Raw genomic sequence first — 60,290 nt, 5'->3', positions numbered from 1 at the left:
AGACAGTCAGACAAGGTTAAACCACCATATAAAGTAAACACCTAATCTGTGTAGACAGTCAGACAAGGTTAAACCACCATATAATGTAAACAACTTATCTGAGTAGACAGTCAGAAAAGGTTAAACCACCATATAAAGTAACCACCTAATCTGAGTAGACAGTCAGACAAGGTTAAACCACCATATAATGTAAACAACTAATCTGAGTAGACTGTCAGAAAAGGTTTAACCACCATATAAAGTAACCACCTAATCTGAGTAGACAGTCAAACAAGGTTAAACCACCATATAAAGTAAACAACTAATCTGAGTAGACAGTCAGACAAGGTTAAACAACCATATAAAGTAAACAACAAATCTGAGTAGACTGTCAGACAAGGTAAAACCACCATTTAAAGTAACCACCTAATCTGAGTAGACAGTCAGACAATGTTAAACCACCATATAAAGTAAACAACTAATCTGAGTAGACTGTCAGACAAGGTCAAACCACAATTTAAAGTAACCACCTAATCTGAGTAGACAGTCAGACAAGGTTAAACCACCATATAAAGTAAACACCTAATCTGAGTAGACAGTCAGACAAGGTTAAACCACCATATAAAGTAACCACCTAATCTGAGTAGACAGTCAAACAAGGTTAAACCACCATATAAAGTAACCACCTAATCTGAGTAGACAGTCAGACAAGGTTAAACCACCATATAATGTAAACAACTAATCTGAGTAGACTGTCAGACAAGGTTAAACCACCATATAAAGTAAACAACTAATCTGAGTAGACAGTCAGACAAGGTTAAACCACCATATAAAGTAAACACCTAATCTGAGTAGACAGACAGACAAGGTTAAACCACCATATAATGTAAACAACTAATCTGAGTAGACAGTCAGAAAAGGTTAAACCACAATATAAAGTAAACACCTAATCTGAGTAGACAGACAGACAAGGTTAAACCACCATATAATGTAAACAACTAATCTGAGTAGACTGTCAGACAAGGTTAAACCACCATATAAAGTAAACACCTAATCTGAGTAGACAGTCAGACAAGGTTAAACCACCATATAAAGTAACCAACTAATCTGAGTAGACAGTCAGGCAAGGTTAAACCACCATATAAAGTAACCACCTAATCTGAGTAGACAGACAGACAAGGTTAAACCACCATATAATGTAAACAACTAATCTGAGTAGACAGTCAGAAAAGGTTAAACCACCATATAAAGTAACCACCTAATCTGAGTAGACAGTCAGACAAGGTTAAACCACCATTTAATGTAAACAACTAATCTGAGTAGACAGTCAGACAAGGTCAAACCACCATATAAAGTAACCACCTAATCTGAGTAGACAGTAAGACAAGGTTAAACCACCATACAAAGTAAACAACTAATCTGAGTAGACAGTCATACAAGGTTAAACCACCATATAAAGTAAACATCTAATATGAGTAGACAGTCAGACAAGGTTAAACAACCATATAAAGTAAATATCTAATCTGAGTAAACAGTCAGACAAGGTTTAACCACCATATAAAGTAAACAACTAATCTGAGTAGACAGTCAGACAAGGTTAAACAACCATATAAAGTAAACATCTAATCTGAGTAGACAGTCAGACAAGATTAAACCACCATATAAAGTAAACAACTAATCTGAGTAGACTGTCAGACAAGGTTAAACCACCATATTAAGTAACCACCTAAAGTGAGTAGACAGTCAGACAAGGTTAAACAACCATATAAAGTAACCACCTAATCTGAGTAGACAGACAGACAAGGTTAAACCACCATATAATGTAAACAACTAATCTGAGTAGACAGTCAGAAAAGGTTAAACCACAATATAAAGTAACCACCTAATCTGAGTAGACAGTCAGACAAGGTTAAACCACCATATAAAGTAAACACCTAATCTTAGTAGACAGTCAGACAAGGTTAAACCACCATATAAAGTAACCACCTAATCTGAGTAGACAGTCAGACAAGGTTAAACCACCATATAAAGTAACCACCTAATCTGAGTAGACAGACAGACAAGGTTAAACCACCATATAATGTAAACAACTAATCTGAGTAGACAGTCAGAAAAGGTTAAACCACAATATAAAGTAACCACCTAATCTGAGTAGACTGTCAGACAAGGTTAAACAACCATATAAAGTAAACAACTAATCTGAGTAGACTGTCAGACAAGGTCAAACCACCATTCAAAGTAACCACCTAATCTGAGTAGACAATCAGACAAGATTAAACCACCATATAAAGTAAACAACTAATCTGAGTAGACTGTCAGACAAGGTTAAACCACCATATAAAGTAACCACCTAATCTGAGTAGACAGTCAGACAAGGTTAAACAACCATTTAAAGTAACCACCTAATCTGAGTAGACAGAAAGACAAGGTTAAACCACCATATAATGTAAACAACTAATCTGAGTAGACAGTCAGAAAAGGTTAAACCACAATATAAAGTAACCACCTAATCTGAGTAGACAGTCAGACAAGGTTAAACCACCATATAAAGTAACCACCTAATCTGAGTAGACAGACAGACAAGGTTAAACCACCATATAATGTAAACAACTAATCTGAGTAGACAGTCAGAAAAGGTAAAACCACAATATAAAGTAACCACCTAATCTGAGTAGACAGTCAGACAAGGTTAAACCACCATATAAAGTAAACACCTAATCTGAGTAGACAGTCAGACAAGGTTAAACCACCATATAAAGTAACCACCTAATCTGAGTAGACAGTCAAACAAGGTTAAACCACCATATAAAGTAAACAACTAATCTGAGTAGACAGTCAGACAAAGTTAAACAACCATATAAAGTAAACAACTAATCTGAGTAGACTGTCAGACAAGGTCAAACCATCATTTAAAGTAACCACCTAATCTGAGTAGACAGTCAGACAAGATTAAACCACCATATAAAGTAAACAACTAATCTGAGTAGACTGTCAGACAAGGTTAAACCACCAAATAAAGTAACCACCTAATCTGAGTAGACAGTCAGACAAGGTTAAACAACCATATAAAGTAAACACCTAATCTGAGTAGACAGTCAGACAAGGTTAAACCACCATATAAAGTAAACACCTAATCTGTGTAGACAGTCAGACAAGGTTAAACCACCATATAATGTAAACAACTTATCTGAGTAGACAGTCAGAAAAGGTTAAACCACCATATAAAGTAACCACCTAATCTGAGTAGACAGTCAGACAAGGTTAAACCACCATATAATGTAAACAACTAATCTGAGTAGACTGTCAGAAAAGGTTTAACCACCATATAAAGTAACCACCTAATCTGAGTAGACAGTCAAACAAGGTTAAACCACCATATAAAGTAAACAACTAATCTGAGTAGACAGTCAGACAAGGTTAAACAACCATATAAAGTAAACAACAAATCTGAGTAGACTGTCAGACAAGGTCAAACCACCATTTAAAGTAACCACCTAATCTGAGTAGACAGTCAGACAAGGTTAAACCACCATATAAAGTAAACAACTAATCTGAGTAGACTGTCAGACAAGGTCAAACCACAATTTAAAGTAACCACCTAATCTGAGTAGACAGTCAGACAAGGTTAAACCACCATATAAAGTAAACAACTAATCTGAGTAGACAGTCAGACAAGGTTAAACCACCATATAAAGTAAACAACTAATCTGAGTAGACTGTCAGACAAGGTTAAACAACCATATAAAGTAAACACCTAATCTGAGTAGACAGTCAGACAAGGTTAAACAACCATATAAAGTAAACACCTAATCTGAGTAGACTGTCAGACAAGGTTAAACAACCATATAAAGTAAACAACTAATCTGAGTAGACAGTCAGACAAGGTTAAACCACCATATAAAGTAAACACCTAATCTGAGTAGACTGTCAGACAAGGTTAAACAACCATATAAAGTAAACACCTAATCTGAGTAGACTGTCAGACAAGGTTAAACAACCATATAAAGTAAACAACTAATCTGAGTAGACAGTCAGACAAGGTTAAACAACCATATAAAGTAAACACCTAATCTGAGTAGACTGTCAGACAAGGTTAAACAACCATATAAAGTAAACAACTAATCTGAGTAGACTGTCAGACAAGGTTAAACAACCATATAAAGTAAACACCTAATCTGAGTAGACTGTCAGACAAGGTTAAACAACCATATAAAGTAAACAACTAATCTGAGTAGACAGTCAGACAAGGTTAAACCACCATATAAAGTAAACAACTAATCTGAGTAGACAGTCAGACAAGGTTAAACCACCATATAAAGTAAACAACTAATCTGAGTAGACTGTCAGACAAGGTTAAACCACCATATAATGTAAACAACTAATCTGAGTAGACAGTCAGACAAGGTTAAACCACCATATTAAGTAACCACCTAAAGTGAGTAGACAGTCAGACAAGGTTAAACAACCATATAAAGTAACCAACTTATCTGAGTAGACAGACAGACAAGGTTAAACCACCATATAATGTAAACAACTAATCTGAGTAGACAGTCAGAAAAGGTTAAACCACAATATAAAGTAACCACCTAATCTGAGTAGACAGTCAGACAAGGTTAAACCACCATATAAAGTAAACATCTAATCTTAGTAGACAGTCAGACAAGGTTAAACCACCATATAAAGTAACCACCTAATCTGAGTAGACAGTCAGACAAGGTTAAACCACCATATAAAGTAACCACCTAATCTGAGTAGACAGACAGACAAGGTTAAACCACCATATAATGTAAACAACTAATCTGAGTAGACAGTCAGAAAAGGTTAAACCACAATATAAAGTAACCACCTAATCTGAGTAGACTGTCAGACAAGGTTAAACAACCATATAAAGTAAACAACTAATCTGAGTAGACTGTCAGACAAGGTCAAACCACCATTTAAAGTAACCACCTAATCTGAGTAGACAATCAGACAAGATTAAACCACCATATAAAGTAAACAACTAATCTGAGTAGACTGTCAGACAAGGTTAAACCACCATATAAAGTAACCACCTAATCTGAGTAGACAGTCAGACAAGGTTAAACAACCATTTAAAGTAACCACCTAATCTGAGTAGACAGAAAGACAAGGTTAAACCACCATATAATGTAAACAACTAATCTGAGTAGACAGTCAGAAAAGGTTAAACCACAATATAAAGTAACCACCTAATCTGAGTAGACAGTCAGACAAGGTTAAACCACCATATAAAGTAACCACCTAATCTGAGTAGACAGACAGACAAGGTTAAACCACCATATAATGTAAACAACTAATCTGAGTAGACAGTCAGAAAAGGTAAAACCACAATATAAAGTAACCACCTAATCTGAGTAGACAGTCAGACAAGGTTAAACCACCATATAAAGTAAACACCTAATCTGAGTAGACAGTCAGACAAGGTTAAACCACCATATAAAGTAACCACCTAATCTGAGTAGACAGTCAAACAAGGTTAAACCACCATATAAAGTAAACAACTAATCTGAGTAGACAGTCAGACAAGGTTAAACAACCATATAAAGTAAACAACTAATCTGAGTAGACTGTCAGACAAGGTCAAACCACCATTTAAAGTAACCACCTAATCTGAGTAGACAGTCAGACAAGATTAAACCACCATATAAAGTAAACAACTAATCTGAGTAGACTGTCAGACAAGGTTAAACCACCAAATAAAGTAACCACCTAATCTGAGTAGACAGTCAGACAAGGTTAAACAACCATATAAAGTAAACACCTAATCTGAGTAGACAGTCAGACAAAGTTAAACCACCATATAAAGTAAACACCTAATCTGTGTAGACAGTCAGACAAGGTTAAACCACCATATAATGTAAACAACTTATCTGAGTAGACAGTCAGAAAAGGTAAAACCACAATATAAAGTAACCACCTAATCTGTGTAGACAGTCAGACAAGGTTAAACCACCATATAAAGTAAACAACTAATCTGAGTAGACTGTCAGACAAGGTTAAACCACCAAATAAAGTAACCACCTAATCTGAGTAGACAGTCAGACAAGGTTAAACCACCATATAAAGTAAACACCTAATCTGTGTAGACAGTCAGACAAGGTTAAACCACCATATAATGTAAACAACTTATCTGAGTAGACAGTCAGAAAAGGTAAAACCACAATATAAAGTAACCACCTAATCTGTGTAGACAGTCAGACAAGGTTAAACCACCATATAAAGTAAACAACTAATCTGAGTAGACAGTCAGACAAGGTTAAACCACCATATAAAGTAAACAACTAATCTGAGTAGACTGTCAGACAAGGTTAAACCACCAAATAAAGTAAACAACTAATCTGAGTAGACAGTCAGACAAGGTTAAACAACCATATAAAGTAAACACCTAATCTGAGTAGACAGTCAGACAAGGTTAAACCACCATATAAAGTAAACACCTAATCTGTGTAGAAAGTCAGACAAGGTTAAACCACCATATAATGTAAACAACTTATCTGAGTAGACAGTCAGAAAAGGTTAAACCACCATATAAAGTAACCACCTAATCTGAGTAGACAGTCAGACAAGGTTAAACCACCATATAATGTAAACAACTAATCTGAGTAGACTGTCAGAAAAGGTTTAACCACCATATAAAGTAACCACCTAATCTGAGTAGACAGTCAAACAAGGTTAAACCACCATATAAAGTAAACAACTAATCTGAGTAGACAGTCAGACAAGGTTAAACAACCATATAAAGTAAACAACAAATCTGAGTAGACTGTCAGACAAGGTCAAACCACCATTTAAAGTAACCACCTAATCTGAGTAGACAGTCAGACAAGGTTAAACCACCATATAAAGTAAACAACTAATCTGAGTAGACTGTCAGACAAGGTCAAACCACAATTTAAAGTAACCACCTAATCTGAGTAGACAGTCAGACAAGGTTAAACCACCATATAAAGTAAACAACTAATCTGAGTAGACAGTCAGACAAGGTTAAACCACCATATAAAAGTAAACAACTAATCTGAGTAGACTGTCAGACAAGGTTAAACAACCATATAAAGTAAACATCTAATATGAGTAGACAGTCAGACAAGGTTAAACCACCATATAAAGTAAACAACTAATCTGAGTAGACAGTCAGACAAGGTTAAACAACCAAATAAAGTAACCATCTAATCTGAGTAGACAGTCAGACAAGGTTAAACCACCATATAAAGTAACCAACTAATCTGAGTAGACAGTCAGACAAGGTTAAACCACCATATAATGTAACCACGTAATCTGAGTAGACAGTCAGACAAGGTTAAACCACCATATAAAGTAAACAACTAATCTGAGTAGACAGTCAGACAAGGTTAAACCACCATATAAAGTAAACAACTAATCTGAGTAGACTGTCAGACAAGGTTAAACCACCATATAAAGTAACCAACTAATCTGAGTAGACAGTCAGACAAGGTTAAACCACCATATAATGTAACCACGTAATCTGAGTAGACAGTCAGACAAGGTTAAACCACCATATAAAGTAACCAACTAATCTGAGTAGACAGTCAGACAAGGTTAAACCACCATATAAAGTAAACACCTAATCTGAGTAGACAGTCAGACAAGGTTAAACCACCATATAATGTAAACAACTAATCTGAGTAGACAGTCAGACAAGGTTAAACCACCATACAAAGTAAACAACTAATCTGAGTAGACAGTCATACAAGGTTAAACCACCATATAAAGTAAACATCTAATATGAGTAGACAGTCAGACAAGGTTAAACAACCATATAAAGTAAACATCTAATATGAGTAGACAGTCAGACAAGGTTAAACAACCATATAAAGTAAACATCTAATCTGAGTAAACAGTCAGACAAGGTTTAACCACCATATAAAGTAAACAACTAATCTGAGTAGACAGTCAGACAAGGTTAAACAACCATATAAAGTAAACATCTAATCTGAGTAGACAGTAAGACAAGGTTAAACAACCATATAAAGTAAACAACTAATCTGAGTAGACAGTCAGACAAGGTTAAACCACCATATAAAGTAACCACCTAATCTGAGTAGACAGTCAGACAAGGTTAAACCACAATATAAAGTAACCACCTAATCTGAGTAGACAGTAAGACAAGGTTAAACAACCATATAAAGTAAACAACTAATCTGAGTAGACAGTCAGACAAGGTTAAACCACCATATAAAGTAACCACCTAATCTGAGTAGACAGTCAGACAAGGTTAAACAACCATATAAAGTAACCACCTAATCTGAGTAGACAGTCAGACAAGGTTTAACCACCATATAAAGTAACCACCTAATCTGAGTAGACAGTCAGACAAGGTTAAACCACCATATAAAGTAACCAACTAATCTGAGTAGACAGTCAGACAAGGTTAAACCACCATATAAAGTAACCACCTAATCTGAGTAGACAGTCAGACAAGGTTAAACCACCATATAAAGTAACCAACTAATCTGAGTAGACTGTCAAACAAGGTTAAACCACCATATAAAGTAACCACCTAATCTGAGTAGACAGTCAGACAAGGTTAAACAACCATATAAAGTAACCACCTAATCTGAGTAGACAGTCAGACAAGGTTAAACCACCATATAAAGTAACCACCTAATCTGAGTAGACAGTCAAACAAGGTTAAACAACCATATAAAGTAACCACCTAATCTGAGTAGACAGTCAGACAAGGTTAAACAACCATATAAAGTAACCACCTAATCTGAGTAGACAGTCAGACAAGGTTAAACCACCATATAATGTAAACAACTAATCTAAGTAGACTGTCAAACAAGGTTAAACCACCATATAAAGTAACCACCTAATCTGAGTAGACAGTCAGACAAGGTTAAACAACCATATAAAGTAAACATCTAATCTGAGTAGACAGTCAGACAAGGTTAAACCAAAACAATCATTACATTCAAAATAACATACAATGAAATAAGATATGGGCTGAGAATCAATTAGGTTAAGAACCACGTTTTATAATAGCCTTTTTCTGATACAACATTTATTTCTGTCAAAATACATCAGATAACTAACGACAGAAAAGTATGATAGATCTAGACAAATCATTAACACTTGGATGAAAGGTCAATAAACCTCTTCAACTGATTTGGAATCAGCGTATCTTCATTTCCTGTTGAAAAACTATTTTCAGGGATTATAAACTATACAGCAACCAAACTGGACAAGGCAGCATAAAATGACTTTAAAAGGTTTATTCTGTAATAAAAAATAACAGCAGCAAATGTAATGCACCAGATGAGCATTTTGACAATAAATGTCTCTTCAGTGATGCTTTATATACTTTCAAAATATAAATAGTTAACATACTATAAAGCTCAAACAACATTTAACTGTAAAATAATACAATGTTTCCATAAAAACAAAACTACACTAGTTTAAGATATGGTACCATGTATTTGGCTTCACCAGCAAAACAAATGAGTCATATGCTGACATATAAAAGTGCAATTATTATGAAGTTATATGACAATAAAGCACCTCAAATGTCTTTAATTCAACATACTTTGATTTCACAATTGTTTCTGTAAAATAAATGGCGCATACCTCTGTTTTATTAACACATCATACCTATTTAAGACACTTTCAATTATTATTACAAGTAAATTTTTATATGTTAACTATTTGACTTTCAATTATTATTACAAGTAAATTTTTATATGTTAACTATTTGAATACATAAAATTCTTAGTCTTTGTAACATCCAGTCAAGTACTGTAAATTCAGAAATTATTGCATGCATTTATTATTGCGCTTTTGTCATTTTAGAGTAAATGCGATTTTTTTTTTGTTGAGAAAACTCCTGTTTAATTCATTTAAAATATTTCAAAATGCGAGTTTAAATTATTGCGTTTACATCTCTGTCACAATTTTCTCAATAATAAAAACCTTGCATTAATTTCTGAATTTACAGTACATGCTGACGACTTCACTTTTATTAGACCTTTTGTTTGATATGATTCACCCAATAATCACTACACACATACTGAGATAGGTTAATTTGTTAACGGGTGCCACATGTGGAGCAGGATCTGCTTGCTTACCCTTTTGGAGCACTTAAGAGAAGATGCTACTAAGTTGTAAAACTTGTGTCTGATCCATTTGTCATTTTGAACGATAGAATATGTTTAAACAAAAACTTAAGATCACCACCAGTTTTTGGTGGGGTTCCTTTTGCTTAGTCTTAAGTTTTCCATGTTGTGTCTTGTGTACTATCATTTGTCTTTATGGCTTTTTCTTTTTTATCCATGGCGTTGTGACTTTATTTTCAATCTATGAGTTGAGACCTGGCCTAGCGGTCATAAAACTTTCGAGCACGATTTTTGTACCCAGACTCAAGCATCAAGCAATCAAAATACTGGATTTTGTGTTTCGAGCACTTATTTTGTACTCGGAGTACTGAGTAAAGTTTTCTGACCGAGAGCCCAGGAGTCAGCACTTTAGTGTTGACATGAATATCAATTGTTTGGTCATTTTTATAAATTTTTCGAAAAATTAAGGTTTTCCTGTCCCCAGGCATAGATTACCTTAGCCGTATTTGGAAAAACTTTTTGGAACTTTGGGTCCTCTATGCTCTACAACTTTTTACTTGTTTGGCTTTAGAACTATTTTGATCTGAGTGTCACTGATGAGTCTAATGTAGACGAAATGTACGTCTGGGTATTAAATTATAATCCTAGTACCTTTGATAACTATTGAATGTCACTGGTATCTTCACCCCTCTTTTGTTACATTCTATATTTATTGTGCCGAGCAAATAAGATAAGTGTTGTGCTTATCTGGATGATAGTATATGATTCATCTTGCATAACAATTATCGTAACTGCCTGAATGTTCTGCAAGCTCAACCAATATATTATATAAATCAAAGGTGTCACTTTATCTTAGATCAATTTATTTTACTATACAATCAGTAAATTATATACTGTTCTAAAAAAACGTAGACAGCAATTGTTTCACAATAAAAACCTTTTTATAAAGATTTACAGGGACAGTTAGTATTGACACTAAATTGTGATTCCAGTAATTGTTAACATGGAAGAGTAAAAAAATTTACATGGACATGAAATGTAGAGATTTACTTCTCAAACTGTAGTATTATTTAATCTCCAAAATGCCTCCAGTAACTCATCACGATCTTTTTTTATCAGCATATCTTTTGGCTCTGAGTATGAAATATAACTTGTCTTCCTTCCAACATCTTTTTCATTTAAAATATCTACGATATGATCAACACTACACACTAGTAAGGTAAAAGTCACCTACAACATAAAATACATGTATAAAAAACAATATTTGGATGAGGAAAACTTAAGTTGGAAAAGACAGACAGGCAGACAAGGGGAACAATTGATTCTCCAGTAGCCTATAGCTACCAAGGGGCTTACAAAAGAGATACTATCAGTTTTCAGTATGATGTTTCTGAAAAAAAAAAATTCTCTTTTGAATTGATTCACATTTTTGAATCCCATGCACTTTTATAACTTTTTGTAAAGTATAATATTGAACATAATTGAAGCCTGTATTATGTGTTTACTGTAAACCAACTTATTTTCGCGAGCGATTTATTTTCGCGACATTCGCGAGTAGAAAAATAACGCGAATATGTATAACTTGGATCTTTACTTATCAAACTACATCAAGTAGATAAGAAAATCGCGAAATTAAATAGCCACGAAGTGGACTAGAAATCGTAAAACGCGAAATAAAGTATACACGAAAATAAGTTGGTTTACAGTATATCTTTGTCCTTAGGTCTTTAATGGATAGTTTTCACATTGGCAATCATGTCAAATCTCTTTATTTTTATATAGGGGTTAACATCACCACATACAACCTGTTTATTGAATCTATTAAATCACAGTGAAACAAAATATAATTTGGTGCATCCCCACACTGCTAAGTAAGATTTTGAAGGCTGGTCGATCATTGGAATGAAGAAAAAAAACATAAAATAAGGAGAAGTCGTGTAGTTAGGAATGGAACAACTATCCACCAGAATGTATTTAAGCAAAAAAACAATCATGACTGACAGGAAACCAACATCAAACAGATATTGGATTTTATGTAGTCATGTTTAATTACTGACACATGCACAAAGTTTGATAATTGGTGATAAACAAATATTTGTTTCTTTTGTATCATAATTTTCTTATGTCAGATAATGTAACTAGTTGAACCCTGCCACATTCAGTATGTGTCTGTCTCAAGTCAGGAACCGGTTATTCAGTGGTTGTCTGTTTTTTTTTATTGTTTGTTCCTTATTTTGAACATAAATTAGGCTGTTAGCTTCTTGTTCCGATTGTTTCATATTTTCCATTTCAGTGCCTTGTATATAGCCGACTATGATGGTTTTTCTCATTGTTGAAGGCAGAACAGTAACCCAGTTGTTAATTTCTGTGTCATTTTATCTCTTATGGAGAGTTGTCTCATTTGCAATCATACCACATTTTGTTATTTATATACATGCTTTTTTTATGCATTTATTCTTTTGAGGGTGTTTTTATCTGTTTCAAAATAATAAACTTTTGAAAACACTGTTGTAAATTGATAGTATATAAATTAAGGAATTAAAAAATTATAAAAATCAGAAAAAAAAACTGTTCATGTTCTTGTTTTTGAGTAATAAGATCTTAAAAATTTGGCAGGCAATAATTTTGTCCAGACTTTTCATACATATTACATCTGCACCATTTTTCTTTATAAAATAATGAAAAAAAACAAAGATTTTATAACATTTTCAAATATGTTTTTTAAACTATATATGTTAGAAAATTATGAAAAGAAAAATAGGGGTTAGTGGAAATTTTTTTTAATGGCACCACATCGATAAAACCAGAGGATTCTAATTATATGGCAAAAATTTAAAAACAGTAGGAGGAAACATCCTTAATATGAAAATCATAAAGTTAAAGTTTTTTTGGGTGTTTGTGCATTATTACATTCTGAACATTTGAATGATAATACATTCACATTTAAATACCTGTGTTCCAACAACAATCATGCCACTCAGGTATATTTTCCCATTTTTTATACATTTTTCTCCAAACAATTCATGGTCCACTACAAGTTCAGCACCATGTTGCCCAAGGAGCTTTTTACAAATTCTTTTATAGATTGAAGGTTGTTGATCAGTACTGCCATCAGTGTCCTGGTTAAAATCTGATAATTCTGACAATGATGATGATGAAAGACTCTCTGTAGTATCTAAATTCTCAGTTGACAACTTTTTTATCTATAAAAACAAGTTCATATTAATGATATGGTTCAGTTTTAGCTAGTATTAATAAAAACTATACTGTATTACCAATCTGGTTACAAGATTCCAACTGTTTAAAATAAAAAAAAATCCAATAAGGTGTGGTCAAAATTTAGTCCCATACATTATTCTTGAAATCAACAGTATAATTTTGTGATACTTAAGTAATGAACAAATAAAGCAATGCAGTTTAAGGCTTTCAATACTAATTAACAAATTATTTGAAAAGAGCCATAACCATGAATCATCATGATGACATATTAATCAAGTAATGATTTTATGAGTTTAATACCTTTTCATATGAAAGTTATCATGACTTACAATTTGCCTTAGCTGTAATGTTCAGCCTCTGATCTATTAAATTGATGTAGTGTAAAAAAGATTAAATAAATGGGGAATATGTTTATATATAGAGTTTAATACTAAGTTCATTTGAATCAAACATTTGGCTGCCTAACTGACTGTACCTTACATCTCTTATATCTTTACGTACATTTTGTAGGATGAGTCAGTAGATATTCATATAAGAATCAAACTTTGGATAAAAAAAGAAGACTTTTGACAGTTAATTTGTTCAATTGATCATGTTGATTGAATATCAAATCCTGCATTGATATGGTATACAAACAATCTAATGAAATTCATTACATGTATACATAGATATAAAAAGATGTGGTGTGAGTGCCAATGACAAAACTCTCCATCCGAGTCACAATTTAGCTTTAATAGTTATAAAAGCCTAATTTTATAATGCACATATCTATAATTTTGTCACTACTTACATCCACAACTGAAACAACATTTACAGCTTGATAATCACTAGCCTCCATCAGGTTACAGGGTAAAATAACAACATCTGCTTCTGAGGATACATTTTGTTGAAGAATATTTTGATCTGTTTTCCAGAGTGATCCCTCACTGAAAATAATTGATTAGAATTTATGCTTCCATTCTTATAATGAAGAAATTATTTTGTGTGATTTCATCAAATAGCAACTAGATGTTTAAACACAAAACAAACAATATATACTAAATTGAAGAAATGTTAAAAAGTTATAACATTTAGAACTGCTTCAAGGAGCTGATATAGCTGAGCTGCTCAAATTTGGCAAATTCTGATGAGTTTCATTCAATTAATTTTTATTTTTTTCTAATGTTGTGCTGTTACACCACTGTCTCAGGTCAGGAGAAAGTTGAGTTAATGTTTTATCTCTTCACATTGTGTCATTCCCAGGTCAGGTGCATATATAATGTAGCACAGACTGACAGTAATTGTGGTTGGTTGCAGTGTGCCATATCTGTTTTTTTTTTGTTAATTGATTTTAGCATAAAATAATGTTGGGTTTTCTTTTACATGTATTAGTGTTACCCATTTAGTCATGCAAGGGCATTATATAGCATACAGTATGAAGTTTACTCATTCTTATAGGCTGCGTAGGAACATACATTGTAAAAAAGAAGATGTGGTATGACTGCCAATAATTACACAGATGTTTTAACAACTATAGATCACTATCCAACCTTCAACAATAAGCAAAACCCATACCACATACATGTCGATAGCTATAGAAGGCCTCATACAAGAAAATTAATGGCCATATAAACATGTATGCACAAAACATCCACTTTCAACTCAACAAATATAAAACAAGAATGTGTCCATAGTAAATGGATGCTCCATATGCACTATCATTTTCTATGTTCAGTGGACCGTGAAACATATCTGATATCATATGCGAAACAGTTATTCCATATTGGTCAACCAACTCGTGATTGCGTCCGTAAAATTTACGATAGGGATGATTTCAACTTCAACATTTGGACTCTTTGTTTAATAGCTTCCTTGTGGGCAGCAACCCTCTATCATGGATTTCATGATAGGTAATGCAAGCGAAGAAATATTGTATCAATTTGGAGATACTCCATATGCAGGCGCTGCTGGAATGTTGCTACATAGAAATTGAAAATTAACATTTGGGATGCTGAAATCATCTCATTTGTCAAAAAGTTTTGTTTTCAATCGACCATCATTGTCAATTTCAAGATGTAAGTCAAGATATGAGGCAGACTTAACATTATATCAAAAAACTGTTACCATTATTTAGTGATTACAATATTCAAGGTTTCATGGATTGCTTAAAAATAATCCTTCTAATCTTTCCAGACATACATGTTGTACTATGATATATATGGACACCAAATGATGGTTTCTATTAACTTTCATATAATTGGGCTAAAATATTGAGGTTTAGGTAATCTTTTAACTCATCTTTTTTTAAGCACATGGACAGGTTCCTGTTATAATAATTCACAGGACAGTAGGATTGAAGTGAAGATCTTAACCTTATAAGTACCTTGGGTTCAGGTTACACATCTTCACAAAGTTGCAAAACAAATTAACAAATACTCTTTCTGGTACATTCAACAATCCTTGTTTACTTCTCATGATCTGTATTATATGGTGTACATTTCTCATGAATTGCTCTATCAATCTGAAAAATATAATGTCATATGAATTACTTCCACTTTAAACTGAAAAGTAAAGGCATTTGAGCTAATTGGTATTCAGAAAGATGGGTTTCAAAAGTATGAAAATTAAAAACATCTTTGTCTGACCTTTAAGGATTTGAAGAGAACTACAATGTACACTGAAGCATATTTGTTTATAAAAAGCAGTTAAAAGCTAGTTAGAGCTTATGCTATGCCCTTGTTTGTTTACTATGCAGACTCTAACCAAGGCCTATGTATTCATCATTACCAGTTTTTAATATTTATATTATTAAAGATAAGCTTAAATTGTATGTTAAGTTGCTAGAAAAGTGTGTTTATCACACCATGTACTGTACATATGTATGTATAATTATCAGAGAAAAAAAAAGATAATGTTTGATTTTTTTTCCCTCTGAAAATGACTGGCATGTTCATTTGTATAAAATGTATATATACACATGATACATGTTTATCAAAAAAACATGAAAATAGATTAAAGACCGAAATAGTGTAGATGCACAGATTGCTTCTTACACAACGGAGAATGCTCTTTACTAAATGTTAAATATTTCAAATTGGAGATGTAAAAATTCCCAAAACAATTCCATAATACATATTGTACATGGAGAAGATGCACAATTTCAACATGCATGTACATGTATGTGTAACTTTCTTGTGAAAATTCAGGGATCTAGGTTGGAAAATATCAGAGGAGTAGACCTTGTAACAAATTCTGAACCCACTTTAATCTTTCTGCCCAACAATTGCAGCATTGCCATACTTTGAACAGCATGGACAGGTTTTGGACTTCACCCAACCCAAACAAAAATCATATTACCCAGAATTACCAATTCCTGAGTGTATTGCCCAGCATTGAAAAACCCACAAGGGTCTTCCTACCCCAGAATACTTTGACAACACAAATTTACAATATTATACTTACCCTACTGTATAAGGCTTTAGTGTCTCCCTGAAAATAAAAGCAACAAAAATATGAATATATACATGTATCTTAAAGTTTAAATACATACATTACACGCATGACATGTACATGTACATGTATAGCAGATGAGCATGCATATAAAAAAGAAGATGTGGTATGATTGCCAATTAGACAACTGTCCACAAGAGACCAAAATGACACAGACATTAACAACTATACATGTAGGTCACCATTTGGCCTTCAACAATGAGCAAAGCCCATACATGTACCACATAGTCAGCTATAAAAGGCCCCGATATAACACAATGTAAAACAATTCAAACGAGAAAACTAACGGCCTTATTTAAATAAAAAAAATTGAACGATATAAAACTACATGTACATGTAGTTGGTTAGCATGGAAGTGTATCTTATATTTCCAAAAAAATTCATAAGGTACAAAATGTATTGCTTGAAAAAATTGTGGTTGTACATGTAATTCCAAGTACCAGTAGTGAGTGCAATGGACATGAACCTTGAGAATTTACTCCTCTCAGCACGAAGGGTCATGAATTTGGATTGGTTTTCTATTAACTACATATTATTCACACTACATGTACATATACATATGCATTGATCTATGTACAAACATGTAACTGTAAAGTATACATGATAGATATTCATGTACATGACATTTATTACACTTGCCATGTGGTTTCACCGTTACTGTTGCAGCACTGCAGAAAATACATACATACATGTACATGACATACATGTACATGATTTAAAATGTTATATTTTTATAATATTGGTAATATTTAAAAGGGAATTAATTCTCAATTCAAAGTACAAATATGTACATGTAGTTCAAATTTTATCAACCAGAATGAAAAAAAAATCCAATCCTTATACAGCTGACTACAACAATATAGGCAGTACAGTAGTTTTGCTCATTGTACTCTGATCATGACATGTTCTGAGACTACTATACATTGTTATGTACATGTATATACATGTACAATATGTAATGCATGTGTTATAAAAGTCTCAGTTAATACATGTACATTTTAAACTGCATAAATTGACTGAATTGAATGACTTTGTTAACAAACATGACAATTGCAAATATCAGTTAAGATAAACACATTTTATTCCAGTATTCTACTATGCAAATCAAAGGGAAAATTATTGATTGGTTGCAGCAATACAAATATTTGGTGAATTTTTCATCAAACTTGTTAATACATGTACATGTATATTCTGTTCAAACAATAAACATTTTGCAACTAGATAACAGTAAGAAAAAAATAAAAATAAAGGTGAATGGACCCTGAACAAATGCTGAACAATGCTGAATGAACAGGCATTAAGCGAACCAAAATCAAGGCGTTCGAACCAGGATGCTATGCTGACCTTCATGTATTGCTGGGGTCTTATTGGAGTCTAAGCGTGAAGTCGGATTGCTGATTTTTTTGTAAGCGTGATACATGAAAGTCAAATATTTGTGCCTTGAAAACTGGAAATGAAGTCTAGTCAGTCAGGGGTACTACTTGTACAAGTGTATTTTATTTACTTGAAGAAGTAAAAAAAAATATATACATAAAACATGTATAAGTAAATAAATAATGTTTGAATAATCTCCCCTTAATTTTCTAAAAAATTTACTTGTATAAGTAAATTTTTCTTACAATCCCACAAAAATCCTCAAGTTTTGAGATGTAAAATCATGCTTTTAATGATTTTTCCCAGGTTTGCTCAAATTTTTTCATTAAAGTTCAATGTTTCATCTCATTAATTCATCAAAGAAAATGATTTTTACTTACATGTATACAAGTAAAAAATCCGGATTGCCTAAGGGACATAACTAAGCCAATTCTTTTTTACCTATACAAGTAAATAAAATTCACTTGTATAAGTATCCTACAAATCCTACAAATTTACTTACATGTATATGTGTATTTTTTTTTTACTTCTTCAAGTAAATAAAATACACTTGTACAAGTAGTACCCTGACTGCTAGTGGGACACAGGAAATAACAAAAAAATGAGAATTGCATACATTTGTATATTTTTTGTACGTTCATAGTGTACGTGATAAGGGAATCTGACAAAACAGTTACATGTAGCAGGATCTTAATTCTTTATCATGTTTATCATTTGGTCTTTGTGGTCAAGAGTTTTTTGGTTGGCAATTATCGTCTTATTTTTAAAGTCAAACAAATCCTTGCACATACAAGATGGATTGTATTATCTGACTGATTGATGTTATCTTAGTGTTCAGTGTCAAATATTTCATTCATGTTCGGGGCTAGTTCATTATTGCTGGTGATTAATAATGTCACACAGTCCAATTGAAAACTAAGGCCTTTACTTGCACAAGAACTGAAATTATCAATGCTTAAAATACCAACAAATTTAGATCATATTCACCTAGTGTTTATAAATGTATCACTTTCCAAGTTACTTCTTACTTTTTCTGCCACATCAATATTTACTTCATTTGGAGAAAGTCTATATTTTCTACAATAATCTACCACTTCCTGTGTTGAAAACGAGAAATCTAAACTGTCATGTATACATGTTGTATATTCTTTCTCTTTTTCTGTTAATGGTTTAAACATATCGATATTGCTATACACATTATCCAGCAACTCAGACAGTGGTATAGACTTCTCACAGTAAAAAATGCCTAAAGAGTGAAGACATGCGAGATCCCATTGCGATGTACTTGAAGGCAATAGTCCTTTGCATTTGACTGTATACAGTAAGTCTTCGTCGTCATCCTCTGAGTCCGATTTACGTTGTAATTTTGATATTTTGCGTACGCGATTTCGTATTTTCCGCTGCTCAGCCATTCCGGAAGTAAACAAACAATGCATAAAAAAGAACAAAGTTCGGAACGGAACTATACGAAAAAACGGATTAGAAAGAAGACTTCTAAAATAATAATAATAATAAATAATAAATACTTTATTTATAGTCATAAGAAACCTCAAATCAAAAAAACAATGCATATGTTTTTTTATTTAAGGAATGACTGTAATATTTTTTCTGTCTATGAAGAAATAACATTAAAAATTTGGTGCACACTGAATAACGCGCGTAGCGGGTTATTTAACAGTGTGCACCCCATTTTTTATGTTATTTCGAATAGGCAGAAAAAAATATTAGTCATTTCTTATAATTTAATTCTAAATTCCATTTTAAACCGTAGAAAACCATGAAAAAACGTTGATGACGTCACGGTCACATGACTAAATTATGTCTATGGGCTCATAACAAATTAAGGGACCGTTCAATATTTACCAGATGGATGGGCCGGTGCATTCTTAATATTGTTTCATTAAAAAAGTTATTGCCCATCCTTTTAAATTCTGAAAAAAAGTCCTTGCCCATCTAAAAAAATCTATAAAAAAAGTCCTTGCCCCTCTAAAACTATAAGACAATAAAAAATGATTTAGGTTCTTTTTCTATTCTAAAGTTTTTAAAATTTTATGTCTTGAAATCAAAGAATAAACTACTTTAACCTATAATGGTTTACTTTTTAAATTGTTATTTGTATGGAGAGTTGTCTCATTGGCACTCACACCACATCTTCCTATATCTATTTGGTGTTAATACAAAATTTAAAATGTGCCATATATGTATACATTTAGTTCAAATATGAATATTCCTTTATCTGTTCTACTTTTGGAAAAAGAAATTATGGTCCTTTTAAGCAAATATAGGCAGGCATGTTTTTGAATTTGATGCAGCCTTTTTCGCCTATTAATTAATTCCCTAAATTTGACAGCTAAACACCAAACTATCAAAAAACCTAGCATTCTGTAAGATTGATATAAAAATGAGAAAGCTGTACAGTTATATGAAAATCTAAGTTATTTGAAAAAGTTTAAAAAAAATTTAAAGGTGACCAGTCACCATCCAAATTTGGTCCAAACTTAAAATTGCAGCTTTTTTTTAAGTTATTAACTAAATCCATAAAAATGACAGCAAAAAACAAAGTACTTAACAGCCTGGCATTCAGTAAGATCAATATAAAAATGATTTAGCAGTAGAGTTTTATGAAAATGCAAGTTGATTTGAAAAAGTTATGAACAAATTTAAAGATGACTATCTTGAAATAACCTAAAACAGAAAATTTAGCTTTTTCTTAAACCTTTTTATTAAATCCATAAGAATGACAGCAGCACACCAAACTACCAAACAACTTGGCATTTTTTTTAGATCAATCTATAAATGAAATAGCTGTAAAGTTTTATGGAAATCCATGTTGATTTGAAAAAGTTATAAAAAAAATTAAAGATGACTATCTGGATTTAGCATAAACTGAAAATTTGAGCTTTTTCTTAAACCTTGTTATTAAATCCGTAAGAATGACAGACATACACCAAACTACAAATGAACGTGGCATTCTGTATAAAGTTCAATATATAAATGAAAAGTCTGCATAGTTTTATGAAAATCCAGGTTGATTTAAAAAAGTTATAAAAAACATTAAAGATGACTATCTAGATTCAGCCTAAACTTAAAATTCTAGATTTTTTTTACCTATTTATAAAATCCATAAAAATGACAGCAATACACCAAAGTACCAAACAAACTGGCTTTCTGTAAGATCAATATATAATTGAGATAGCTCTTGAGCTTTATGAAAATCCAAGTTGATTTGAAAAAGTTATAAAAAAAATTAAAGTTGACTATCTGAATTTAGCCTAAAATGAAAATTTGAGCTTTTTTTCTTACCTATTAATAAAATCCATAAATTTAACAGCAATACACATAACTACCAAACAACCTGGTTTCCTATAAGATCAATATATTAATGAATAAGCTGTATAGGTTTTTGAAAATCCAAGTTGATTTGAAAAATTTACAAAAAAATTAAAGTTGACTATCTGAATTTATCCCTAACTTAAAATTTGAGCTTTTTTTCTTACCTATTAATTAAATCCATAAATTTAACAGCAATACACCAAACTATTAAACAACTTGGTATTCCATAAGGTCAAAATAATTTATAAGATAGTCCGAAAGGAAAATTTGAGCTTTTTTAATCCTTAATTAAATCCTTAAAGTTGACAGAAATGAACCAAGCTACCAGTTTTTGAGTGCCAGCAAAAGAAATTTCTTACACAACGATAAAATGGATAAAAAATTTTCCTATAAAATATGTTCTGGCCCATCCACTAAATATTTTAAAAAAGATCTCGCCCATCCAAATATTTCCACAAAAAAAGTGCTTGCCCCGCCCCATTTTGCACCGGCCCATCTATCTGATAAATATTGAACGGTCCCTAACGTCAGCCAATCAGAAGACGTGTTACATTCAAAATTAAATTATTACTCAATGGATAGTTTTCATTATAAAACTTATGCACATATATACTTTTTTTCTGAAGAAAATTCTTTTATTTATTCATATTTAGAAGAAGTTTACTTTATTTTAATTGCTTCCTTCCAGGAAGCAATTCCCCCGACGTATTTTTCGTATGCAAAGTGACCTCAGTGTGACCCATCTCGTAAAAATCCGGTGATCTCAATACGCATGGATGTCCTTAAAATAAACTATTATCTGAATTTACATGTTTTAAAAACACGTGCTCAATTTCAATGCTTTTTTGTTAATTTTTTGTCGATTGCTGACAAACAGGTGACAATCGTTAAACTTCGACTTCAAAACACGAACTTTAATTAGGTGCCATATTTTCACAACAACACTGACCGATTGAAAAAAAATTGACGATTATACGAAATTTACACGAGATTCACGTTGATAGTAAACATGCATATTAAGAGTATAAATATGGTATATTAGTATATATGGTACAAATAAGTACAAATATTAAAGTGATATAGATAGAAAAATCTGAGATTTATGATTAAAAAAAAAGGGGGGGAGGGACTATATGGGGCTCATACAGGATCCTGTCCTCAAGCACCTGTGAATTTCATCTGATAATTACATTTTTAGTTTAGAAACAAGAAATTATAAAAACTTTGTTTAGACTGTTCTATCGTTCATATCTTTTTTTTTTATTTGAACAGGAATACTGTTCCAAAGAACTATACCGGAGTATTGTAATGTTTTTTTTTTCATAAAATTTGTTCTCGGCGTGGTATGAAAAGGCAATTATTGTCCGATGAACGCAAAGAATATCTTGCACTAACGTTAACATTTTGGTTATTATTAAATAATTGACATAGATAATGTAATCAGGTGCAAGACTGTTTACACACTTATACATTAATACTCCTTTGTGATATTAACTCGAATAATTCAAGCCCTTTCCGTGTCCGATTTTCTCCCACACGAGGCTTTGTAGATCAGCGGAATATAACGACTGAATTATTCGGGTTATTGTGATATGTGATTCTTGATTGAAAAGTTAACCATCCTAATTGTTTAAATAAAGTTTTTGATGGTGTGTCATATGATTTTTAAAGAATTATTCTGGCTGCCCTTTTTTGCACTTTTAACATTTTTTTCCATATTAAGATTACATGTTTCAGTCCATATTGTAGAACAATAATCAAAAAGAGGAAGTATATATCCATTATAAAATAAACATAAAACCTTTTTTATGGAATATAATGCTTTAATCGATTTAGTAAACCTAGTCTAGTACTAATCACAGTACATACTTTGTTTATTTGTTGATTCCATGAAACATCGATTATGATGTCAAGTAATTTTTCACTGTTTACATTTTCTAAAAGAATTCCACTGTATTCTATCTTTAAAGTATCTTGTATATTCTGAAGCTTTCTATGATAACCAACTAACATATTGATTTGGATTTTTAATATTTAGAATCATATCATTATATTCACACCATATTTTAAAAGTTGCTATTTAAAATATGGACTAAAATATGATATCCCGTCCTCTTATAATCTTTTAATAAGAAATAAATATAATAGCTCGATTTAGATTCGACATGGAACATACTCTAAGCTCTGTTTAGATTTTCTGTGAACAGATTTGTCAGCAAAAGCACTTAAAAATCTCTGAAAAAAACCCGGTATCATTGTTTAGAGGGCAGTGCTCGCTATCTGTATCTGTATCTGTATTTGTACGTTGAAGACAACAATTCTGGCTTTTACTCAGCGGGAGAGAGAGTCACCTATTGGCGGTGTTGGAGAGCAGATTTGAAGCTCTCAACTGTATCTGCTCTTCCAGTTGGTTCCAGTGTAGTATGCTCTTGACAAAGAAAGAGTTCTTATATGGATCCGTGTTGCTAGGGATATTTTCTAGCGCCTTCGTCCTGTTCTTCACTGAATTTATCACTATATTGGCACTTACAAAACTGTCAAATGTTTTAGGTTTTACTTTTAACAAGAAAATCGTCGGGATTAATAGCTGGGACCAACCCCTCAAACACTTTGTACAGAAATACCAGCCGTTGACTTGTTCTTCTTGTTTGTAGGTTGTCTAGTTCTAACTCGGCTATCATTTTGGTGACCGACCCCTATTCCGAGCTCTAGACCTATAGTCGCCTGTAATAAATCTAGCGGCTCTGCGTTGTATTCTTTCCAATTGATTTATATCATGTTGTGTATATGGGTCACATATTATGATCTTATATTCTAATTCGCCAGCTCAAGCGAATATAAATTATTTAATAAATAAAACAACACATAAATAGGACAAGTGTGCCTACAGCTGTAGCAGCCTTTATTATTAATTTTACATTCAATATGATTCTCAAACTAAAGTCCTTCACTATAAATTCAGGCACACTACCAATCCAATCATACAATAGCACAGTAATATACAGTAACACAATAAAAAACTATCTACAAAAGAGGAAAAATTCATATTAATATAATGTAATATATGCATATACTCCCATCAACGATAACCATCTCATAAAAGGATGGGTGGGTGGGTAAACATAATACCGAATGCTGCTACGTTGATCTATAGGCAAACTTCGAATAACTTTATTTTCTCAAACTAACCCGTTAAATAATACTTTTCACGAAACTCATGAGGGCATATACCCGTAAAACCGGCATTACGGGTATATACCATCCAAACAAATTGAACGTAAACACACACCATGTGCTTGATATAAACACACACACACACGTGTTTATAGTAAACAATCACTTGACCGTTACAACGTCATGTGACTTAATACCTTTAATAAATATATATATTATGGCACCATATTCCATAGTTGATCGTTCTAATGATATATATGCTGTCTTTTTGCAATCTTTTGAGCAGAAGCGTAGATTTCTTCTTAAAAAGCCGAGTGTCGAATTGGCTTTCTTGGCTACATTTGAGATATGCGTGGTCCATTTTAGGTCTTCTGATATATGTAGGCCTAGGTATGGGTTGTGTTGGACTTGTTGTAGTACATGTCCGTCTAGGCTGTACATCTTCTGGCTTTTTCTTAATGCTAAGTATATAGCATTTTTTTGCATTAAAGCGCATGCCCCAGTTTTTGGCCCATACCTCTAGGTTTTGGAGGTCTCGCTGTAGGAGTGTGTGGTCATGTTGGCTATTTATGTTCCTGTACAGGAGGCAGTCATTTGCGAAAAATGATTGTACTGCTTTCATTTTCCTTTGAGTTAGTGGTCCTCTTATACCGTATTCATTCATTTTGTGCAGCAGTTTTTTATGTGGCACGGTGTCAAATGCTTTGGAGAAGTCGAGGATAGCTACATCAATTTGTTTTCCTGCGTCAAAGGCTTTCATAAAGTCATGTAGTGTGACAAGCTGTTGGGTTTCACAGGAATAACCTGACCTGAAACCATGGTTTAGTGATGTAAGTACTATGTACTTCTCTAGATGTTTAAATATATGTCTACATATAATATGTGCCAGTAGCTTGCATGGTACAGATGTTAGTGATACTGGTCTATAGTTTTCTTGTGCATGTTTATCTCTCTTTTTGAAGACACTTGATATATTTGCGTTTAGCCAGTCTCTTGGTAGTGTACCAGTGTTGATTAATTTTTGGAATATCATTGTAAGTCCAGGTGCTAGTTATTTTGAGCATTCTTTTAATATACGGTTTGGTATGCCGTCTGGTCCTGATGCCTTGGATGTATTCAATTTTTTTTCAGCAGCTTTTCGACTCCATCTGGTCTTATGTCTAAAGGAGGTATTGTGCTTTTTATATGCTTTGATGTTTTTGGCAGAGTTTTGTCTTTATCTCTTGTGAATATTGAACTGAATTGTTTAATCAGTAATTCTGCTTTCCCTTTGCTGTCATTTATTAGGTGCCCATTGTTTTTAAGGGGTGCTATTCCTATGTTGTCCTGTTTTCTTAATTTAACATATTTCCAGAAGGGTTTTCTAGCCCTTCTAGGATTGTTGTGTTGATATAGTTCCATTCAGCTTTCCTGAATTGTCTCTTACATTCTTTTTGAAAATGTCTATATTAAGTTGTTAGTTTTCTTTGCCTGTTGATATAGCCTTGTTTTCTTTTTAAACATTTTCCTGATGTTAATGATTGATCCAGGGTAGACTGGTTTTTAGATCGGATGAGTTTTGATGGTATATGGTTGTCAAGGTTCGAATAAAGGTCTGTCTTGACTTTGTCCCATAAGACAGACCTTCATTCGAACCTTGGTTCGTTATGCTATGCGTTTAAGCAGCGGGGGCATAAAAATTCAATACAAATAGATACTTATTATTGAATTAATTCCTCACCAATAAAATAAAGAGATGCTCTATATCACCCATGCACTTTGTAAAGGTAAAATATATGATTTTCTAAAGCAAGGTTTTGATTCAGAAAAAGCAGAGCTACCCAATTTGCTGATATATTTAAAACATGCAGCTGCTTCAAAAGCTTGTATTCTAAAAAAAAATGAAAAATAAAAACAAAACCCAAAAATGTAAATATTTGGATTCAGATTTAAAGAAGAAAAGATGATTTTTGATGGATAAAGGACATTACTTTCTAAATATCCTTTTAATCCGATTATAAGAGGATCATATTTCAAGTACACCAAATTGCGAGATTTAAGGGATCATGATCCCAAGAAATGTTTTCAATCTTACTGTGTGTCCATAACAACTCATACATGTATGTCCTAACATGTCACTCGGTTGTCACTACAGCTGATGGAAAATACTTTTCCATATGGTTATTTTAAAATTCTATTATGAACTACAATTTCCATTAAATTGTTATTTCTCGTGATAATATTTATTTTTCCTTTTTGATTTTTTTTTTTTGGTTAGTATATATTTTAATTTTCCTTTTTGATTTTTTTTTCGGAAAGAATAAAGTAAATATCTAGCTATGAAATAACTTACCGAACTTACTAAAATATGCACTGTATTTCTATAACACTTTTACATTCGGAAGTCTTTTCCTGTACGTGAATGATTGATAAAATACATTGATTGTGTCGTCGAAGATTGTCTAGTTAAAACATTTATTGTCCAGCGACAAGTACTACTAATCGATGATCGCTAAGATGTTCAACTGATTCAACAGAAAAAAATAAAGTGAAACTGCAGTGCACAATGCAACGGAAGCCGTAAGGTACGCCGTAAGTGAAATATCACAGCTAATGACAAGAAAAATAGTCTGACTATATGATGTCGTTGGAACAGAGGGTGGACATCTTCTATGTTTTATGTGATAAAAATACAATGAAATTGCGTTAAATATCTACGTCGTTTTCTTAAGTCCAGTAGTACGCGTCTTTTTGACAGTGTTATATGTCAGAAAGCTGAAATATGGCCATAAATTGATATCGTTATACATGTACACGAGTTATACTGTTTTTCTCCATACTGACATACCAAGGACAGGTACGTCGCCACATGCTGAGCAGAATTTACTTACCTTTGCAAAGGACATGATATCACCTGAAGTTGTAGTCACTATTTATGTTTTGAACTGTTGTCACGTTATAAAAAAAGCAGATGTGGTATGATTGCCAATGAGACAACTTTCCACAAGAGAAACATCTTTCTAAACTATTAACATCTTTTTCATAAGCAATCAAAGCCGGGATTCAAAAATATTGTGAAACTGCCTAGTCTAGGTGGCATGAATCAGATGTAGACACTAAAAATTACAAAGATCTTTTAGAGTTCATACAATCACAGACTCTATTATCTTACAATAGTATTAAAGCATTTGACTGTTCTACACTTTAAACAAGTATTCCCCATTCCAAACTAAAAGACAAATTGAAGTATTGCTTTGTTTTATAAAAAAAGAAGAGCCAACGTAGATATACAAGAATTTTGTCTTAGGGAGGGATAAATCTTACTTTGTAAAGGATCACACTGATTCAAACAAAAAAGTTCTCTGAAACTGATATTATCAAGATGCTTTATTTCTTGGTAGACAACATATTTGTTACGTTTGAAGGACGTGTTTTTCAACAGACTGTGGGCATTCCAGCATGATGATTTCAGCTTCCCAATTGTGAACTTTCAATTTCTATGTAGCAACATTTCAGCAGCGCTTGCGTACGGATTACATATCTCCCAATTGATACGATATTCCCGCGCTTGTATTTCCTATCCTGATTTCCTTGATAGAGGATTGCTGCGCACAATGAAGCTATCAAACCAAGAGTTCAACATTGTAAAGTTGAAATCATCCGGCCCTTCGTAAATTTTACGGACGCCATCATGAGTTGGTTGACCGTTATGGAATAACCTTTTCACAGATGATATCCCCTTCCCTTTTCATGAAGGTGACCTACCGAATAAGACTATTTACCGGGTATGTGATAAAATGAGCAACACGTCGGGTGCCACATTCCGGATCCGGAGCACCTGAGCTCATTCCCAGTTTTAAGTGGGGTTCGTGTTGCTCAGTCTTTAATTTTCTATGTTGTTTCTAGTGTACTATTATTGGTCTGTCTTTTTCATTTTTAGCCATGGCGTTGTCAGTTTATTTTCGATGTAAAGTCGTGTTTTCTGGTAGGGTAACCGAAACTTGCTCATGCACATGTGGCTTCATTTGTGTTACTCATTGCAAGTTAAAGTGTTGGATTATATTAGTAAATGATATGTGTGTGCCAATCAAAGGACAGATCAATGGATATAGTTTTTGAAAGAATAATTAATATCTCAAGTTGGCCAAATGGCACTGTGTCACAGGTACTTTTTACAAGTCACTGTGTGCTGTCCTTCAGTAGGAGATAAGGATACATTTGTATATCAAATTAATTTCTATGATGCATGTGAAAAATGTTTGTTTTGTGCGTTTAAAACAACGTTAACGTCAATGAAGTATACTCATTTTTCAAATTACATTTAACCATATTCTGTTAAAGATGAAATCCATTTTTTAATTCAATGCCCATGCTTAACAACAGTACGCAAATCATATTTTGATTAATTAAAAATGTTGATAAGAATTTTAGTAAACATTCAGGCTCTTAAAAATTAAGCATCGAAGATATATGCATCCTTCTTATAATTAATTAAATTTTAAAACAACTGTCCATCATTGTGTGCAATTTTTATTTTCCAGGTGGAATCCATATTGCCGTTTTTTTATACTATAGAGTGCATTTCTTTCTAACACAAACGATGCAAACGACTAAGCGCGCACATTTTTCATCATTTCTTTCAAACATACGTTTGCAGAGTTTGCAAAAACTTTGACAAACTATGCAAACGCTAAAAATTATGCGTCTGCAGTTTGTCGTTTGTTAGTATAAACGCTAACGTTACATTTGTTTCTAACTTCAACCTGATTATAAACGATGTATTTGTTTCTACGTTTGTAAGACTTCTGTTTACCAACAACATGTGCATGCATTATTATATATTGAAAGTTCAAACAGGGTCAGTAAAGACTTGTTAAACGATGTATGTGTTTCTACTTTTTTAGCGTTTAGAAAACAACAACAAATGTGACACAACGTTTACAAAATTTTGGTTCGAAAGAAATGCACTCTTATTCAGTACTTAAATTTGCCTTAATAAATGTATATACATGTTATATATGTTTAATGTTTTAATCAACGCAATCATTAAAATCATGTTAGATATTTAAGATGATTAAAAACTAATTATTCTGCCCAAGAACGGGGACTGTGCTTAGTAAATTAAATTATTTTGTCGTTTTTAACAAAAAAATAAATAATAATAAAAATAACGTATATAAAAGACAATTACAATCAAAATTGTGTATGATTTAATTGACAGTAAAGTAACAAAAAGGTAATAGTTTGTGAATTCACAAGACTTCACAATTGAACAAATGATTAAAGGGTAGTCAAGCAAATAATTTTAAATCTCCACATAATTTAAGTAGAAATATTTATCTTTCTCGCGAGATACACACTATGTACACACATGGTACAGGTACACACACTTTATGCTTATCGAGAGTACGTACAGTACATGTACTACTTCCTGGTACATCTTTCAGCGAATTATTACTTCAGTTGTCTCAACTAATATTAGTTATGATTTAGGTATGTATTTATAGTAGTATTGATTCATTATACTATATCGATTTGTCAATATATGTGTGATTTGAAGAAGTATACTTGATGTTAGCTATAAGGTATGTGTTTACAAATATACCGGTCGTGTTTATTTTTAAGTACTGACAAATCAACTTTTCGGAAGAGTAGTGATACCGAATAATCGTGTTATCTAAGACAAACCAGGATTTAAGACTGTATGTTACCCTTCATACGGGTCTTTTAGTTAATATGTTGCTGTCGCATTGACGTTCAAATCATGTCTTCTTTTATTTTATTCATATCTACAGGTCAATATATCGGAAACTTACAAAGGGAGAAGGTTTGGTACCATTAAAACGTTTAATCCCGCTGCAAATGTTTGCACCTGTCCTAACTCAGAAATCTGATGTACAGTAGTTGTCGTAATTTATACGTGTTTCTCGTTTCTTATATAGATTAAACCGTTGGTTTTCCCGTTTGAATGGTTTTACACTAGTAATTTTGGGGCCCTTTATAGTTTTTTGTTCGGTGTGAGCCAAGGCTCCGTGTTGAAGGCCGTACATTGACCTATAATGGTTTACTTTTATAAATTGTTATTTGGATGGAGAGTTGTCTCATTGGCACTCACACCACATCTTCCTATATCTAATTATTGTCTTTAGATTTTAACGTGTGATTACAAAATTGTGTAACATATGAGACTTATTTATGTAATAATTAAGTACTATGACCTAGGCGAAATGTTGCTTTGTAGCCACTCGTCAGCAAAGAGAGAATTTAATTTTAAAGGGCCTAAGAACAAAAATGTCCTTAATTACAATCGTCTTATTAAATGTTTTATATATAAGACATCTTTTAAAAAAATTTCATACAGCATTTCAAATAGTCAAAAAAAGATATATGTTGAACTTTAAAACGGATTTTGAAATGAAATAAATATAATTCGTTGGATGTCGGATATGAACTGATTGATAATTTAGTCTTAGATGAATGTTTTTTTTTGTATTGGTTGTTATTGGCTTGAACTATCTATCAGTAACTGCGAGTACTCTTAAGATCTATATTAAGTGTCTTTTTGTTGTAGGGATGAATTATTACCCGGCCACGTCCACTCTATGTTTTTGTTTTATGTATTTATATTTGTATCCATCTGATGAGTTAAGCCTCTTCAACTTATTTTTACAGTTTGTTCTTATGTTGTACTGTTACACCACTGTCTTAAGTTAGGGGAGGCTTGGGACCTCGTTAACATGTTTAGCCCCGCCACATTCTGTATGTATGTGCTTGTCCCAAGTCAGAAGCCTTTAATTCGGTGGTTCAGTGTCGTTTGTTGCTGTGTTACATATTTGTTTTTCGTAACTTTTTGGTACATTAATTAGGCCGTTTGTTAACTCGTTTCAATCGTTTTACATTTGTGATATTGGGGATTTGTAAAGCTGACTGCGGTATGGGCTTTGCTCATTGCTGAAGGCCTTACGATGACCTATAGATGGTAATTAATGTCTCATTTGGTCTCTTGTGGAGAGTCGTATTATTGGCAATCATACCACATCTTCTCTTTTTTTAATACTCTAGTAAACGAGCGATCATTATATGTATAAGAATAAGGATACGAAAATTTTATTTTCAATTAAATGGCCCTATAAAGAGCTTTCATGACACTACATACAAGTACATAAGATAAGACATTAAATACTTAATAATAATTATACATGTTTTTTATTGATAGCAATGGATAGAACCAAACCTTTAAAGTTTCGTCTCAAACACAGGAAATCAATTGATCAAACCCAAACGAATATTTCATACAAATGTGGGGAGTGCGGATTTAACTTCGGTGCAAAAAAAGATTTGCAAAAACATTTATCTAAACATAGGGAGGAAAATTCATTAATTCTAGAAAGTTCCTTACCAAAACTAAGTAATTGTGAAGCAAAAGTGTACGAATGTGATATATGCGACAGGATATTCAGCGAAAAAGTTTACCTTAAATTACACACCAGAATACATAAAGGATTCAAGCCATACAAATGTCCAGATTGTGATGGGAGATATAACGATTGCATCGAATTAAAAAATCATCGTAAGTTGCATACTTATGTTGAAAAAACTAAGACATCAACCAAACCTGTAAAAGAAAAGAAAACATCAACTTCGGAAGTAGTTAAAATAAAATCAACTAATGACAATGAGATGAAGTACAAATGTAAATGTGGAAGACGATATTCAAACTTAGTAAAATATAAGTCCCATGTACTAGCACATAAGGATAATCCCACAGACTTAAAGTGCTATCTTTGTGAAGCTACTTTCAGCAGAAGACGAGCTTTACAACTGCATTTGAACGAACATGCTAAAGAAGACCACACAGAGGTGTACAAATGTGATAAATGTGACCAGAGATACTTTTCTAAATGGTGGTTTGATAAGCATAATTGTACAAATGTAGAAAGTAAATGCCCAGAATGCGGAAAAACGTTTAAAGATAAGTTTCGTTTGAGAAATCATATGATTTTTCATTCAAACAAGAAGCCGTTTCTTTGTCAAGTTTGTAAGAAGAGTTTCCACTTGAAGCATCAATTAATAGTGCACGAACGAATACATACTGGAGAACGTCCATTGTCATGTAACTTGTGTGGTAAAAGTTTTAACCAGCTAAACGTGTTAAAACGACATGTCCTTAACATACATACAAATCATAGAGCTAAGAAATGCCCCCTGTGCGACAAAGGGTTTAATAGTACTGATCAGTTAAAGAGTCATATGATAGTCCACAATCCTGAACCAGTATTATGTGCCTTTTGTGGAAAATGCTTTAAAGCTGTAGTACATTTGAAAAATCATGTAAAAAGATGTAGACTTAATCCAAACCAAAACACAAAGAGTCTGATTACTTCAATAGAATAGAATGCCAAGGACATATATTCAGAGATTTTTATAGCTGACAATGCTGTATATATTTTCCTCATTGTTGAGTACCTTATGGTGACATATACTTGTAAACGTTTATGTTATTTATCTTATTAGAAATGATACCAAATATTATTGTTTTATAAATCGTTAACCTAAGATCTTGAAAGGCAAATTCACCATGGTTGTTGTTATATTTTATAGTCCTTCTTTGTTTCTATACTACTCTTCTAAGCTCTTCATAAAATTACACATCACGACTGTGTGATATACACTTGTCTCAATTTTGTGGAATGGAATACTCAAATTATTTGTGTAGAATGTATGTAAATATACCAATAAACTGTTGACATAAGTCTGCATTTAATTTTGATATAGTTAAGAAGGGATATAGTTACGATACTGTTGTCAGGTCATTAAAGATTGCATATTTTGGCTTTAATATTGATTCACTTATAGGGTCTTTGAATCGGAACTAAACACATTTAGTTGTTATTTATGATTATTGTCATTTTGTTTGGTTTCTTTTGTTACATCTTCGGAGGATGTGTTTTCAACAGACTGTCGGCATTCCAACGGGAACAAATTGTGCCCCTCTTCTTGTCGACTTGTTTCTTTATTACTATAAGGCTGATTTCTTACAGGAACTTCTTACTAAGACTTTTGTAAAACGTCATCAGTGTCTGAGTAGAAAGTTGATGAACCAGGGGTATGTCAAAGAACGTCTCGTCCTTTTTCTAAAAAAGTTCATCGGAAGATACCAAGACCTTGTTGATAAATATTCCGTATCAACTTCACAAATAATACACGATGGTCTTCATGTATAGATTCTGCGTACTGATGTTATTTATCATCTTAACAACGTGTTTTATAGTTCTTTCATTTGTCTTTGTTCTTTGATTAATATTACTTTTACTGTTGAATGGTTTTATGTGATATTCGTTTGACGTGGCTCGGTACTTATCCATCTCGTCAATGTGTTTGTATTGTCTTGAATTTTTTGGTGGTGTGTTTTGTATAAGCGACTTTTTGTATTTCTTTGGTTCTAATAACGTGACTCTGTACTTTAAAAGATCCCGTCAGTATGATATTGTTCTATTTTATGTCATTATGATATATTTATATTGTGAATTACAATGTTACGTTGAACCACAAACGTCAAAATCATTCAATCGCGTAGTGGAATTAACTATTTGTGGATTCTTATAAATTCTATAATAAAACTTTTGGACTAGTTTAAATCTCGGTCTATTTCTGAAATTTATTCTTACATACTTTTGATTTTTTAAACCTGTATGCTAACATTGCCTAGGTAAATTTTAAAATTGTGTTTATGCACATTGAACGACAAAATAATCTATGTGACGTATAAAATTTTCTGACGTCAGACACACAAATCAATGAATGTGTTTGTAGATAGATGTTTTTGTGTTCTGTTAAAATGTTCCTTTTAAAATTGTTATACGATGATGACTGATGTACCCATATTCTGACTATTTTATTTATTGTGTCTGTTTAGTTAACGCATCAATGTAAATATAACGGAAATTGATGAGACTGTCATCAAAGTGAGAGGGTTAGCGCTATAAAACCAGGTTTAATCCACCATTTTCTACATTTGAAAATGCATGTACTAAGTCAGGAATATGACAGTTCTTGTCCATTCGTTTTTGATGCGTTTTGTTATTTGATTTGGCCATGTGATTATGGACTTTCCGAATTGATTTTCCTCAAAGTTCAGTATTTTTGTGATTTTACTTTTTAGGAAGAAAGATAAGAAGTAAGCAATATCCTTTAACTATAGATGATGTTCTTTCACTAAATAATTCAAAATTTGGTGACTATGTTGAACGCATCTATCCCATCGAACTAGAGATAAAGGATAGCACAGATACAGTTAAGTCTGCCTCATATCTTGACTTACATCTAGAAATTGACAATGAGGGTCGGTTGAAGACAAAACTTTACGACAAAAGAGATGATTTCAGCTTTCCAATTGTGAACTTTTTATTTCTAAGTAGCAACATTCCAGCATCACCTGCTTACGGGGTATATATCTCCCAATTGATACGATATTCTCGTGCTTGCATTTCCTATCATGATTTTCTTGACAGAGGGTTGCTGCTCACAAGGAAGCTATTAAACCAAGAGTTCCAAATGATGAGGTTGAGATCATCCCTTCGTAAATTTTACGGACGCCATCGCGAGTTGGTTGACCGTTATGGAATAACCATTTCACAAATGATATCGGATATGTTCCTTACGTCGTAACTACAATCCCCTTCCTTTTCATGAATGTGACCTACCGAATTATACTATTTAAAGTAATATGAAACTAGTTTTGGGTAAAAAAAATGTCTTCAAAAATATGCTTGTTATGTTTACATTCCCTAAAAACTAAACCATTCGTGGCTGTTTCAGTACGAAAATCGCGATCATATGGCATGCAAACCAGAAAACAATTCCATCTGCTACGAGTTTTTTCATAACAATGGAGGTTAATTAACTTTCGGAAGCACCGTTCCGATGATTGCCGATCTTCACCAGCGTAAACAATGATGACGTCAACGATGGATGCTGAGGTAAGTCCACGTTATACTGGTTCAGAAAGAAGTTAAATTTCAAGCGTTAAAGTGCCTTGCAAAGAAATTCTTTCAACTGTTTATCTAAAAAAATATCAGTTGTAATAAATTTCATCCTTACTTCCTCGATATATATTCAAAAATTGGACTGAAAACGTTAAAATCGTGAAGAATCATTGCTAGGGGCCCCAATTGGGGAAAACAAAATAGAACAAAGAATCTATAAATTTATCTAAACTCCTCGTCAGATCTACTGTGTCACATGTAAAAACTATCTATAATTTATCATATTCGAATGAATAGTTAAAGGAGTTGCCAAAAAGTGTCAGATAAACAAAATTTCAACATGAACGCAAACAAACAGATTTCAAATTGCCGTTTTGCAAAAAACGCAAGTTGTGTACCTCGGAGCAAGAAGGCACGGGTCCCTCTTATGTTGAGACACTTAAAATGATGGAATAGGTCTCCTTGTAGTATTAGTCACTGCCGGGATCGAGAAGCAACAGGAATGCATTGTATTTTCCAACTAATCAGGGCCACTGAACCCTCCTAAGTCGACACTCGATCAAGTTTGACACAAGCCATGATAAATGTTTCATGGGCTGTATTATATCCACCTCCAGGTTTAATAGAAGGGAAAATCAATTCAATTTCGGGAAGGGTGTCGAAGTTTTCGTGTGGTAGATATTCTGGATAAAAAGTCCTGCGTGTTTTTAGCTGTCTGTCCTGCTTTTCTTTTTTTTTTTTTTTTTTAAATTTTCACTATATTTAGTCCTGCCTTTTTTATAAGTTTATCCTGTTTTTGGGGGCCCAGCTGCTCATCCTGCATTTTTTTTAATCAAAACTAAAATCAAATGGTAGCTCTCTTATATCGAAAAAAGTCACAATGTCTTTGTTTTAAAAAGAAAATATTCAGATGATCAAATATATAATTATAGATAAAAGTCCAAATATATTTAGTATGAGAATGGTCATAATATAGTCACAAATATAAAGGGAAAATAAAAACATGTATGCAATGCATTATTGCAATTCTAGTTGTAAATAGTTTTATTTCATATCTTTTTCTGAAGATGTAAGTTTTGCTAGACATCTCAGCATATTTTTCTACAAGTTTTGTGCTCTTTAGCTTCTTGAGAAATGATTTAGAAAAAGTCACAAAGCAATAGAAACTTTTTCTGTAACATGATTTAATTTTTTGTTGTTGTTTTTTTTTTTACTTTCCTTACCGGTATACATATATTTCAGGTAAGACAGCTCAGAATATCTTTTTAAGTTTTATGCTCTTGAGGGACGGACCATTTAACTTACAGGGGGGGGGGGGGGGGATTTTTTTTTTCTGGTCAGAATTTTTTGTTTTGGTAAGTGGCGCGATTTTTTTTTCAAATTTCACATAATTTTTTATGGTAAATATCCTGTCAGAATATTTTTTTATCCTCTTGCTGGTCAAATTATTTATTTTATCAAAATTCAGGATCAAAATATTTATTTACAAAACAAACGGTAAGGGGGGCGCTTGAATTTTTGTCTTGACCAGATATTGTTTGTCCTTATATATAAGGTACATATGGAATAAAATATCTTATTTACAGTTTTCAGATGCATCAAGTAATAGGAGTAGATCGCCAACATCTGACCTTAGCTCTGACAATGGTCAGCCTATGGAACTAAAGAGAGGTCGTTGAAGGGGCAGTGGACGTGGAAGAGGTAGAATTCAGGCGAGAGGCAGCAGAAGAGGCAGAGGAAGAGGACAGGGAAACAGAGGCCAGCTGCAAGAGGTCAACAAAGAAAATAGAATAGCTCAACTTGAGGTATTGATAGCAACAGAAAATAATACCAAAATTATTATCTTTGAATTATTGTGCCCGCCTTACCAATGTCCTGTAGCTTTCTCAGCTCATACTTATAATAATTGGATTTGAAATGTGCACTGGCACTCAAACCACATCTTCTTATTTATATTGTAAGAAAAAAAAGTCATATCAAACGGTTATTTTTAGGGAGACGTATTTATAAAAGTTTTTACAAACATGTTTCTGAATCCCATATTTGAACTTTATGTAACATTGTAATATTTGTCTTGACAATTTTTCATTAATAAATTCTGTTTAAACTAAACTAAAATTATTTTCAAAGCGATCAGAAACATACAATCTATAATTATTATATCTGTCCTGAAGTGTATTATGTGAATTTTTAACATTACTCTTAGTTTCTTCTTATTAACACCAAATAATGGAACAAAACACATTTACATTTAGCAATTGTTATTATTGCATTAACAAATCGGTTTCTTATTTGCATCATGTTCAAGCGATAATTTGTGCTTTGGCATGTTTTTGCTACATTGGACTGTACTACTTAATTATTGTATTTTAATTGCTTTTTTTAAATTTCAGAATAGAGTCGATTCAATGTCTGTTGATTGTAAGAATTATATTTGTTTATATTCTTATTTTTAATATTTGATAGAAGATACATTTATATATAAGCACTAATAGTGTATAGATCGTCACTTGGCTGTCACTTTTTAATCTATAGGTAAGCTTTTTGTAAAAGCTATTTTTTCTTTGTAATAATTGACGTTTACGGCGCTAAATATATTTGCTGTATTTGCCGTCCGTCTTTATGACGTTATGTTTTCCTATGAATGTTATTTCAATTTGTTTACGGCAGTTTATTATTTGGATTTTATTTGGACACACAAGATGTTTTTTATAAGAGAGCATAATCGGTAAGAATATATTTAATCCGACTTTATCATTCATTTCTTTAGCAAGAATTGTAACAATGTTCCGTAAATGCAATATATTGATTTAATCATTTGTGCAAACTTTGTACTTTTATCAGGAAACATGTTTCTTTATATTTTTATGATTGAAAAGTAATTAATGCGCTGTATATTATTTTTATGGATAACGGAATTTAGTTTCACTGTTATTTATGATTTATAATTTATGTATTTGCAGAGAATCGTATCGTATACAACGAAATTAAAGAACTGATTTGATACGCATACTTGACTTTGTTTTTGATTTACTGTGTGGTCCAAACATTGATGATATGCGTATTCTTCTCAAACGAATTTCAAAGGCACAGCCCAGTTTCGTACTCAACATCCTAGACAATTCGAATGTTGGCAATGGGCAGCCAGCTGGACCAGAACCACCAAAACCAGACCAGCCATCATGGTGCTCCTGCTCTAATTGCAGAGAGATGCCAACACAGCAGGAGAGGCTGTGTTGCAAAAGACAGCCCATGAATTGCCATTCAAGGTTACCGGTAAGATTACAGTAACATAAATACAATTTGCCTTACACAAATGTCCTTTTTAATTTTTTTTAGAAATAATAGAGAAAGATATAGCTTGCTTCCTTTTCTGTTGCACCTTGATGTTACTCTTGTTAGGATCTGTGTTGCTCATGTTATTTTTCTTTTTGTTAGTGTCATCTCTGTCGTCATACTGTTCTTGTTGCAGAATCTGTCAGTCTGCATTATATGATTTACATATTTTGTCCCGTTTTCTTTTCTTTTGCTGTAAAGCCTTCATTGTAGTTGGTTTGGCATTTCTCATTTGACACTGTATTGGTATAATATTTATGATACAATATATGCATTTCTTGAAAAATACATTAATAATAAATAATATTTTTTATTTCTAGGATTTCCAGCAATGTGTTCTAGATGAACTTGTTTTGGAGCTGGCAATCCGGTACCGGAATGATTTTCTGGCACAGCCTGAAGATGACAACTACAACAGGTGTCATCGCCATGCTGCCTACAGGCAATACATACTATGGATTCATGGATATTTGGGGGCCGGAAATAGGAGGGTTATACCCAGCTGTTGTGTGTGGAGAATAAGGGACAAGTATCCCGATGCAACTGGCCAGTATGTTGGGTTTGTTGGTGGCAGACTTGGATAAATAAAATAGTAATATGAAAGGTTTTATTTTCTGAACACCAAACTGAAGAATAATGATCTGAATCAACAATAGCACAAAGCATAGACCAAATAATTACATATGGGAAAAGTTCCATGAGAAAACAACATATTCATTTTTTGTACATAAATGAGGCAGTTACTTTTCTTGTTTGAATTGTTTTACATTGTCATTTCGGGGGCTTTAATAGCTGATTATGCGGTATGTGCTTTGCTCATTGTTGAAGGCTGTACGGTGACCTATAGTTGTTAATTTCTGTGTCATTTTGGTCTCTTGTGGATAGTTGTCTCATTGGCAATCATACCACATCTTCTTTTTTTATAAATAGTCAGTCAGTGCTATGAAATATAGATTACAGTGATTTGATTTTAGTCTGGATACTGATGAACTACCACTGTTCATTGGTTGTTGTTTGGTGTGAGCCAAAGATCTGTGTTGAAGACTGTACTGTAACATTAAATTGCTTACTTCAACTATAGGCTGTTTTCGAGGGAGAGTTGTCTCATGGGCATTCATACCATATCTTCTTATGAAATTTTAAGTCAGTGAACCATGAAATATAGGTTACAATGATCTTATTTTGTCTTGATAGGTTCTAATTATCTTATTTTGTCTTCATGTTGATTGACTACCATAGATGCAAGTTGTTGAACTGTGAAATGGCACTCGCAATTATTAGTTTGCTTTGGTCTTGTAGTGCTACCATAGGTGCATCTATATATAAGATTTCTTTGCTCTAACACAAACATCAATATAATTGAACGTTGACTAAGAACCATGAAAATAAGGTCAAGATCAACTGATACCTCCCAGAAAGACGCACACACTTTTCAATTATTTAATAAATTAAATGTACCGGTAGTCATACTATCCTTATAGAATCGGAACAACAGACCAAATCAGAGAAATTTATCATTGACCAATGACTTGTGCAAATAATGTAAAGGTCAGATATTACTAACCAGACCAAAAAATGTACACCTTGCCTAAACCAAATATATTTCACATATTCCATATGATTTTTGAAAAAACAGCAAACAAGTTAAAAAAAAATAAAAAAATGTTTGTGAGTTTTCAATTGAAAACACTGTCACATGTCGCCGAGAAATGACAAGTTTTAACAGGAAGTTCATGATCAATGACAATAATATCACTTTACATGGTATAGCACCCTGGGATATAACTTTGAGCCATATATTTAGTACTAAATTACAATGAATTAGTATCATTAGCATACAAGGTCTATTCTAATTCGTACAATACAGGTACACAATCAATAAGAGCTGATCTAGGATAAAATGTTGGGCGATTTTATTTTTGTCTGAACATAAAAAACTTTCTAAAATGCTTCAACAATTAATATATTATAATCAACTAGTAGTTAAACGGACATCAATCCATCAGTCCAACTGTAATCAAGAGTTTTTTCTGGGTCTTCCTTGTTAAATCTGGATATCTTTTGTGCGACAAGATCAGCTGTTGATGGTGGCAAGGTTGGTGCAAGTACTGCTGACACTCTCCTTGGGTCATTGACATCTAGCAGCACTTTTCTGTTCATCCCAACAGGATCTTGTAGTCGGTTTTCTACTATAGTTTTTATTATGGTAGGGACATGGTGATAGTCTTTGTCCTCCCTTTTAGCATACACTGACCACTGAATACCAGTCTTGCTGTAGTATCTCTGATACCTAAATTTTTTTTTTAATGTATATAAATACTCAATAGTGTACCAAGTAATAGACGACCCAATAGATCAAATATTTACGGACTTCCCAAAAAAGTTTGAATTGCAGTCTGCATATTATGGAGGCTGACAGTATTGTACTATTCCATAAACGATTTTTCCAAATAAAAACAAGATTGTGTCCATAGTATATGGATGCCCCACCCACACTATCATTTTCTATGTTTAGTGGATCTTGAAATTGGGGTTAAAATTTAATTTGGCATTTAAATTAGAAATTTCTTAACATGGGGGAATATGTGACTTAGTTTCAGGTTGATTCGACTTCAACTTCATCAAAAATTGCCTTGACCAAAATCTTTAACCTGACCAGAAGTGGAACAGATGGACGAAAGGACGCACAGACTAGAAAACATAATGCCCCTACTTCTATCGTAGATGGGGAATAACAATAATAGTTTACCTAGTGCTGCCATCTTTGTTGACCATCACTTGCCTTTGGCAATGAGCATTATTATCCAGGGCTGCTAACAGATTGCGAGCTCTGTATGAAACTGGATTGAAAGAATGGCGCTTGGAAGCATATTTAAGAATCAAGTTTTGGAAATTTTCCAATTCAGCTGTGCTCCTGAAAAAAAGTAAATAATAAGTGAATCTGTAAGCTACTGCTCACTAATGATACCCCCATTTAAATTATAAGGTAAACAGGAAGTTAACTTGATATCATTGAGATGGGAGCCATCTCTGTGGGCCCGCTGTGAATAATGTGCATTAAAAAATTGTATCTTTACCATAGGAAATGGGTTTGTCAACTGAAATCAAAGTTTTTGACCTTGACCTTTGACCTAGGAAGTTGTAAATAAATTATGACACACCCTTTGGTGTTGATTTATATACATGTCAAGTATAAACTTTGAAATGATAACGGTTCTCAAGATATTGAGCGGACACGATCTTTACCATAGGACATGGGGTTGTCAACTGAAACCAAAGTTTTTTACCTTTAACTTTGCCCTAGGCAGTCGTTCATAAATTATGACACACCCTCTGGTGTTGGTTCAGATACATGTCAAGTATAAACTTTGAAATCATAACGGTTCTCAAGATATAGAGCGGAACGATATTCACCACAGGGTTGTCAACTGAAACCAAAGTTTTTTTACCTTGACCTTTGACCTAGGAAGTTGTACATACATCATGACACGCCCTCTGGTGGTGGTTAATAAACATGTAAAGTATAAAGTATGAAATCATAATGGTTCTCTAGATATGGAGCGGACACAAAGTTAAAGTGTTACGGACGGACGGACGGATGAACTGATCACTATAGGGCGACCCGCCTTTGACCTAGGAAGTTGTACATACATCATGACACGCCCTCTGGTGGTGGTTAATAAACATGTAAAGTATAAAGTATGAAATCATAATGGTTCTCTAGATATGGAGCGGACACAAAGTTAAAGTGTTACGGACGGACGGACGGATGGACTGATCACTATAGGGCGACCCGCCTTTGACCTAGGAAGTTGTACATACATCATGACACGCCCTCTGGTGGTGGTTAATAAACATGTAAAGTATAAAGTATGAAATCATAATGGTTCTCTAGATTCGGACGGACGGACAGACTGATCACTATAGGGCGAACCGCCTAAAGGCGGGGCCCTAATAAGTAATGAAATTGAAAACATATTGCACAATAAAGCAAGCTCATATAAACCTTAATACCATATTTCAAAGAGCCGTAATGTGTAGTTTGTTGAAAATTAGTAAAAACAAGAATGTGTCCAAGTATACGGATGCCCCACTCGACTATCATTTTCCATGTTCAATGGACTGTAAAATTGGGTAAAAATCTAACTTGGCATTAAAATTAGAAAGATCATACCATAGGGTGAACTAAGTTTCAAGTTGATTGGACTTCAACTTCATCAAAAACTACCTTGACCAAAAACTTTTAACCTGAAACTCCCACTTTCATTTTCTATGTTCAATGGACTGTGAAATTGGGGTCAAAAGTCTAATTAGAAAGATCATATCATAAGGAAAATATGTACTAAATTTTAAGTTAATTGGACTTCAGCTTAATCAAAAACTACCTTAACCAAAAACTTTAACCTGAAGCAGGACAAATGGACGCACAGACGAACAAATGGACGGACAGACCAGAAAACATAATGCCCCCCGCCCCCCTCAGGATGTACTTGGGTACTTCATGTGATTAAAATACCCATATCTTAGGATATGAACATAGATAACTTATATCATACCTGCAGTTTAAGTAGTAAGGAATTTTCTTAATGAATCTTTTGTCCATCACAATTCCAATGGCTGCATCATGAGCTGGTGAACCAGCTTTCAACCAACCCTTTTCCCTCTTTGCACATAACGGACCATGTTTACACAGGAATATGTTCCATCGTCAGTGTAAGACATAGACCATTCATGCTCATTAACAACATGGTGTATCATTCCACACCACACGCCCTGTAAATTCAAAACAGCAATTGAGGAATAAATTCAAATTAGAAATACAACCTTATAGTTCAAATTACAAAGAAATAGGGAAATGAGAATATAGAGACAACAAAAATGTTTTTCTCACACAATACAATTTGATTTTCACCTATCCGACAATGATATTTTTTCAAGTCGGGAATAAAATATTCATTCATAATTTTCTTTTTTTGATACATGTCTCTTATGGGCCATTTTAAAAAAAATGAAGCAAAAGTGTGACATGGGGGGTCCAATTTCAAACTTAATATTTTGTATTTCTTTTTGTCTTGCCCTATTACCAATACTTTAAATTTTATAATTCCAAAGTTTCAGGCAGAACGAAACAGACACATTGAATAATCTTAAATTTTAATAACATACATCTCAAAATTTTTTAACAGAAACCATACTACTTAAAAACAAGTTTGGTAATAAAACAGTCAAGAAAATATTGCTCAGACCTTTTCCAAATGAAAGTCAATATAAAAAGGAAAATTTTAAAACCAAAATTTCCATTTTTTCTGTTAAATCATATAATAACAATCAAATTGAATAGCTTGATTTGAAAAAAATAATAGTAACTAGTGATTGAAGTTTTTGCCAATAAAAAGAATCTTAATATATATTTACAATAGTAAACTTTGAAAGCCCTGAGTTTTTGTGATCATTTGCAAAAAACAAAATGTCATTTCATTGTACCGTTTTAATGTAATTGTATGTAGAAAAAGCCTTCTATTTTCAGTATTTTGTCACACTCCTGACATATTTTATAAAGATTGAAAAATGCTTTAAACTTTCACAAAAAATCACTAAACACATTGCTATATCATTGATTTCAATTTCTGGTATCTTTTCCCATAGAACAGGACTTTAACGTCTACCAAAGAACACAAAGGACTTAAATGTTTTATTTTTTTTATTTTTCAGAAGTGGCTATTCCAAAGAGAAGAAAAAAAAAAATATTACCACTGTGATATGTTTATATCATAGATGTGGGAGTGCATTATATATGTCAGGAGTGTGACGCTTTTTTAAGGCATTTTCTGTCAATTCATAATTTCACAAGATTAAGTTCCACAAGTTTCTTTGTGTTAAAAATGTTAAAACCAAGTAATATTCATATCATTTACCTCTTAAATGTGTTATTTATCATGATTGTTTTGGCACAATCAGTTTTAATTAGTCATTTTTCTATTTTTTTGTGCACAGTAATGCAAATTTATCAAAGGAAATAAGTGTGTACAACTATAATATCATATAGGAAAGTGAGGAAATGAATTTTGTACAAAATAATACAATTATTTTGATTTAAAATGGTATATTTAAAGATGTTTCAAGGATTAACCATTCAGATGTAATTTGTCACACTCCTGACATGAATTTAACAATTTAAGAAATATATGAAAATTAGCTTTAGTTTTAGGACAGATAATTGAAAGACAGCTAGTAAATAGAAACAAATTTTGGTAAAACTTCCATTCCTCAAAACATCCACTAGATTTGCTGAAATAAGCAGGGCAAACTTCTCTAGAAGAAATAAATGAAAGAAGCAGACTTGGAAAGAGCGAACCTGTAAATACTGGCTGAATCTTAAATTTAAACATGATCAGAGGAAGTTGGACAATCTTAAACAAAATAAAAACCTATAAAACGAAGCTAACAAAAAAGGCTTAAAGTAAGAACTTTGAATTCCAAATTTGATAAACAATATAAAGAAAAACAAAGGCAGTGGCAGAGAAACAGTAGAAAAAAGGAAGAAAGATAAAAAAAGAAGTTGGCTTGAATAAGGACTTAGAATCGAACAAAAACACCTCAGATTCAAATGAGAACAGATCTGTGACTGTGTCAGATTCCAGATCTACAGTGAGAAAACCTGCATAACACACAAGAAATCAACTGCCACAAAACCCAAATGCTTATAAATGATCTCGTCTAGAAGGCCTTTTTTTCCTAGCATTTTTTATGATGTGTTTCAAAGTACTCGTCCAAGCATTTGGGTTTTGTGGTAGTTGATTTCTTGTGTGTCCGACATTTTCCTCAGCAACCATAATTACCGAGCATGCGCATAACGTTTACCGATTGAGTGCAAATCTGGGGTCATTGCATATAATTAGCATCGTTGTCCAGGAAGCAAGTGTTATCGAAAACAGAATAAAATGACGTTTTTTCCCAAACAACATCGTATCTTTCAAAAAAGTAAAGTATTTTCGATTTTTAATTGATAAAGGTTTACTTATATCAGATTATTTCAGTAAACTAAAAAAAAATGATTTTGGCATTTCAGATTACTTTAATACCGGATTTGTTATCACATAAGTAACACGACGGGTGCCAAATGTGAAGCAGGATCTGCTTACCCTTTCGGAGCACCTGAGGTCACCCCTAGTTTTTGGTGGGGTTCGTGTTGCTTATTCTTTAGTTTTCTTTGTTGTGTAATGTTCTACTGTTTGTCTTTTTGTCTTTTTCATTATTAGCCATGGCGTTGTCAGTTTGTTTTTGATTTATGAGTTTGACTGTCCCTCTGGTATCTTTCGTCCCTCTTTTCTTGCAACAGACTCGGACTTCTCTAGAACCGAATTTTAATGTATTGTTATGCGTTTACATTTCTACATTGTCATAAGTCAGGAGCCTCTGGCTTTTGTTAGTCTTGTATTATTTTTTACTTTAGTTTCTTGTGTATAATTTGGAGTTTAGTATGGCGTTCATTATCACTGAACTAGTATATATATTTATTTAGGGGCCAGCTGAAGGACGCCCCCGGGTGCGAGAATTTCTCGCTGCATTGAAGACCTATTGGTGACCTTCTGCTGTTGTCTGTTATATGGTCGGGTTATTGTCTCTTATACACATTCCCCAATTCCATTGTAACATGTAAATTACTAGTATGCAAAGTAAATGCCATGACTGAAGGTAAAATAGGGCCTATAATTTTATGGGAAAAGATATTGCAATGCTAATATAACTACCTACATACAAAATATAATTTATTCATCCTACGTGGTTCCCCTTAATCTAACTTAAATAACAAACTTTAGTATGTTATATATTCTAAAGTTTCTAAAACCATGACTGAGGGAGCAGGGCGAAATAATCTAAAAAATGAGATGTGCAAATGCTTACATACAAAAAGTAAAATTACAAAAATTTTGAACTCGGAGGAAAATTATAACGGAAAGTTCCTAATCAAAAGCTCAAACACACTAAACGAATGGATAACAACTGTCATGTTCCTGACTAGGTACAGGCATTTTCTTATGTGCAAAATAGTGGATAAAATGGTTTTATAGCTAGCTAAACATCACACTTGTATGACAGTGGCTTCAAATTCCATAATATTGACAACGATGTGTAAACAACAAACAGACATAATAGGTAAAAATGTAAAAAAAAAGGGAACATCAGTCATCATAGATATAATCTAAATCACTATAAAAACTAACAAAGAGGTACTTATAAGCATATAGACAAAGCACTTTAGCGAAAATGAAAGATAAGAGTACAACATTTAAACAATAGCACATTGACTGGATGTATAAGTACAGAGCAACGTCGTATAAGCATATAAACAAAGCACTTTAGCGAAAATGAAAGACAAGAGTACAACATTTAAACAATAGCACAATGACTGGATTTATAAGTACAGAGCAACGTCGTATGAACCAACCAAAGAAACACAAATAGGCATAAATACAAAGCATATTACCCATGTTAGCAACAATTAAGGACAAGAACAGAAAAATCATCATAAAACAAAAACACAATGACGGGATGTATAAGGACAGAGTCACGTAAAATGGATAAAATCAAAAGTAGAAAAAGGACGAGACATTCTTTGACATTACCCTGGTTCATCATCTTTCTGCTCTGGTGATTTTTTATAAAGTCTGTGTGGGAGCTGCAAGCCCTTGACTACCGGAAAAGCTGGGAAATGTATATCTTATATACAGATGAGGTTGGTATATTGCTACTAAGGTAGGGAAAATTGATAATTTCAAAATTAAAATCGTCTCGTTTGTCATAGATTCTGGTACTGAGATGACCGTGTATATCAAATTCGAGGTAGAAGTAGAAAAATGTGGAGGAAGTTGTATCTGTTGTTTCTTTAATTTCTAGTTCTGGGGGATATACTAATTGATCCCAGTCAGAAAAGTTTTGGATTGTAAATGGGAAGAACATCATCAATACTATGATCTAAATAACATGGCTTCTTTGATCTTCTTGTTCTTCACAAGTCTCTGAGCGAACTCGGATGCATATGAAGATAAGAGGTCGGAAAGGAGAGGTAAACATTTCGTTCCCATAGGACTGCCAACATTTTGTTGAAAAAGTCTACCTCAATATTAAAAAAATATGTTGTCAAAAAGAAACTCCGGCATATTGTTCCACTTGGTAACACGTTTTATCTTTTTGTTCTCATTTAACAAAATATGCCGTATGATATCCCAACGGAACAACTGCATACCAAATATAAATTATTTATCAATTTGTTTCCCTTAAACGTATCCTAATCAAAGTTAAAATATTTGAACTATGGGATTATTTAAAGTCAATAAACCATGATTAAGGGAGACGGACAAAATAATCTCTATTGAAATAAGATGTGACAATGTTTATACAACTGCATATCAAATGTAGTTCACTTACCATAAGTCACTGTCATTCCCTTTAAACTGAGCGCATCGCAAACTTCACTTAAAGTACTTTGGCTCGTTTGTTTTGGAGTTAAAAGTTGAATTAGCTGTCAAATTTATGTTCACCATTTTTACTTAAATTCTCATATTTGATGTAACATACTAAAAGGAAAATCCAAACGATAAAATGTCTAAAATATAATACAATTTACGATGCATAGGCTCGATAATGTGTATCAATATTTCGTGTGTATTGTAGTCTAGACGCCATCTAATTAACCAATGAGGTGACCTCTGATGACTGTCGTATAATCCGATATACTCATGTAGAGATATATTAGTGAGCGAACACGTGTAATTGACTTTTTCTAGGTCTTTTTGATTTCATATAGGTTAAAAAGTAAATCATCGTTCACCTGTCATTCCGCCTGTGTATAAATTTGTCGACGACCTGTATATTGAGGACGATTACCTATCGGGGGAATATATGGCTCTATTGACAAATTGTTCGTTCTCTTGGCTTGGCTATCATGAATTAGCATGAACCACATGACGCGGTTGAACAGCTTTTTTTTTTTACCAGTAAAGGCTTTTTTTCGCCTTCAATGGTATGCCTTCTGGTTTGTGTTACACCGGTGCAACCTTTTCCAGACTAATGCAGTATATTCTATATGGGTAACGAGGTGTGATTAGTGTAGTCTACCTCGATCGACGATATAATTTCTGGATCATTTTAGGAGCAAATTACCAAGTTCCGAGGGGTTTCCGATAGAATGCAGTTGACTGGGTTAAAATTGCTTGGTATACAAGTGTTTTAAATTGTCAAGAAAGAATAATTTTTGGGCATTTCACCAGATCCAACTAAAATCAAAGCCTAAGCCAACCCATGTTAAGGAAGTAAGTAGTTTTTTTGGAACTTGCTCCTACTATAGAAAATTATTTTAGATTTTGACCAAAATGCCCGCTCTTATTATTAAGAACGAGTTTTAAAAATGGAATGCCGAATGTGAAACAGCATTTACTATTCGGAAAGATGCTCTTATGACCAATCCAATTTTAAATATTTGTATTTGAAAGAATGTATTTGAAAGAATGTATTTTAGACTCTGCGACCAGTAGCCCAAGGATGGATTATTTTTTCCCCAAAACAACGATGACGGCAAAGAATGTGTTATAGGTTATAGCAGTCGTACTTTCAAAAATTCAACGTCAAAATTGTGCCAGTAGAAGGGAATTGTTTTAGCAGTGAAACATAGTCAGTAGTTATTTGCACGGGATCCATTTCACAGTGAGCACTGACCATGGAGCTTTAAACTTGCTGAAGAATGTTAAAAGCCCTGAAGGTCAATTAACACGTTGGTTAGAAACATAAGGACCCTGTATTGATATATATTTTGTGAATATTTCATATAATGCTTTTATTCCATCTACAATAGAAGAGGGGCATTATGTGTTTCAGTCTGTGCATCCATATGTTTCAATGCTTTTCAATTTTGTACTTCTTTGGCTTTATAATTATTTTGAACTGATCGTCACTGACGAGTCTTATGTAGACGAAACGCGCGTCTGGCGTACTAAATTATAATCCTTGTACCTTTGATTATTAGGTTAAAGTTTATGGTCATGGTAGTTTTTTTTTAATGACGTTGTGGTCTTATCAAGTTCAAATAGAAATTGAGAATGAAAAAAGCGAATGTGTCAATGAAGAGGCAACAAACCAACACAATCAAAGTTTTCATGGCCCTGCAACAGAGTTTTGTCGGTGCCATATAGTTTTACCCTTGTCCGTCATTCTGCAACAAACCATTATGCGGATTTTTTTTTTATCTAAACGCCTTCGGATATTGGGCTGTATTTAGGTATGTGAGTTTACCATGATGTGTTACTGGCCTTGCGGTCATAAAACTTTCGAGCACAATTTTTGTACTCAGACTCAAGAAACAACCAATCAAAATACTTGATTTTGTGTTTCGAGCACTTATTTTGTACTAGGAGTACTGAGTAAAGTTTTGTGACCGAGAGCCCAGATCAAGTTTAAGTTTAGTTCCGCTCCGCTGATTTTTGCCAAAATTAAGGGTTTACAACTTCGAAAATTGTTATGAGGACTTTTTTTCTATAAGCCTTCAATTTTTGAGCTGATTTTTGATTTATGAGATTTCTATTTGAGACGGGCAAATTGTGCGATTTTGACAAATCTAGTTCTTAAAATGTTATATTAAATTTAATGCAGTTTTATGTGCAATATATTGTTTTATTATAGGATGTTGATGCAATGTTCCACAATATTGCTGATGTTTTGAAAGTAGATGTTTTTACTTCCACAGGTAAATAAAGTTAATAGTTTTTGAAATCTTGTGAATTTATATACATTGTACTGCTCTATTAAAAAATATATACTTTTAATCCCATATTTCGTTTTGATTTAGAAAGAATTGATTGGAAGAGTTATTAACTGTAAGGATCAATTAAAATTACATTTTATTATATTTTGCCTTTTTTAAATTTGTTATTACTACACAGTAATTCACACCCACTGTATTAGTATTTGACAAACTTAGATAAAAAGTAATATAATTCTTTTATTCTAAATAAATATATACTTGTAGATGGTGCTTACATTATTTAATAGGTGCAACATAGAATGTTGTTTTTATTTTTTTACAGATTTAAAATCACAGATTGAAGGTATTTTTTTTTTTTATAGAAAAAGTACAGCAAATAATAACTATGGGATGTGAAGAAATGGTTGGAACCGTTTATAGTTGGAAGCCACAGTTTTAATAACTGTTTCCACATACATGTTCACTTTAATAAAGGTAAACTAATGGTTTCATCTACCAATAGATTTTTATTTTGAGGAATAATAAGAATTGTTTTCCATTTTAAAAGTAATACTTTTATTTCATTATATATACAGTAATATTTATACATAAATTAAGAAATAATTCATAAGAGCTTGAATTTATACTCATTTGACCACTGGTTGGCGCTTTATGCTTAATATTTTATCATGAGCCATAACTTTCCGATTCATTATGTGTTAGTCTTCTTCAACTTGTCACATAAATAAAAAAAAAAAAGGAAATATTGTATGGCATTATAAAAAATGGAGTAAAAGTCAACAGAAACTAATAATCCTAACAGTTATTTAGATGCGAAAGTCAAGGATGGATTGGTTATATTTAAGATACAAAATTTTTTTTACTTAAATAAGCTTGTGTTTTATGTTTTAATCTTACTTGTTGCAATTGATAATAATCATTCAATTTCAATGTATATGAGTCTCCTGAATAACAACATGCATTAATTAATTGGAAATGATATTTTTTTTTATATTTAAAAAATGATTTTATACCCTAAAAAGTATTAGATAAAAAAAAAAATTGAACATGAAAGACTAGGCAATGTTAAAAATTAAAGAAATATTTACTGATATATAAAACGGATTTTCAGAAGACATGCCAAGACCAGTTCCTCTAACCTGGAATTCTGAGCTGGTAAGACAGCTTGAAGTTGTTGGGAAAAACCTCTCAAAAGTGGGCTTCTAACAGCAGAAGAACAATGGTGGCACGAGTTGTCTGTTACTAAAATACAGGGTGGTGATAATGAGGTATAGATATAGTTTGACCGGTGCAACATAGAGTGTTGTTTTCATTTTTTTTTACAGATTTAAAATCACAGATTGAAGGTATTTCTTTATAGAAAAAGTACAGCAAATAAGAACTGTATGGGATGCGAAGAAATGGTTGGAGCCGTTTATAGTTGGAAGCCACAGTTTTAACGACTGTTTCCACATGCATGTTCACTTTAATAAATGTAAACTAATGGTTTCAGCTATCAATAGATTTTTATTTTGAGGAATAATAAGAATTGTTTTCCATAGAAAAAGTACAGCAAATAAGAACTGTATGGGATGTGGAGAAATGGTACGAGCCGTTTATAGTTGGAAGCCACAGTTTTAATGACTGTTTCCATATACATGTTCACTTTAATAAATGTAAACTAATGGTTTCAGCTATCAATAGATTTATTTTGAGGAATAAGAAGAATTGTTTTCCATTTTTAAAGTAACACTTTTATTTCATTATACGTACAGTAATATTTATATATAAATTAAGAGATAATTCAAAAGAGCTTGAATTTATACTGATTTGACCACTGTTTGGCCCTTTATGCTTAATATTTTATCATAAGCCATAACTTTCCGATTCATTATGTGTTAGTCTTGTTCAACTTGTCATATAAATTTTAAAAAAATTAGGAAATATTGAATTCATTATAAGAAATGGAGTAAAAGTCCACAGAAACCAATAACCCTAACAGTTATTTAGATGAGAAAGTCAAGGATGGATTGGTAATATTTAAGATACAAAATAATTTTTATTTAATAAGCTTGTGTTTTATGTTTTAATCTTACTTGTTGCAACTGATAATGATCATTCAATTTCAATGTATACGAGTCTCCTGAATAACAATATGCATTTATTAATTGGAAATGATATTTTTTTTTTCTATTTAAGAAATGTTTTTATACCCTAAAACGTATTAGACAAAAAAACTGAACATGAAAGACTAGGCAATGTTTGAAATTAAAGAAATATTAAGTGATATATAAAACAGGGATTTTCAGAAGACATTCCAAGACCAGTTCCTCCAACCTGGAATTCTGAGCTGGTAAGGCAGCTGGAAGTTGTTGGAAAAAAACGCTCAAAAGTGGGCTTCTAACAGCAGAAGAACAATGATGGCACGAGTTGTCTGTTACTAAAATACAGGAGGTATAGATAGTTTGACCGTTTAACTAATAAATATACGTAGTTAAGAATACTGTTGTTCAATATTCATAATTGATGATGAGTAAACATGTAAGGGCAAAATTAGCATCTTTTGATTGAAATATGCTATTTCGTATACTTATTTCACAGAATGTATGAAAAAAAAACCAGTGCATGATAATTAGAAATTTTATTTGAGAACCCATTGCTGGTAGTCTATCTGGACGTCCGTGTGTGGATGAAAATGAAACTGAAGATACCTCTACTGCTACCAATTGGTACTTGTATGACAGTAAGACCTCTGATGAAGATACCTCTACTCCTACCAATTTTTACATGAATGACAGTAAGACCTCTGATGAAGATACCTCTACTGCTAACAATTGGTACATGTATGACAGTAAGACCTCTGCTGAAGATACCTTAACTCCTACCAATTGGTACATGTATGACAGTAAGACCTCTGATGAATTTAAACAATGGAGACGGCGACATGGGATTGTTCTGCTGAAGATAAGAAATTATATCTTTGTATCAATGGTAGAAAGATAGTAGGCAACGATGGGGAGTGTTTAGTTTTGGAGGAAATTGGACATGGAAAGTCAGGTGCAGAATAATGGTTGTTTTAAGAGTGCAAAGGATAAGAGATATAAAAAGAGCAAACTTTTTCCCAAGAGGCGTTCAAAACAGCCCAAAAAAAAACAACCAACCAAACTGGAAGAATGCATGCTGACGATCACAACATAATCAAAGACGGTGGACCAGTGTAGGGAAATGTATCCCGATCTCTGTGATAGAATTGACAGATTTCTAGAATTAGATATAACCAATAATTGTTTTCCGTCGTCATTTGTGGAATACTATCAGAAAGCTGTGGACACAGCATATATGGATAACACCATTCTTCAAAATTTTAATCCAGAAATTAACATTACCATCAACGTGAATGGAATCAATATTTCATTTGTACACAATATCATAAATCATTTAAAGAAACATGGACTTAAAAGTTATTGAGTAAACAAAAAAGTATTATGGAAGCCATTGTAGATATTAATGATACTGCAGATGATTCTGGATTTCTAGATACAAACTATAACTCATAAATGATCAACAGCACTTTTGAAACTGAAACTGATTCAAATATTAAATGCATTGAAAGTAATGCTAAAACACAGCAACCAGTATTGTGTCACAGGACCTATTTGTAGATTGACATTTTTCACCTTTAAAAAAAATACTAGAAATTTCATAGAAATATGAATACGTTACTTGAAGTACAATATGTAATACAGCCAGGACATCAAAAAGTAAAATCACAAAAATTCTGAACTAGGAAAATTCAATCGGGGAGTCCCTAATCACATGGCAAAATCAAATGACAAAACACATCAAAAACGAATGGACAACAACTGTCATATTCCTGACTTGGAACAGGCATTTTAGATGTAGAAAATGGTGGATTAAACCTGGTTTTACAGCGCTAAACCTCCAACTCATACGATAGTCTCATCAAATTCCGTTATATTTACAACGATGCATGAACAAAACAAACATTATAAATAAAATATTCAAAATATGGGTACAGCAGTCATCACTGTGTTACAGTTTTAAAAGAAACAATTTTACAAAAAAAAAAACACAAACGCATCTATCAAATTAAAAAGTATTCATTGCTTTGACGTTACGCACGATGTTGGTACTACTTAGCGTTTCACGACGTTCCTCAACGATTTTAAAGAAAGTTTACGGCGTTCAAACATATTATTGATGAGGTCAATTTACTGTGGTGAATTTGGTAACCGCTTTCGGTTTGTCTGAAAAATATGCATAGTTTTACTAATAAAGCGGAAAGTGGTCGAATAGATATTTGTTTTAATGAATATTCATTTAAAGGAGTTGTCTGTCTTTCCAGGCCTTAATTGATACTTTTCTTTCGGCAGAAGTTCGCATTAGTGAATCCGATACATTATATCAAAATTTGCACAGATTTCATATTCTCCATTTTTTTGCACATTTATACATTTGTACATTTTCCTTTTGTTGCATTTCTTCCCGTTTCCATTTCCTTTCTATATTTTCTCATTTCCCGATGATTTCTTTGTCGCAAAAAAAATAAGTGAAGTTAAACTTTCGGAATTCATTTTTTAAATTTTCCCCTTTTCAGTATTTTTGTGGTATATCCTTTGTTTATCAATTAGTTTCTCTATTTTATTGTATTACGAAAAAAATATACATGTTACGTTTGACGATGTTAAACTTGCAGTCATGGTCAGGAAAGGTAAACGATTCGCCTAAAGCCCTGAATTATCGCCTATACAAGACATCACACAATTTCGAACACTACCTTAACGTACTTGATGATAAAGATGTAATAACAATGTCGCGGTTTAGGACAATGAACCATAAACTGCCGATTGAAAATGGTAGATGGCAAAACATTCCCCGAGAACAGAGAAAGTGTCCGTTGTGCAGAGTTGCTATAGGTGACGAATACCACTATGTAATGGAATGCAGCAGTCTCTTGACAGATAGAACACTACTTATTGACAAGAAATACCTAACGAACTGTAATGTTTTAAAATTTAATGCTATTATGAACCAAAAACAGAAATCTAAACTTCGAAAATTGTGCCAATTTATTAGAATTATAAATGACAAACTGGATTATCTCTGATGTTAACCTGTCGGATATACTAATCATACCGTTGTAAAAAAAATCATAGTTTAATGCTTCCTCAACAAATGTACATATATGCAATGTAATGTAAACTAATGTGTTTTTCTGTATACCTTTGTCCAACTTAGGTGATACCAGAATAAAATGATATAAGAAAAACAATGTTCCTTATATAAAAACAAATAATTACATTAGATGTATGTTTCATTATAATATTTTATTCTGATTGGCTAACTGCACATCACGTGTTATTCCGTAAGCAGTTGCATTGCTCAATACAACTTTTCAATCATGATAACACGTGCTCCAACAATAAAGTGCACAGGTGAATTATATAATAAAATTAAATAAAATTCGTGTTTTCATAATCATAGCTAAAAAATGTAATTATAAGTATGCTATAAAAAACCTTAGATCCCGATATAATTTTTTATTTATCAATCTCTTCTTTATCAATCTCATTTGGTCAACATTTGAATTTGAACTTAAACTATTCCTGTCTCATACACTGGTTGTATTGTAATTTATACATGTATTTTTATTTTCATTCCAATTTAACTGGAAACAAATAATTACGATATAAAATTAAAAATCAATTATGTTTTGACAAAACGGATACTTTTTAAAACGATCTAAAAAATTGTTAGCCTAACGAGAAAATATTAACACCATATTGTTTAATAAAGAAAAACAGAAAAACCTTTACCGCAAAGTTTTATTTCTATGATCTAACTATGCTTATTAGATAGACAGCTAGTTAAAACCTCAATTTTTAAAGAAAATACATCGTTTCTTTTCGTTGGGACAAGATGGCTTTACTTTTTGAAGTCGTCGCAATAGCAACTATACGCATGGCTTCCGGCAAAAAAAATTTCATGAATAAAGGCAACAGTAGTATACCGCTGTTCAAACTCATAAATCCATGGACAAAAAACAAAATCGGGGTAACAAACTAAAACTGAGGGAAACGCATAAATATAAGAGGAAAACAACGACACAACATGAACCAGGAGAACGACACAACATGAACCAGGAGAAAAGTGAAAAGACTTTCAAAATATAATAAATATTTTTCCACTCAGCTTTTTCAATTTCACGGTATAAATGCGCAAACCCGAAATATACTTACCTTGCATATGCTAGGACATTTTCAGATCGTTTACAAAATAACATTTTCCGGATAACGGTTTCATGGATATTGATTTTGCTTTAGCACGCGAATAACTATAACAATAGCAATATTCTTGTTAAGTTTTACAATGATCGGAGAAAAAATACCGTATGAAACAAACGGAATTCTTCCCTTTCACACACAAAAAGAATCGTTGGACAGAACTTTTTGCGTAAAAATTAAGTGTTATAATTCCTGGTATCTTAAATGCTGGTTCCTTTTTTTCTTTAATTTCAAGTCTAATGTAACGAATTCAATCAGAAATCATTATATTGTTATCGAACTGAATAGTCTATGTATTTATTTTTATGCTAAACTATCGCAAAAATGGAATTGGTACCAACATCAACGCAACGTCATGCGTTTCTGCCGTCAGAAAATGTATACGTCCCATAAGAGGAAATTTTGCTGTTCAATGTTTATACAATACAATTTTATAATTTCACATGGGGAATGTAGGCATACATGTATGGGTTAAAAAATGAAAAGTAAGTTAGAATTAATTTCAGAAATAGACCGAGATTTAAAATTGTCAAAAATTCTAAGAATTTTAAATGGTTATTTTCACTACGCGATTACAATGATTTTGTCGTTATTTTTAACAAAATTTTCCAGTTAATAATAGAACTATAACATAATGACATATATTAGAACAATAACGTTATTACGGGATCTTTTAAAGTACATAGTCACGTTATTAAAACCAAAGAAACACAAAAGTCGCATATACAAAACACACCAGCAAAAATAAAAGATAATACAAACTCTTTGACGGGATGTATAAGTACATAGCCACGTCAAATGGATATTACAGAAAATAATCTAAACAGTAAGAGTAATATTAATAATAGAACAATAATATAACACGTTTTTAAGATGATAAACAATGTCAGTACGCAGAATCTATACATCAAGACCATCATGTATTATTTGTGAAGTTGATACGGAATATTTATCAACAAGGTCTTGGTACCTACCTTCCGATTAACTTTTTTTAGAAAAAGGTCGACGTTCTTTGACATACCCCTGGTTCATCAACTTTCTGCTAAGAGACTGGTGACGTTTTACAAAGCTCTTCAATATCGAATAAGTTGGGAAATGTATATCCCATATGCAGGTGAAGTTGGTATATTGACACAAAAGGGGGGGATTTATAATTTCAAAATTAAAATCGTCTCGTTTGTCATAGATTCTGGTACTGAGATGACTGTGTATGTTAAATTCAAGATATAAGTCTAAAAATGAGGCAGTAGTTTCTTTAATTTCTAGTTCTGGGGGATATAAATGGAACCCAATCAGAAAAGTTCGGATTGTTTCTGGAAAAAACATTCATCAATTTATCTGAAAGTAAAATTAAATAATCTGGCTTTTTGATCTTCTTGTTTTTGACAAGTGTCTGAAGGAGCTCTGATACATATGAAAATAATAAGAGGTCGGCAAGGAGAGACGCGCAGTTCGTTCCCATAGGAATGCCGACAAAATCATTAGATCAATATCATACAAAAAGAAAAAACTTTCAAAAATTCCCAGACGATAGGAAAGATAAGACGTTAATAATAGGAAGTTCAATTATTTAAGTAATTGATGCAAGAAAAATTCGAAATGATGTTGACATACTAACAAATAGAGGAGCAACAGTCCGAATTTTAACAGAAGAATAGTTATAAAAGGTACCAGGATTATAATTGAGTACGCCAGACGCACGTTTCGTCTACATAACACTCATCAGTGACGGTCATATAAAAATATTTATAATGCCAAACAAGTACAAAGTTGAAGAGCATTGAGGATCCAAATTTCCAAAAAGTTGTGCCAAATACGGCTAAGGTAATCAATATATGCCTGGGATAAGAAAATCTTTAGTTTTTCGAAAAATTCAAAGTTTTGTAAACAAGAAATTAGAAAGTCTAATTTACGACATTATACAAGTACAATTTAGTTGTTGGTGGAAATGATGCCTCGTCCAAAATACAACCAGAAGTCTTCATAGAGAATTATGAGTTTATGATAAAAGCTGCATAGACATTGCCGTATGCTAATACAGATTTTTATAATACTATTTTACATAGGATTTCTACAGAACATATTAACTTTAAAATCATCAAACACACTGATGTATTTGTTTCCAGAGGTGGCGCTTGTGTTTCTATCTACTAACACCATGATGGCATACACCTTACTAACCAGGTTACAATTCAGCTACTTAGAAACTTTAACTGGGTTGTAAACATCTACATTCGCACAAACCGTTCTCAGTCCAACAATGAAAATAATGAACAGCATGGTAAAAGACAAAGCATTGTAAATGCATTCAATGGTATCTGCTTTAATTGTGACTTTCATGGTCATCATTATAACGACTGCCACACATTTTAGGATAAAACTGATGTATTTCAATTTGTAGACAAATTCTCAAATCATAGTAAAATCATTATTTCTTCATAACAATATCGATATACTTCTCAATTTATGTGTAAATTGTAATACATCAAAATGTATATGCACTAAATAATCTATGTCTTAAACTGAGATTTTTAAAAACAAAAATTCGAGAAAAATTGTCCTAAAAAAGAAATGGTATATGCACTAATAGCTTTAGATCAAAACCTAAAAGTGACAGAAGCAAACTTATAATAAAAAAAACCCTGTCTTAATCTAAAATGTAAAGGTTTTAATGCTGTATTTTATATAAATTTGACGAGTTTAAGAATATGATTACTATAAACAAAAGATATTTAGATTTATTTGGATTAGTTGGAATATTAAAACCTGATATTAACAATGAACAATGTAAAGTGCCAGGATACATAATTTCAGAAAAGATCGTCAGAGTAAGGATGCTAATGGTCTATGTCAAAGATTCTATTGCAGTTAAAAAAAAGATCTGATGGTTAGAGATAGAATTTCCTAAATCTAAACCTTTCTTCATTTGTACTGTTTATAGACCACTAAATTCCCCTCAGTCCTGTACAGATGTTTTTAAGGAGGAATTTAAAACGGCTTTTTCAGAAAACAAAGAGATCATTTTTTAATGGAGGACTTTAATATTGACTTGATAAAAGTTGAAAATAAAAAATGGATGAATTTCATAAACCATTTTCTGCTTCAACAACAAAATTGTACTGCAACACGTATGTGTGAAAAAATCAGAAACTCTTATTGATCATATTACACTACTAATCCTGAAAATATTGCTCGTTGTCATGTTCCTTTATATAATTTAATTGACCACTACTCTGTATGCTTAAATAGAAAAATCAATTTAAAGGTAAAGAAAGAAAATCATATTGAA

General features: G+C 32.5%; 3 protein-coding genes and 1 pseudogene across 3 annotated transcripts; 2 read left to right on the top strand and 2 right to left on the bottom strand.

Moving 5' to 3' along the window:
• Positions 1-9,216: 9,216 nt before the first annotated feature.
• LOC139489881 (uncharacterized) lies at positions 9,217-25,692 on the bottom strand. The gene is made up of 8 exons (XM_071276726.1): positions 25,177-25,692; positions 23,662-23,720; positions 19,140-19,646; positions 16,731-16,757; positions 15,652-15,789; positions 14,080-14,215; positions 13,022-13,273; positions 9,217-11,300 (listed from the first exon to the last, which is right to left on the bottom strand). The coding sequence occupies exons 1-8, from the start codon at positions 25,690-25,692 to the stop codon at positions 11,124-11,126; spliced, it is 1,812 nt and encodes a 603-aa protein (XP_071132827.1). The 3' UTR covers positions 9,217-11,123.
• Positions 25,693-30,004: 4,312 nt separating this feature from the next.
• Positions 30,005-33,390, top strand: LOC139487861 (zinc finger protein 723-like). The gene is made up of 2 exons (XM_071273029.1): positions 30,005-30,131; positions 31,855-33,390. Exons 1-2 carry the CDS (start codon positions 30,032-30,034, stop codon positions 33,030-33,032), a joined length of 1,278 nt encoding a protein of 425 aa, XP_071129130.1. The 5' UTR covers positions 30,005-30,031; the 3' UTR covers positions 33,033-33,390.
• Positions 33,391-38,678: 5,288 nt separating this feature from the next.
• On the top strand, positions 38,679-39,562 carry LOC139490278 (P2X purinoceptor 7-like). The gene is made up of 2 exons (XM_071277122.1): positions 38,679-38,899; positions 39,280-39,562. Exons 1-2 carry the CDS (start codon positions 38,681-38,683, stop codon positions 39,541-39,543), a joined length of 483 nt encoding a protein of 160 aa, XP_071133223.1. The 5' UTR covers positions 38,679-38,680; the 3' UTR covers positions 39,544-39,562.
• Positions 39,563-40,942: 1,380 nt separating this feature from the next.
• Positions 40,943-47,920, bottom strand: LOC139489880 (uncharacterized; annotated as a pseudogene).
• Positions 47,921-60,290: the final 12,370 nt, after the last annotated feature.

This window comes from Mytilus edulis, chromosome 9, assembly GCF_963676685.1.
Source record: "Mytilus edulis chromosome 9, xbMytEdul2.2, whole genome shotgun sequence".
In the NCBI taxonomy this organism is placed as follows: domain Eukaryota; kingdom Metazoa; phylum Mollusca; class Bivalvia; order Mytilida; family Mytilidae; genus Mytilus; species Mytilus edulis.
This window is presented reverse-complemented; position numbering and strand designations above follow the sequence as displayed.

Coding starts and splice junctions, on each gene's coding strand:
- LOC139489881 (XM_071276726.1), bottom strand. CDS start 25,692: ATGATATTCCAAAAATTAATCAACACTGGTACACTACCAAGAGACTGG. Junction 16,758..19,139: donor GATACATTTATAAACACTAG/GTGAATATGATC, acceptor TTTTATTTTCAG/GGAGACACTAAAGCCTTATA. Junction 15,790..16,730: donor CTAAAGCCTTATACAGTAGG/GTAAGTATAATA, acceptor TATATTTTTCAG/ATTGATAGAGCAATTCATGA.
- LOC139487861 (XM_071273029.1), top strand. CDS start 30,032: ATGCTTATCGAGAGTACGTACAGTACATGTACTACTTCCTGGTACATC. Junction 30,132..31,854: donor TAATATTAGTTATGATTTAG/GTATGTATTTAT, acceptor TTTTATTGATAG/CAATGGATAGAACCAAACCT.
- LOC139490278 (XM_071277122.1), top strand. CDS start 38,681: ATGCGTATTCTTCTCAAACGAATTTCAAAGGCACAGCCCAGTTTCGTA. Junction 38,900..39,279: donor ATTGCCATTCAAGGTTACCG/GTAAGATTACAG, acceptor TTTTATTTCTAG/GATTTCCAGCAATGTGTTCT.